Raw genomic sequence first — 72,089 nt, 5'->3', positions numbered from 1 at the left:
CATCCCTTTCCCACCTTAACCACAAAGACAAAGAACTACAGTGCAATGCACCAAGCTAAGAGTTGAATCAGTACATCATACAACATGCTTCTGCATAATAACAATTATGGCCTTTTTATGGAGCAAAAATCATTCTCCAATTGAACAGATAGGTTTATATTCAGCCACAATACACTTTTCAACAAAGTCAAAAGTTGTAAACTCTCCTTCATCTAAAACTTTAATGGCAACTTTTTCAAGAATAGCTGGAGAGGATTAAATTTGGTCGAAGCATATTATAAGGGGAAACCGATTAATTCTTTGCATACTGAAAATTAAAAATCATTTTCATTGAATCTTTACAATTGAAACAGGATTTAGTAACATGAATGACCAGATCTTGCATACTGAAACCTGAAAATGGCTGGTTCTAAAAGAAAATGTATACATAATCACTTCGGTACATCAGCTAAAAGAAAAGAAAAGAAAAACTCAGAATACCCAGTTGCAGGTAAACTATGCACTTCGAGAGCATGATAAGCCAATATGAAGAGGTACATTTTACAGACTGTCACCACTGCAAACTTCTACTTTACAAATAAAAAAGATCAGGATTAGCCTTGAATTTCATGTTCATTTCACCATATGATGATTGTTTGCAGGCCTTGATTTCCTATTAATCGAGTAGCATTGCTACCTTATCCCTGAGTGTGCACTTCTTCTTTGTCAAAGGGACTGTTTCTTCTTTAACATCATTCTGACTTCCCTTTCCTAATTCCTTGGAAAATGTCAGATCCCTCCTTAAGAATTCAGTCCTCTTCTCATCCACAGGTTTCTTTAATAAAGGACCTAAAAACAGATCCAGCATGTCGTGAGCAGGATCTCCTGTTCTGCTGGTATTGATCAAATGTTTGTCATCTTTCGGACTTTCAGTTAAATCATAAGTTGTTTCATCAACAGGCGATTCTCGGTTACCATCAATGGCAATAAGAGAACTTTCTGACTTGGCTTTCGGAGAGGCTATAGTTGATAATTGCTTTCCAAATTCACAATCCCCAGTTGATAACTCTTGCAGCCCTATGTCTTTATCAGCTTTGACAAACTGTAATTACATAAATAATATCAAACTGAGATCTTTATTGCAAATTATTAAAATTTAAAGACAAGAAGAAACCCTTAAAGTTTTCAACAAGTTTAACTACCTCTTTAGCGATGCTCAACAAATCTTCTGGACTCAGTTCTTCCTCATCATCCTCAACCGGAGATGGGGTTTCACTATCTTTTCCTCTTCTCAATCTAACATTTATTTTGTTTCTTTGCCGATGAGAAGGTTCCTGAACTTGTTTTTCCCGAAGACCAATACTCATTTTCACCGGGGAAGCAGTTTCACAATCACATGGTGCGTCTTGTTGACAAATTTTCCTTTTCCTCCTCTTGGTTTCACCTTTTTCAATAGGCTCGGAAGCTTTTTTAGACTGTTTTTTGGGCTTAAAATTTCCCGAGATAAATTCATCTCCAACCTCTTGGACTTTATCACTCTTATCCCGGTCGCTGCTAGGTATACTTGCTTTACCTTGCATCCATGGCGGCAATCGCCGTCGAGTTCCCTCACCACCAGCAACTTCAACCATTTATTCTTCTTCTTCCTTATTATCTGCTATAAACCGTTTCTAAAATCTCCAGAACCCTTAGCCCATCTGCTGTACAAAGGGAAAAACTTAAAACCAACAAAAGGAAAACTCCACTTAAACACAAAAATAGAACAAATCTTAGGAACGGTTTTATGAAAGAAATGGTTCTTTCAACAATTGAAAACATAAAAAGCAAAACAATGAAAATTAAAACGTTAACAGATACCCAAAAATTCAAATTAGTATGAGCATTCAATTCCATTATTTTCTTCTCTTTTTTTCAAATATTCTTCCTACAGTAAAAGAGGGGAAAAAAAGCTAAATAAATTTAAAGCGTTGATCAAGAATCAAAGATAACTAGGATATTAGAAGAATTACAATGAAACTGAATTAAAACAAGATTAAAATATAAAAAAGAATGGAAAATCATATCGTCTTAAGGGCTTCTACGTACCTTAGCCCCGCCATCGACAACATCCAAGAGTAAAATCAACAGATTCGATCACTTCTTAGATTTCTGAGGCAAATCGGGTATTTTTTTATCTTATACAAATTAGATAATAAAAGAAAAAAGTTTGCGGCTTCTTGTTCTTCCTTGTACTGGAAGCCTGATCGGGAAAATACATTAGTAATTCCATGTCTCCGAATTATGATTTAAAGGTTTAATTTTCTTCTCAGTCCCTATAAGCTTTGTGCAATTAAATTAATCTCTCTACTTTTTATTTAATAATTAAAATCTAATTAATAACATCTTCAAAAGGAATTTTATTAAATTGAACTATATTACATTTTAAAAACAAAAAATATTTAATTTAAAGCTACTTAAAAATTATGTAAGCAATATATATATAATTTTTAATCTAATTTTTGAAATTATGTAAGCAAGTAATATTTGATCACATGAGCATTTTTTTAATTCTAGAAGTAATCCAATTGTACTAGCCGTGTGAATTTTCTTTTCTTTAAAATATTACATAATCTAATTTAATAAGTATTTGATAATCCTATTAATTTGGGACTGAAATTTAAATGTGTAAAAACATTAATTATTTTTAAATGATACATCCATTTTGATATAATAAATTATTATAAACACTAAATTGTATAACTAATTAAGTAGAATAAATATTAACCTCACAAGTTTATTGAGGGTATGATTTGAACTTTGAGATCTACAAATTTTCATTTTCACTATCTTTTCATTCAACTAAGATTTTATTCGCAATTTGAAAATTAATCATTAAATCAAATTTGAAGCGAAATATATTTACAATATGTGATTGTGTTTAGAGGTTAGCATCGCTCGGGTCACTCGGTCCTGCCCGAAGCCTGTTCGAAATGTGGGAGGGGTTGGATAAAAATATAGGCCCGAAAAATGGGTTTTGACAAAAAATAAAGCTCGTTTAAAAAATAGGCCGGGCCTCAGGTAAGACATTTTTTGCCTAGGCCTTGGCCTAGCCCGGCCCGATTTCACTAAAGAACAAAAAAATCTATTTTTGTATAATGACCTAAAATTCACTGTATCGGAAAAATGTGTTGTCGGCCTCCGTCTTAGTAAAATGAATTAGTAAATAATTATTAAAAATATTTACGAAGATAGTTATATGTTTAATTAAGTTCTAGTTAGGTGAATTTGATTTAATTAGGAGTACTTAAGAAAAAGATTAAATTGTAATAGAGATAAAAGTTTAATTATAGATTAAAGAAAGTAAAAAATACTACATAGGCAATTAAGCTCTATTAGTTAATTGAGGTGGTTTAACGTTGAAATATAAACGATTTTTAGTTAAGATTTTTATTATAATATATTATTTTATTATTATATTAATATTACATTATATTATATTATTATATATTATTATGTTATATATATAAAACAAAGAAATAGAACAAAAGAAACAGAATAGGTGAGGGACGAAACAGAGAGAAAGAAGAAAGAAAAGGAAAGAAAAGAATTTAGGGTTTTTAAAGGTTCAAATCCAAATTGGTAAGTCAATTTAAGTCATTTTCTTGTAATTTTTGAGTTTTTATGATCCTAGAACAAAATACTACTAGATATATGTTGAAATTTTAGAAGTTATTAGATTTTTAGATACTAATTTTGTTGAGTAAAAGTGTGAATTAGGGAATGAATTAATAGAATTTCAAGTTAGAAGTGGGAGAAGGATTAAATTGTAGAATAGGCTATAAATTTTGTGTAATAGGGACTATATTGCAAGAAATTCGAAATAGGTATTTATGATGAAAATTAGAGAGTTAAGTTTAAGTTTGGTTGAAAATTGAATATAAATAAGGTATGAATTGGAATGGAAAAATAGATGATTTTGGTTAAGGATTAAATTGGAATTAAGGTAGAAGTTAAATAGGAAATTCAAGTATTTGATGTGAATAATTATTTGTAACATCCCGAAATAGGGCCTAGTCGGAATAGTGGTTTTGGGACCACAAATCCGACATCAAAATATTTATTTTATGGTTATTATGAGGCTTAGAATATGAGTATATGCATTTGTTAAAGTTTCATAAAGAAATTCTAAGTATAAGATGTCCAATTGGAAATTAAGGACTAAATTGAATAAATTTCAAAACTTGGTTTCTAGAATCAATTTGTATGAAATTGCTTTAGATTATGAATTAGAAGGTCTTGGAGAGTAATTTACCCAAATTCTAAATTTTTGAACAAAAATGGGCTTGCATGGATGAAATTTTAAAGAAATGGCATGAAGGCATTTTGGTCATTAAGCATTTTAATGAAATAAAAAGAGAAAAATGGAGCAAAAATATGCTCATATTCTTCCCATAGCTGTCGAAATTTGGAAGACACCATACCTAGGGTTTCTTCAATTTTCAAGCTCAATAGTAAGTGCTCCCGAGCCCCGTTTTCCATGTGCTTTGTATTTTTGAAATCCCAGTAGCTTGATCTCTCCATTTCTACCCATATTTCATACTAGGGTTCATATTTAAAAATTTACCCATGCATGAGTTGTTTGTGTTTGGATGGACTATGGAGGAATATGAAAGATTAATATGTGTTGAACATCTTTTTCTAGTTGATTTTCATGAAAAACCCTTATAAGGACCATTTTGCAAAAAATATAAATGTGTTGTAGAAATGAGAAAATAATGGATAATGTGGGCTACTATAGGAAGGAAGAGTGTTCGGCTAGGCTTAGGTAAGATAGAAAGTGCATGTGTTTCATTATCCGAGCCTAGGGACTCAATCATAAAAATGTGAAAGGTTAGGAGCAAAACAGTCATTTGGAATAGGGGTAGATATTAAACTTGAAATGCGTAATGTAGTGTATTAATGAGTTAATTTTGCTGTTATAGACCCCGAGGAACAAATTCCGGATGTCAATCGTAGTAAACGCAAGGTTCCGGAATAACCGAAACACAATCCCGAAAAGAATACCAGGTAAGTTCGAATAACTTAAAGTAAACCCCTAATATACATAATTGTATGATTTATGAATGCATGATATTTGCATTTATTGATGGTATGAAAATGTATGAAATGCACCTTTGGTAATGACTTGTTGATAACTGTCTCGGTTGAGGTTAAAAAGGGAATTCGGTGGATAAACCATGTTTTACATGTGAACTGAGAACCTGCATGTGTTGCAGTAAGGAGTTAGCCCGAACGGGTAATCCGTGATCTCAAATATGGAAATGAATGTAGCCCAGACGGGTGTTCCTTGAATGATCAAGCCTCTCGAAGAATATGTGTGCATTATGGATTTAGCCCGGACGGGTAATCCGATTAGGGTCTGAATTTAGCTTGGACTAGTAATTCAGATCTGAACTCATTAAGGGTGTTTGTCGCTATAAGGGATTTAGTTTGGACTGGTAACCCCGACATCACCTTATGAGTTCATGATATGGAAGATTTAGCCTGGACTGGTAATCCTGCCATGGGATGTGAGGTTCGCGGGAGTGCATATATGTGAAATGATCATTCATAACAATTGACGGATAATGGGTACTCTATCGAGATTTCCTAAAAACTCAACGGGATAATATGATGTATGTTAACAAGATGATGAATGATGAGCTCATCTATATAAATTACATGATGCTTTGTTATGTGACTAACTCATTAATTGAGTGCATGTGATAGGAAATCATTTCATAATGGATGATTTCATGATTTAGATATAGATGTATGCTAATTACTTGGTAAGTTTACTTTCCGGTTATTCGAGCTTACTAAGCATGTAAATGCTTACCCCTCTCTTTTTCCCTGTCTCATAGAGCTCGAGGACTCGAGGACAATCGGAGAGTCAACACACTATCAATTAAACAAGCTTTGGTATAAAGACTCTGTTTATTTTCTTAAATAGCATGTATAGTACTTTTGAGTATTTTATTATATGTGTCATTTGATTTGCGAAGTAAAGGCATGTAGAAATATGTTTATCTCTTTGTATATGGCCATGAAAATTTGCTTACTTTAAATAGGCTATGACCTACGATTTTATGCATAGTTTTAATTACTAATGATGGGTTGCTATCAATTGGCAATGAGTCACATGAATGAGCCAATTTCGGATGGATTAATGTAACACGGGAACCCATGATACTAAAGAGGAAATAATCATTTATGTATGAAACCAATGATATGAGGTTTCCATACAACTATTTTCATTAAGGTTATTTATAAGCGTAAAATTATGTTTTCTCTCAAACTTGGTAACCACTAAACATAAGTAGTAGAAAGAGGTGACTAAAGGCTTGGAAAATAGCCTAATAAAGTCCACATGGTTAAACACACGGGTGTGTGTCTAGGCCATGTGTGACACACGGTTCCCTCCCATGGGCGTGTGCTATGGCCGTGTGTCCCCTGCACTTAAAATTTTAGCTCAAAGTTGTACACGGGTAGGCCACACGGGTGTGCATCATGGCCGTGTTAAAATGACAGTTTTGTTCACGGGCAGGCAACATGGGCGTGTTTCTATGGTCGTATTGATAAGTCAGTGTTGCCCACGGTTGAAGGGCATGGGCATGCTTCAAGATACACGGGCGTGTGAGTCCACACAGTCCATTCTACACGGGCGTGTGTCCTTTTATGTTAAGAAAAATTTTCTGAGAAGCCCAAGGTTAATCGAACGTACCCGTATTTGTCCCGCATTACCTTCCAATATGTTGTAGGTCTCGAAGTCTTATACAAGAGACGAGATGTTCATGATTGAAAAGTTTTAAATTTAAATGAAATTTTGTGACCTGAGTTAGTATACTGAAAGTGTAAAGTTCCGGTAATACCTCGAGCCCTGTCCTGGTGTTGGATACGGGTTAGGGGTATTACATTTATTGGTATCAGAGCTACGGTTTAGTCGGTTCTAAGACTACAGTAGAGGATGTTAAAGTTCGGTATACATGCCATTATTCGAGTGTTAATAGTGTGACGTCTCCTAATTGCTTAAATTGTTTTGAATATAGTAAATGTCTTCCAATCAAGCACAAGATGAGTCCGAGGGAGCCGAGAGCCATGCTCCAGCTTCCGCACAGCAAGTTGTATCTAGTAGTAGTAGAAGGCTGATGTCAGAAGGCCGAGAATAGGCCCGAGCTGCCTTCTTTGATATGATGGAAGAATGGTTTGGGGATTATCTAAGAAATTGCCCCAATATACCGAGACCTCCCCCACCCCCTAACCAAACTGATGAGGATGTGCCACGAGGTATGGCAGCGGTGAGAATCGGTAAAGCCCCGATAGATAAACTTAGGATGTATGGGGCTGAGGAATTCAAAGCGGAAGTTGCTGATGATGCTGAAAGAGCTAAGTTCTGGCTCGAGGAAACTACGTGGGTGCTAGATGATTTGTCATGCACACCCGATGAGTGTTTGAAGTGTGATTTGTCCCTTTTGAAGGACACTGCATACAATTGGTGGAAAATCGTATCCTCGGTAGTGCTGAAGGAAAATATTACTTGGGATTTCTTCCAATCAGAGTTTAGGAAGAAATATATTATCCAACGGTTTTTGGACTCAAAGTGAAAGAAGTTCCTGGAACTCAAACAAGGTAACAAGACTATAGCGAAATACGAGAGAGAGTTCGTACAACTAAGTCAGTACGCAACTGAATGGGTCCAAACTGAATCGGAAATGAGTAAACGCTTCGAAGAAGGTCTGAATGAGGACATCAAGTTGTTGGTTGGGATCTTGGAAATACGGGAGTTTTTCACATTGGCTGATTGAGCCAAGAAGGCCGAAGAACTTAATAATGAAAGAAAACAAGCTAAGAGAGAGGCTCGAGTTGCGAGCAAGAGGTCTAGCGGTAAAACACTCTCGTTCTCCACGAAGAAAGCCAAGAGCCTGTATGAACGCCCCACTTCGTTAGTGGGATACTCGGGTAGATCAAGAAGCCCTAAGCGATGAGGTCAAAAGTCTTCCTCCCCGATGGTGACTAGTATGGGGAGTATAGATGATCAAAAACTGAAGTGTAAGAGCTGCAACAAATTTCACTTTGGAGAGTGCTGAATGAAAAGCGGCGCATGTTTCAGATGTAGTTCTCTTGATCATTTTCTCAGAGACTGCTCGGAACGAGTTGAAAAAGATAAGGAATTAGCTCTGAAGTCGAATGCTTCCGTTCCTCGAGGTAGGCCTCTGAGATACCCTAAGAGTGCTAGTGGCAGTCGAGTCGTGACTAAAGACACTGCAAAATCAAAAGTTCGAGCCCCGGCAAGAACGTATGCGATACGTGCTTGAGAGGAAGCCTCTACTCCTGATGTTATTACGAGTACTTTCTCTCTTTTTAATACAAGTGTTGTTGCTTTAATTGACCCGGGGTCAACGCATTCATATATCTGCATTATATTATCGTCTAATATGAACATACCTGTGGAACCTACGGAATTCATTATTAGAGTGTCGAACCCACTAGGCAAGTCAGTTCTAGTTGATAAAGTCTGTAAGAATTGTCCTTTGACGATTCAAGGTTGTTGTTTACCGGCTAACCTTATGTTGTTACCATTTGATGAATTTGATGTAATACTTGGTATGGATTGGTTAGCCCTTCGTGATGTAATTGTTAATTATGGTAGTAAGTATATTAAGTTGAAATGTTCGGATGGTAAGATTCTACAGGTCGAATCAGGAGAATTGGGTTTGCCACCGGTTGTAATCACGGCAATGGTTGCCCAGAAATATATGAGAAAAGGATATGAAGCCTACCTTGCATTTGTACTGAACACTAAGGAAACAGAGCTGAAGATTGAGTCCGTGCCGATAGTATATGAGTGCCTAGATGTGTTTCCGGAGGAGTTACCCGGATTACCTCCTAAAAGGGAGATAGAGTTTGGTATGGAATTGGTGCCAGAGACGACTCCCATTTCCATTGCCCCGTACAGAATGGTACCTACTGAGCTGAAAGAGTTAAAAGCATAGTTGCAAGAGCTGACGGACAAAGGATTCGCTAGGCCAAGTTTTTCACCTTGGGGTGTGTAACACCCCTAACCCGTATCCGTCGTCAAAACAGGGTTTCGGAGCATTACTAGAATTTGCAGATCACCTAAAAAAAAAATTAAATACTTACCAATTCAATGCTTCATATAAATAAATATATTACCATTCAATCAACAGTTTGGCACTTGTATAAGCATCAAATAGCAACATTGTTAGTATACTTTCACATATCTCATATAAATTCAACATTGATATATCTATTTTCTCAACATATCGCATATCATGCTCTTACCGTTTCTTTATAAGCATATATCATTCATTTCGTTATATCAATATTTCATGCTCCATCATTTCCATATATTTAATGTATATTTATTAGGTAATAGTTTATATCAAACTTAACATAAATTATATTCCATGTACTTATACTTATTTCGTTTATCTATCTTCATAATTATTTCATACAACTATTTTGTACATATATTTCCATATGACCAGTTCTTGTAAACATTTCACACAACCATTTCATATAACCATTCGTCATCTGATACATATTACCTGAATATCAATTGTTCAACAGATGTTATAGCGTCTCTCATCCACGGTCTTATTTATCTTTGACATGATGCCATAGTGTCTTTCAACTATGGTCTTACTCATTTTCTATCATGTTGCCATGGTGTCTTTCAACCATGGTCTTGTTCATTTCATATCAGGTTGCCATGGTATCTTTCAACCATGGTCTTACACATTTCATATCAGAGAGCACACTCCCGCGAACCTCATCCTTACAGTGGGATTACCAGTCCAGGCTAAATTCAGACCCTAATTCGGATTACCCGTCCGGGCTAAATCCATTTCCACATATTCTTCGAGAGGGCTATATCAGGATAGGATCACCCGACCGGGCTAGATCCTTTTTACCGTCAATTCCTTTTCAGAGATCCATCGAATTTTCCTTCCATTCAACAGGGATTTCTTCCCCTTTTTATCAAATATATCAATGTTTCATAAATTTTCATATAATGAACATTCAAATCATATTCATATCAAAAACATACATTTCAAGCATTTAAGAATATAATTCAAGTTACATGAACTTACCTCATTGCTTGTTTGTGTTTATAATTTCATTAATCCGATATCTTTTCTTTTCCACGATCAAGTCTCATATTTGAGTCGTCCGGATCTTTATAAATAAATTTGATCATCATTTTCATTCATTTCATATTCTAATGCATTTAATTAATGCTCTAGGCAAAATTACCATTTTGCCTCTAAACTTTTAATTAATGACGATTTCATCCTTAGGGTTAGGAAAATAAAATTCTTAAAATTTAATCCTTATTTCCAACTATTATTCTCATATATATTGATAACAGTCCATGAATTCTATAAAATATCAGAATTTTCCATAATTTCAACACTTTTCAATTTAATCCCTAAAACATGTTTTCCCCCGATCTTGAACTAAATTAATAATTTCATTCAATTTTGTAATTTAAATAATAAAATAATTCATTTCATACAATTTGGTTATTTTTGACATTTTTACAAAATTGCCCATAAAGTTTTACTTTTATTCAATTTAGTCCCTGAGCCTAAAATATACAAATTAGCCATGCTAGATGAATATTAATACATATTTTTCCTCCTCCTCCTCTCCATTCCACATCCTTAATGTAGATAACACACTTGTAAGTAACATTTTCCATAATTTTTATTATTTACTTTTATGAATATTCAAGCTGTCTATCTGCGTCATAGTCACTAAATTATTTATATCTAGAGCTATAGAACTCCAAATTAAGATCCGATAATTTTCCTTGAAGCTAGACTCATATGTATTCTTACCATAAAATTTTAATAATTTTTTGTTCAGCAAATAAGTACAGTTTATTCTTTAAAGTTACCCCTATTCTGCTGTCTGACTGTTCTAACCCTTCTTCACTAAAAATTAATTATCTTCTCGTACAGAATTTGAATGATGTTCCCATTTATTTCTATTGCAAATAGACTCATTCAGGACTATAAAATTATAAATTTAAACCCATTATTATTTTTATCCAATTTTTTATTATTTTTCAAAGTCAGAATAGGGGAACCCGAAATTATTCTGACCTTGTCTCACAAAATTTATTATATCTCATGATTTACAATTCCGTTTCTTACATAATTTATTCTATAAGAAACTAGACTCAATAAGTTTTAATTTAACATTTTATTCATTCTATAATTAGATTTCTAAAATTTTTGGTGATTTTTCAAATTTAGACTACAACTGCTGTCCAGAACTGTTTTAGTGCAAGATATTAATTACCATGTTTATAACACCCTTATTTTCTTTTTCTACACTATTTCTCATCACTTTCTTTTATTTTCTCTTCACTAACATGACAAAAACATAAGGCCATATATAAGAAAATTCTAAATCAACATCAATTCCATGCTTTTTCAACAATATTAAACTTAAAAATATATTGAAATCTTGATGTTCTTACCTTTTCTTATTGACTTCAATCTTTAACTTGATTTTTCTCTCTCCTCCAGCTTCTATTTCTTGAATCCAACTTGATATTCTTGCTCCCGATCATCTCCTTGCTATCTTTCTCTCTTGATGGCTATGGAAATTCTTTCAATGTTTAGGTGAAAATAATGAATTTTTGGTGGAAAGACTAAATTGTAAAGAAAGAAAACTTCTTTTCTTCTTCTTCTCATACGTTGATTTGCATGGGAAAGGAAAGATGATGATTGTTCATCTTTCTTTCCTTATATATACTAAATAAAATAATAATAAAATAACAAAATATCATTTAAAAATTAAATTAAATTATTAATAAACTATTATTTATTTATTTATTTAATCTAAAATATCTCCAACATCATCATTGCTTTCTAGATTTCTCTCTCTTCCAATTGACCATTTTTCCCTTTATTATCTTTTAAAATTCCATCCTTGAGTCATCATTAAATTTGGTAAAATTACAATTTAGTCCCTCATAGTTCTTCACCTATTTAATTTGGTCCTAATTAATCCATTTTCCTTAGTTTCTAGATCATTCCACTATTAAAATATTTACACTATCGGTCCTTCAACTTTTTTCATATTTACACTTTAACCCCTCAAATTTTGAGTATTTACTCTTGTGCAACAAAACTTTTCTCACTTTTACAATGTAGTCCTTTCTTGAATTAATATATCATAATATACTTCTCAATTTTGACATAACTCAAAATTTCCCTTTTTGTCACTTAATTTCCTTATTTTACTATATCAAGGATAATATCTTACAGTAAAAATTTTCGGGGTATTATATTTCTCTCCCTCTTAAAATAAATTTCGTCCTCGAAATTTCCTTATTTTCTTTTGATCATGAATTTCATTATTTCTATAGTTCTATAGTTTCTTTCTGTACATATTTACCCAGTTTATCATTTAAATCCATTCTCTATCCTTTCATTTCAAAATTTATTTTCAATTCAATATTTCACATTTGCCTTTCAGAGTTTCTACCAATAGGAATAGAAAATAATATCATATGAATCTTATTATCAAGTGTTCTATCACATATATTGGCTTGGAAAACTAAAGAAAGTAGTACCACTTGTGAATCAATCAGACTTGCGATAATTTCTGTTTATTAGCATATTTATCCAACCTTTTCATATATTGATTATAGCATCCAAACATTAACAATTGCATATGCCTCTGAAAATATCAGTACATATAAGATACCCATATAAAATCCCAAAAATTTACTATAATATACCCAATTATAACTGCTATATTCAAATATTTTTGCAATTTATTCACCAACCTATTGACTAGTATAGTCATCAATAATTTCACGTCATTTATTTCACTCAAAAAAAACTAATTCGGAAAAATTTTCAGTTAACTATTATGTAAATACCATATTTGAATAAATCAATTTTCCCATAAATAACTTCTTTATTTAACAGTGATACTGTATATCTCAACTAGTTTAAGAAAAATCTGATATCTCTATTTAGAACCCGTCTTTACTTATTAACTCATTCTCAGTTCCGACTGAACTTTTCACTTTCCTCTTCTGAACTTAATCAATATAAATCTCGTGAATTTCATTGCATATAATTGTACTAGTAAAGGGGTATAGATCGTAAAGCCTCATAATTTAATTTTCATGTATTTATCATATAACATTTATCATTCTCAAGTACTATAAAATATTTATCCGTACTTTTACGAGTTCTGCTTCATCATAACTAACATTTTTACTCAGAGATAATCCTTTACCTCGTAATGAAAATTGTTTACTTTTTTTTTTACTTAGCAGAGGCCCAATAGACTAGATAGAACACTTCGAATATACGGGACTTATACAGAGGTGCATTATTATGCACTATTAAATAGAGAACACTGAAGTGCTATACAATGAGTACAAATGTGCTGAATGTGCTAATAATTAGAGAGTACTAACGTGCTAGTAATCAAAAAGCATGGTGAGGTCCCTTAATATCCTAGTAGTTCTAATCTTGTCTACTTGGACAAATTAGTTCATGCACGCATATACTTTTTACACCTTTCGCATAATACTTTTACATGTTTTACAATTTAATCCTTGTACCAATAATTCATATACTTATATCTTCTCAGATCTTCAATACATGTAATATATTTCAAAATTCACTATTCATCCATAATTCTCTAATAATCCTTATCATGTACTTCATATATTACTTTTATATATTTTGTAATTTAGTCATCAAGACAATATTTCATGTAGTAATATAATTTGCTTTTAATAATACATATAACATAATATTCATTATCGACATGTATTATAAAATATTTATTCATACTTTTTTTTTAGTAATCTGGTTCATAATAAACAACTTTCTACTCTTATACTGGAGTAATGCTTTTAGCATTATCGGAATTAGCTTGGTTGAAAAACATCTCTTTCTATAAGTAAACAAATCTCATCAGAGTCGAGAGATATCACACTATCACATATTATATAATGACATGTGTTTTTAGACTTTACACATACTACGTTTGATCTGAGAACCGACTAAACTATAGCTCTGATACCACTAAATGTAACACCCCTAACCCTTATCCGTCGTCGAAACAGGGTTTCGAAGCATTACTAGAATTTGTAGATCACCTAAAAAAATTTTAAATACTTACCGATTCAATGCATCATATAAATAAATATATTACCATTCAATCAACAGTTTGGCACTTGTTTAAGCATCGAATAGCAACATTGTTAGTATACTTGCATATATCTCATATAAATTCAACATTGATATATCTATTTTCTCAACATATCGCACTTGAGTTTAATAATAGTCTCAACTTACATAATTTCCTTGTATCAACATATCAAAGATAATAATATATGTACATGTCATGAAACATATCATGCTCTTACCGTTTCTTTATAAGCATATATCATTCATTTCATTATATCAATATTTCATGCTCCATCATTTCCATATATTTAATGTATATTTATTCCGATAATAGTTTATATCAAACTTAACATAAATTATATTCCATGTACTTATACTTATTTCGTTTATCTATCTTCATAATTATTTCATACAACTATTTTGTACATATATTTCCATATGACCAGTTCTTGTAAACATTTCACACAACCATTTCATATAACCATTCGTCATCTGGTACATATTACCTGAATATCAATTATTCAACAGATGTCATAGCGTCTCCCATCCACGGTCTTATTTATCTTTGACATGATGCCATAGTGTCTTTCAACTATGGTCTTACTCATTTTCATTCATGTTGCCATGGTGTCTTTCAACCATGGTCTTGTTCATTTCATATCAGGTTGCCATGGTATCTTTCAACCATGGTCTTACACATTTCATATCAGAGAGCACACTCCATGAACCTCATCCTTACAAATGGGATTACCATCCAAAGCTAAATTCAGACCCTAATTCAGATTACCCGTCCGGGCTAAATCCATTTTCCACATATTCTTCGGGAGGGCTATATCAGGATAGGATCATCCGTCCGGGCTAGATCCTTTTTACCGTCAATTCCTTATCAGAGATCCATCGAATTTTCCTTCCATTCAACAGGGATTTCTTCCCCTTTTTATCAAATATATCAATGTTTCATAAATTTTCATATAATGAACATTCAAATCATATTCATATCAAAAACATACATTTCAAGCATTTAAGAATATAATTCAAGTTACATGAACTTACCTCATTGCTTGTTTGTGTTTATAATTTCATTAATCCGATATCTTTTCTTTTCCACGATCAAGTCTTATATTTGAGTCGTCCAGATCTTTATAAATAAATTTGATCATCATTTTCATTCATTTCATATTCTAATGCATTTAATTAATGCTCTAGGCAAAATTACCATTTTGCCTCTAAACTTTTAATTAATGACGATTTCATCCTTAGGGTTAGGAAAATAAAATTCTTAAAATTTAATCCTTATTTCCAACTATTATTCTCATATATATTGATAACATCCATGAATTCTATAAAATATCGAATTTTCCATAATTTCAACACTTTTAATTTAATCCCTAAAACATGTTTTCCCCCGATCTTGAACTAAATTAATAATTTCATTCAATTTTGTAATTTAAATAATAAAATAATTCATTTCATACAATTTGGTCATTTCTGACATTTTTACAAAATTGCCCATAAAGTTTTACTTTTATTCAATTTAGTCCCTGAGCCTACAATATACAAATTAGCCATGCTAGATGAATATTCATACATATTTTTCCTCCTCCTCTCCATTCCACATCCTTAATGTAGATAACACACTTGTAAGTAACATTATCCATAATTTTTATTATTTACTTTTATGAATATTCAAGCTGTCTATCTGCGTCATAGTCACTAAATTATTTATATCTGGAGGTATAGAACTCCAAATTAAGATCCGAAAATTTTCCTTGAAACTAGACTCATATATATTCTTACCATAAAATTTTAATAATTTTTTGTTTAGCAAATAAGTACAGTTTATTCTTTAAAGTTACCCCTATTCTACTGTTTGACTGTTCTGACCCTTCTTCACTAAAAATTAATTATCTTCTCGTACAGAATTTGAATGATGTTCTTGTTTATTTCTATTGAAAATAGACTCATTCAGGACTATAAAAATATAAATTTAAACCCATGATTATTTTTATCCAATTTTTTATGATTTTTGAAAGTCAGAACAGGGGAACCCGAAATTAATCTTACCTTGTCTCACAAAATTTATTATATCTCATGATTTACAATTCCGTTTCTTACATAATTTATTCTATAAGAAACTAGACTCAATAAGTTTTAATTTAACATTTTATTCATCCTATAATTAGATTTCTAAAATTTTTGGTGATTTTTCAAATTTAGACTACAACTGCTGTCCAGAACTGTTTTAGTGCAAGATATTAATTACTATGTTTATAACACCCTTATTTTCTTTTTCTACACTATTTCTCATCACTTTCTTTTATTTTCTCTTCACTAACATGACAAAAACATAAGGCCATATATAAGAAAATTCTAAATCAACATCAATTCCATACTTTTTTAACAATATTAAACTTAAAAATATATTGAAATCTTGATGTTCTTACCTTTTCTTATTGACTTCAATCTTTAACTTGATTTTTCTCTCTCCTCCAGCTTCTATTTCTTGAATCCAACTTGATATTCTTGCTCCCGATCATCTCCTTGCTATCTTTCTCTCTTGATGGCTATGTAAATTCTTTCAATTTTTAGGTGAAAATAATGAATTTTTAGTGGAATGACTGAATTGTAAAGAAAGAAAACTTCTTTTCTTCTTCTTCTCTTACGTTGATTTGCATGGGAAAGGAAAGATGATGATTCTTCATCTTTCTTTCCTTATATATACTAAATAAAATAATAATAAAATAATAAAATATCATTTAAAAATTAAATTAAAATATTAATAAACTATTATTTATTTATTTATTTAATCTAAAATATCTCCAACATCATCATTGCTTTCTAGATTTCTCTCTCTTCCAATTGACCATTTTGCCCTTTATTATCTTTTAAAATTCCATCCTTGGGTCATCATTTAATTTGGTAAAATTACAATTTAGTCCCTCATAGTTCTTCACCTATTTAATTTGGTCCTAATTAATCCATTTTCCTTAGTTTCTAGATCATTCCACTCTTAAAATATTTACACTATTGGTCCTTTAACTTTTTTCATATTTACACTTTAACCCTCAAATTTTGAGTATTTACTCTTGTGCAACAAAACTTTTCTCACTTTTACAATTTAGTCCTTTCTTGAATTAATATATCATAATATACTTCTCAATTTTTACATAACTCAAATTTTCTCTTTTTGTCACTTAATTTCCTTATTTTACTATATTAAGGATAATATCTTACTGTAAAAATTTTCGAGGTATTACAGGGTACCCCCATGTTGTTTGTAAAGAAGAAAGATGGTTCGATGAGGTTATGTATCGATTATCGGCAACTGAACAAGGTGACTATTAAGAATAAGTATCCTTTGCCAAGGATCGATAATTTGTTTGAGCAGTTGAGAGGAGCCACTGTATTCGCCAAGATAGACCTGAGGTCTGGTTATTATCAGCTGCGAGTTAAAGACTCGGATGTACCCAAGACAGCTTTCAGAATGAGGTATGGCCATTAAGAATTTCTTGTCATGCCATTTGGGCTAACGAATGCACCAGTCGTGTTTATGGATCTAATGAATAGGATCTTTCGACCATATTTGGATAAGTTTGTCGTTGTGTTTATTGACGACATTTTGATCTACTTTAAAGATGGGATAGAGCATGCGAAGCATCTAAGAATTGTGTTGCAGACCTTGCGGGAAAAGCAACTGTATGCTAAGTTTAGCAAGAGTGAGTTTTGGCTCGGGGAAGTTGGATTTTTGGGTCATATAGTTTCAGGTGAAGGCATCCGAGTTGATCCAAGTAAAATTTCTGCAATAGTTGAATGGAAATAGTCTAAGAATGTAACCGAGGTTAGAAGCTTTTTGGGCTTAACCGGTTTCTATCGAAGGTTTGTAAAAGGATTTTCCATAATAGCGACTCCGATGACGAAGTTATTACAGAAAGACGTTAAGTTTGAATGGACAGAGAAGTGTCAGGAAAGTTTTGAGAAGTTAAAGACATTGCTGACCGAAGGACCTATTTTAGTGCTACCTGAATCGGGAAAAGAATTTGTGGTCTATAGTGATGCATTCTTAAATGGATTGGGGTGTGTGCTAATGCAAGATGGAAAGGTGATAGCCTATGCTTCACGGCAATTGAAGCCTCACGAGAAGAATTATCCAACCCATGACCTAGAGCTTGCTGCTATTGTTTCGCCTTAAAAATTTGGAGGCATTATTTGTATGGCGATACTTGCCATATATTTACAGACCACAAGAGTTTGAAATACTTGATGACTCAGAAAGAATTAAATTTGAGACAATGGAGATGGTTAGAATTAATTAAGGATTATGATCTGGTTATCGACTATCACCCGAGAAAGGCGAATGTGGTCGCTGATGCACTGAGTAGAAAATCCTTGTATGTCTTAAGAGCTATGGATGCTCGTTTGACCTTGCTTGATGATGGTTCAGTTTTGGCCGAGCTGGAGGCTAGGCCGGCATTTCTGCAGGAAATTCATGATGCTCAATTAAATGATGATGACCTGCAAGCAAAAAGGGCTTAATGTGAGTCTAGGATTGAGTCTAATTTTTGAATTAGTCCTGATGGATGTTTGATGTTCAAAGATAGGGTTTGTGTACCCAAAGACAATGAACTTATTCAGAAGATTTTGCAAGAAGCACATAACAGTCGTTTGTCTGTTCACCCGGGAAGTACCAAGATGTACAACGATTTAAAGAAGATATACTGGTAGAACGACATGAAAAGAGATGTTTCCGAATTTGTATCAAAATGCCTAGTATGTCAGCAAGTTAAAGCTGAACATCAATTGCCTTTAGGTATGTTACAACCTGTAATGGTCCCCGAATGGAAGTGGGATAGAATTAACATGGACTTCGTGACAGGACTACCTAAGACTTTGAAAAAGAAAGATGCCATATGGGTCATAGTGGACAAACTGACAAATTCGGCTCATTTCATCCCGGTAAGACGGATTATTCCCTTTATAAATTGGCCGATTTGTACATTTCTGAGATAGTAAGATTGCATAGAGTACTACTGTAGATTGTTTCGGACAGATACCCGAGGTTCACTTCAAGATTCTAGAAGAAGTTATAAGAAGCCTTGGGTACAAAGTTGAGCTTTAGTACAGCTTTTCACCCTTAGACCGATGGTCAGTCTGAGCAAATGATTCAGATTCTTGAGGACATGTTGCGATGTTGCATCCTTGAATTTCAAGGTAGTTAGGAAAAATACTTGCCATTGGTAGAATTTGCCTACAATAATAGTTTCCAAACAAATTTAAGGATGGCACCTTATGAAGCCTTGTATGGTAGGAAGTGCCGAGCTCTATTATACTGGACAGAACTCAAGGAAAATCAAATTCATGGAGTTGATCTGATTAAAAAAATCAAAGAAAAAGTTAAAGTGATACGAGATTGTCTAAAAGCGGCATCAGATAGGCAAAAGTCTTATGCTGATCTAAAAAGAAAGGAAATTAAATTCCAAGCTGAATAGAGTATTTTTGAAAGTATCTCCACGGGAAAAAGTATTAAGATTTGGTCGAAAAGGTAAACTGAGTCCACGATTTATCAAACTGTACGAGATTACCAAAAGAATTAGACCGTCAGCCTATCGTTTGGTGTTGCCACCCGAACTGGAAAAGATTCATGATGTGTTCCATGTGTCCATGTTAAAGAGATAATGATCAAACCCCTCTTATGTAATTTCACCGACTGAGATTGAAATTCGACCGGACATGAACTATGGAGAGGAACTAGTTAAGATATTGGCTCGCGAAGTTAAACAGTTGAGAAATAAAGATGTGGCCCTTGTAAAGGTTTTATGGCATCGACATGGTGTTGAAGAAGCTAAATGGGAGCCGGAAGAAACCATGAGAAACCAATATCTGAATCTGTTTTTTGGTAAGACTTTCGAGAACGAAAGTCCCTAAGGGGGGAGAAATGTAACATCCCGAAATAGGGCCTAGTCAGAATAGTGGTTTTAGGACCACAAATTTGACATCAAAATATTTATTTTATGGTTATTATGAGGCCTAGAATATGAGTATATGCATTTGTTAAAGTTTCATGAAGAAATTCTAAGTATAAGATGTCCAATTGGAAATTAGGGACTAAATTGAATAAATTGCAAAACTTGGTTTCTAGAATCAATTTGTATGAAATTACTTTAGATTATGAATTAGAAGGTCTTGGAGAGCAATTTGCCCAAATTCTAAATTTTTAGACAAAAATGGGCTTGCATGAATGAAATTTTAAAGAAAACACATGAGGGCATTTTGGTCATTAAGCATTTTAATGAAATAAAAAGAGAAAAATGGAGTGAAAATATGCTCATCTTCTTCCCATAGCTGCCGAAATTTGGAGGACACCATACCTAGGGTTTTTTCAATTTTCAAGCTCAATAGTAAGTGCTCCCAAGCCCCGTTTTTCATGTTCTTTGTATTTTTAAAATCTCGGTAGCTTGATCTCTCCATTTCTACCCATATTTCATGCTAGGGTTCATGTTTAAAAATTTACCCATGCATGAGTTGATTGTATTTGGATGGACTATGGAGGAATATAAAAGATTAATGTGTGTTGAACATCTTTTTCTAGTTGATTTTCATGAGAAACCCTTATAAGGACCATTTCGCAAAAGATGTAAATGTGTGGTAGAAATGAGAAATTAATGAATAATGTGGGATACCATAGGAAGGAAGAGTGTTCGGCTAGGCTTGGGTAAGATAGAAAGTGCATGTGTTTTATTATCCGAGCCTAGGGACTAAATCGTAAAAATGTGAAAGGTTAGGGGCCAAACGGTCATTTAGACCAGGGGTAAATATTAAACTTGAAATGCATAATGTAGTGTATTAATGAGTTAATTTTGCTGTTATAGACCCCGAGGAACAAATTCTGGAGGTCAATCGTGGTAAACGCAAGGTTTTGGAATAACCGAAATACAATCCCAAAAAGAATACCAGGTAAGTTCGGATAACTTAAAGTAAACCCCTAATAAACATAATTGTATGATTTATGAATGCATGATATTTGCATTTATTGATGGTATGAAAATGCATGAAATGCACCTTTGGTAATGACTTGTTGATAACTATCTCGGTTAAGGTTAAAAAGAGAATTCGATGGATAAACCATGTTTTACATGTGAACTGATAACCTGTATGTGTTGCAGTAAGGAGTTAGCCTGGACGGGTAATCTGTGATCTCAAATATAGAAAGGAATCTAGCCCGGACGGGTGTTCCTTGAATGATCAAGCCTCCCGAAGAATATGTGTGCATTATGGATTTAGCCCGGACGGGTAATCCGATTAGGGTCTGAATTTAGCCTGGACTTGTAATTCAGAACTGAACTCATTAAGGGTGTTTGTCGCTATAAGGGATTTAGTCTGGACTGGTAACCCCGACATCACCTTACGAGTTTATGATATGGAGGATTTAGCCTGGACTGGTAATCCTGCCATAGGATGTGAGGTTCGCGGGAGTGCGTATATGTGAAATGATCATTCATAAGAATTAACGAATAATGGGTACTCCATCGAGATTTCCTAAAAACTCGACGGGATAATATGATGTATGTTAACAAGATGATGAATGATGAGCTCATCTATATAAATTACACGATGCTTTGTTATGTGACTAACTCATTGATTGAGTGCATGTGATAGGAAATCATTTCATAATGGATGATTTCATGATTTAGATATGGATGTATGCTAATTACTCGGTAAGTTTACTTTTTGGTTATTCGAGCTTACTAAGCATGTAAATGCTTACCCCTCTCTTTTTCCCTGTCTCACAGAGCTCGAGGACTCGAAAAGATTGGAGGACAATCGGAGAGCCAACACACTATCAACTAAACAAGCTTTCGTATAAAGACTCTGTTTATTTTGTTAAATAGCATGTATAGTACTTTTGAGTATTTTATTATATGTGTTATTTGATTTGCCAAGTAAAGGCATGTAGAAATATGTTTATCTCTTTGTATATGGCCATGAAAAATGGCTTAATTTAAATAGGCTATGACCTACGATTTTATGCATGGTTTTAATTACTAATGATGGGTTGCTATCAATTGGCAATGAGTCACATGAATGAGCCAATTTCGGATGGATTAATGTAACACGGGAACCCATGATACTAAAGAGGAAATAACCATTTATGTATAAAACCAATGATATGAGGTTTCCATACAACTATTTTTATTAAGGTTATTTATAAGCGTAAAATTATGTTTTCTCTCAAACTTGGTAACCACTAAACACAAGTAGTAGAAAGAGGTGACTAAAGGCTTGGAAAATAGCCTAATAAAGTCCACATGGTTGGACACACGGGCGTGTGTCTAGGCCGTGTGTGACACACGGTTCCCTCCCATGGGCGTGTATTATGGCCGTATGTCCCCTGCACTTAAAATTTTAGCTCAAAGTTATACACGGGTAGGCCACACGGGCGTGCATCATGGTCGTGTTAAAATGACAGTTTCGTCCACGGGCAGGCAGCACGGGCGTGTTTCCATGGCCGTGTTGATAAGTCAGTGTTGCCCACGGTTGAAGAGCATGGGCGTGCCTCAAGATACACGGGCGTGTGTGTCCATACGAACCAATCTACACGGGCGTGTGTCCTTTTATGTTAAGAAAAATTTTCTGAGAAGCCCAAGGTTAATCGAACGTACCCGTATTTGTCCTGCATTACCTTCCGATATGTTGTAGGTCTCGAAGTCCTATACAAGAGACGAGATGTTTATGATTGAAAAGTTTTAAATTTAAATGAAATTTTGTGACTGTGTTAGTATACTGAAAGTGTAAAGTTCTGGTAATGCCTCAAGCCCTGTCCCGGTGTTGGATACGGGTTAGGGTGCTACATTGTTGTATTAATAATTGTAAATTATTTTTATTTTAATTTCTGTAGCTAACATCGAACTGGAGACATAGGCTCAGAAAAGAAAGGAAAAGATTGTCAGAGAGTAACTCGGGAGAAATTTTGGTTTGTATTACTATAATTTGAATTATTTATTATTAAATGCTAAATTTTAATTAATGTGTATGATAAGTGAAATTTAAGGTAAGTATTGATATTTGAGTTGAATGTGAATTGGATTGAATAGTGAATATATAAGTGTAATTGAATTGTAAATTGATTGGAAGTTGGAAAACGATTTGAATTAAATCACAGTATGATTATATGTGATTATTTGAAATATGTATTGATTTGATGTTGAAAAGTGATTTTAATACCCTATTAACTAGCCGGACTAAGTCGGATATAGTTGGCATGCCATAGTATTGGAAGTGTTCAGGGTTACTTCGACTTCGAGTCGATGAGACACTGGATGTCATTATATTATTTTAGATAGATTCAATAAGGTACTGGGCACCAACTTACTTTGGCATGGCCGATGAAGCACTAAGTGTCAACTTATTGCTTCGAACTATCCGATGAGGCACTGGGTGCCATATTGGTGTGTTTGGTTGGATCCGTGTAGCCTTCAAAGTCTGAATCACGTTACTAAGGAAAAATGAATAAATTTTGATAATATAAATTTTTGTCACTACCTGATTTTGGGCCTAGTCGGAACAGTGGTTTTGGGACCACCAATCCGACGTAGAAAAATTTTGTTCGAAAATTTTGACATTTGAGCACTCAATTTATTCAAAAGGACTAAATTGTAATAAGTGAAAAAGTTGAGTTCTACATGTTAAAGGTGTCCAATTGCTATGAGATTTTAAATTAGAGGTCCTTATATGATAATTAGATCATTTGTTAAGTTAGTGGACAAAAATGGACATGAGGTAAGAGAATTTTAGTGATTTAGAAAAAGGGCATTTTGGTAATTAGGTTAATAAAAGAATAAAAAGGGAAAATAAAGTTAAATTTGCTCATCTTTCTTCAAACTTGGCCGAAACTTAGAAGAACACCATTGCTAGGGTTTTTTCATCTTTCAAGCTCGATTGTAAGTATATCCTAGCCCCGTTTTTAATGCTCTTTATGTTTTTGAAGTCGTAATCACCCGATCTTTCTATTTCTACCATTGTTTTGAAGTAGGGTTCATGTTTAAAATTTTACCCATGTATGATATGATGTGTTTTGATGTTTTATGGTAGAAAATGAAAGTTTGATGTGCAATAAATAACTTTTACTAAGTGATTTTTGAAGGAAATACATAAAAGGACCTACTTGTAAAAAAATATAAAATGTGTAGTAAAGATGTGATTTGATGAAAAATGTGGGCTACTATGAGTACGTATAGGGCTTGACTAGGCTTGGGTCTTGATGAAATTGAATAGATTTCATTTTATGAGCCTAGGGACCAAAATATAAATATGACAAAGTTTAGGGTAAAAATGTAATTTTTGCCATAGTGTGATTTTTGGACTAAATTGAATAATGTGATTAATAAATGAGTTAAATATTCTATTATAGATCAAGAGAAACGAGGTTCAGACCTAGATCGGGAGAAAAACAAAGTCTTTGACGATTAGGTCCATCTCCACTATTTTTGTACCGAGGTAAGTTTGTATATAAATAATGCATTATTATTTATGCCTTAATTGCTTTAATATTGTATGAATTATGATTGACTCCTTGGATGTAATCGACAAAGTTCGACAAGAGACAAATCCCGGTTGAACTTTAGGAATAGATAGGATACAAATGTCATGACAATAGGGTTAATTGAGATTACATGTAAGACCATATTTGGGATATGACATCGATATGAGACTTCGTGTAAGATCATAGTTGGGCTATTGGCATCGATATGGGATCCTATGTAAGACCGCATCTGGAATATGGCATTGGTATAGTACTATGAGTGTGAGATTTCCCAAGTATCTTTTAGTATTCCACGTGGTTCAACGAGAATCGTAAACGGAAATGTTAATGTTGCGAAAGACCATGGTATGTTGCAAGATGGTACAGGTATGTACGTAAAACTTATACTTAATGAGCTTGATATGTGATGAATCCCTCGGTAAGGTTATGATTGTGTAGGTTATGATACTAAGGTTATAATAATAGCCAAGCCAAGTTGGACTATGAGATTTATAATGACATATTTGTTAATTCACTTCATGTTATTTGCATGATAAATGTGTGTTCATGATGCTTATTATTTTCATAGGAACTTCCTAAGCTTTAAAGCTTACTCCATTTCTTTTCCCCTTTTTTTATAGTGTCACCAAGCCAGCTCGGTGATCGAAGACTGTCGGAGATCCGTTCACACTATCAACTTAACATTTTGGGCACCAATGATTTTAATGTTTTGAGTTATGACATGTATAGGGACTTGGTCATTTTGTTATGTGTCATAATTGATTTGGCCTAATGTATTGGCCTATATTGGTTGATAATTCATTTTGTAAATGGCCATTGAAACTGGCTAATATTTTTTTAAGCATATGCATATGATGATGCCTTTCATAGATGTGGAAATTTGTATGGTTTGAGTTGAATAGCATGTGATGGTTATATGTGATAGATGATAGTATGTGAATGATGTGTGGATGCCTTATTTGTGGCTGATTTGGTTCAATGTATATACTTGGAATGGTGCTATGTTTTGGTTGTGTAGGTTGTTGTATGGAAGGGTGACAATATGGCTTGGAAAATAGCCTTGTTTTTTCCCACACGGGTAGACACACGGGCATGTATCTAGGCCGTATGACACACGACTTGCCCCATGGGCATGTGGTCCGGCCTTGTATCCCCTGCACATTAATTGTTGTAAAACAAAATACTTAGTATTGAGCACACGAGCAGAGACACGGGCATGTTTCTCAGCCATGTGGATGACACGGCATCAGGCACAGGCATGTGCCCTAGGCGTGTGAAGTCTACACTTATTTCATAAAAAATTATGAAAATTAAATCGACCACACGGCCTAAGTACACGGGCGTGTGCCTTAGCCGTGTGACTTCAATTTATTCTTGGATGACAAACAGAGAGTTACACGGGTTAGGGACACGAACGTATGTGACCACACGGCCTGGCCACATGGGCGTGTCCCAAGCCACATGGGCATGTGGCTCTTAAAACATGAAAAATTTTCTAAGTATTGTGAAATTTTCCAAAGTTCTCAGTTTAGTCTCGAATCGCTTCCAATGCATGCTTTAGGCATTGTAGACCCATGTCTGGGACTTTATGCTCGATTTCAAAAAGTTTTAAATTTAGATGCAAATGTATGTCTCGGTTTTGTATGTTTGCTTTTGTTTAAGTTCGGTAATGCCTCGTACTCTATTTCGGTGTCGAATATGGGTAAGGGGTGTTACATTTAGTGGTATCAGAGCTAGGATTTAATCAATTCTCGAACTAACGTAGCTTGTTTTAAAGTCTAGCTATACACACTATAAATGAACTGTGATAGTATGAAGACTCCTAACAACTTTAAATTGTGTTTTCATATAGTAATGGATCCCAATTAAGTTGAGGCTTATGAAGTCGAAAGTAATGTGTAGACTTCCATTCAACGGGCAGTGCCGTCTTATAGTAGACCTCCTACATTTAGTCAGGGAGAAGGAGGCAGGGAAGTCTTTCTCCACATGATGATTGAGTGGTATACAAAATTCGTTCGAATAAATCCAAATACCCAACCTCCTCCACCCCCACCTATTCCTCGACCAGTGCCCGTAATCCTACAAGGTATGGAATTTGTAAGAATAAACAAGCCCCCGGTTGATAAAATTCGAAAGCATGAGGCTGAAAACTTCAGAGCTAATGTGGATGACGATCCCAAAAGAGCTGAATTTTGGCTCGAAAACTCCATCAGGGTATTTGATGAGTTGTCCTGCACACCAAATGAGTGTTTTAAGTGTGCTATCTCACTTCTGAGGGATTCTGCGTATCATTGGTGGAATACATTGGTATCGATGGCACCAAAAGAAAGGGTTACATGAGAATTCTTTGAAGAAGAGTTCCGAAAGAAGTATATTAGTCAACGGTTCATCGATCAAAAACATAAGGAATTTCTTGAGCTGAAACAGGGTCGTATGACAGTGACCCAATATGAGCGAGAATTCGTCAAACTTAGTAAATACGCTCGAGAGTGTGTTTCCATCGAAGCTATTATGTGCAAGAGATTTGAGGATGGATTGAATGAGGATATTCGTGTGTTAGTTGGGATTTCAGAGCTGAAAGAATTTGTGGTATTGGTTGAACGGGCTTGTAAGGCCGAAGAATTGAATAAAGAAAAGAGAAAAGCTGATCTTGAAGCTAGAGATTCAAGGAAGAGACCGATAAGTAAGTCATTTCCATCTCAATCCAAGAAATCTAAAGAAATGTATTCTCGTTCGAATGTTTCAACGGGGTATTCACGCAGAGATCATGAGAAGCAACATTCGAGTTTTAAATCTTAAGCCACTTCCATGGCAAGTGTGGGTAATGTAAAGTCAAACAGACCCGAATGTCAGCATTGTAGGAGGAGACATCCCGGCGAGTGTAGGATGAATGATCGAGCTTGCTTCAAGTGTAGCTCTCAAGAGCATTTTATCTGAGATTGCCCCGAAAAAGTTGAGAAAGAAAATTTTCAGAGTGCGAGGCCTAGTAATACTACTAATAGGGGTAGGCCACCGAGAAATACCAGAAATGAAACTAGTAGTAAAGGTGTGACAAAAGATACCGATTTGAGATCCGAAGCTCTAGCACCTGCTAGAGCCTATGCCATTCGTGCTCGCGAAGAAGCGACATCTCCCGATGTTATCACTATTACTTTTTCTCTCTATAATACTAAGATAGTTGCATTTATTGATCTTGGATTAACTCATTCTTATGTTTGTGTGAAATTGGTATCTAGCAAGAGCTTACCTGTTGAGTTTACCGAGTTTGTGATTAGAGTGTCAAACGTTTTAGGTAAACATGTCTTAATTGATAGAGTTTGCAAGAATTGTCCTTTAATGATTCGAGGCCACTGTTTTCTGACTGATTTAATGTTGTTGCCATTTGATGAATTAGATGTTATTTTGGGTATGGATTGGTCGACACTGCATGATGCCGTAGTGAGTTGTAAAAGAAAGATTATTGAACTGAAATATGAAAATGGTGAAATTCTTCGGAGTGATTCAGATGAGTCGGGTGAGCTATCTGTTGTAATCTCTTTGATGACTGCCCAAAGATATGTAAGAAAAGGTTGTGAAGCTTACATTGTTTATGTGTTGAATACAAAAGTGTCTGAATTGAAAATTGAATCAGTTCCGATAGTTTGTGAATATCCGGATGTGTTCCCAGAAGAGTTTCTTGAGTTACTCCCAGTTAGATAAGTTGATTTTGGTATTGACTTATTCCCTGGTACCTCACCGATATCTATTGCTCCATATAGGATGGCCTCGACTGAATTAAGAGAATTGAAAGCCCAATTGCAAGAGTTGATAGATAAGGGTTTTGCGAGACCGAGTTTTTCTTCCTGGGGTGCTCTAGTGTTATTTGTAAAGAAGAAAGACGAATCTATGAGACTTTGTATCGATTATCGGCAGCTCAACAAGGTGACTATAAAGAACAAGTATCCTTTTCCAAGGATAGATGACCTGTTTGATTAATTGAAAGAAGCAACGGTATTCTCGAAGATTGATTTAAGATCTGGCTACTATCAGCTGAGAGTTAAAGAGTCAAATGTGCCAAAAACCACTTTCAGAACAAGGTACAGACACTATGAATTCCTTGTTATGCCTTTCAGATTAACAAATGCACACTTTTATGGACTTGATGAATAGAATTTTTTGACCGTATTTGGACAAGTTTGTGGTTATGTTTATTGATGATATTTTGATTTATTCTCGAGATGAGTCCGACTATACCGAGCACTTGAGAACTATTTTACAGACTTTGAAAGATAAGAAATTGTTCGCTAAATTCAGTAAAAGTGAGTTTTGGCTCCGAGAGGTCGAATTTTTGGGACATATCATTTCTGGTGATGGTATTCAGGGTGATCCGAGTAAAATTTTGGCAATTATTGATTGGAAGCCGCCAAGGAATGTATTTGAAGTCAGAAGTTTTTTGGGCTTAGCCGGTTATTACCGACGGTTTGTTAAAGGATTTTTTATGATTGCTACTACTATGACCAAGTTGTTGCAAAAAGATGTTAAGTTTGAATGGTCTAAAAAATGTCAGCAAAGTTTTGAGACTAGTTTTAGTGCAACTTAAACCGGGAAAAGAGTTTGTGATTTATAGTGAAGCGTCATTGAATGGATTGGGATGTGCGTTGATACAAGAGGGCAAAGTGATAGAGACAGTTGAAACCACACGAGAAAAAAATAATCCGACGCATGATTTGGAATTAGCTGTTATTGTGTTTGCTTTGAAAATTTGGAGACACCGTTTGTACGGTGAGAAATGTCATATATTTTCTTATCATAAGAGTTTAAAGTATTTGATGACTCAAAAAGATTTAACTTGCGACAACGAAGATGGCTCGACTTACTGAAAGATTATGAGTTAGTGATTAACTATCACCCGGGTAAGGCAAATGTAGTCGCAAATGTGTTGAGTAGAAAGTCTTTGTTTTCTTTGATAGTGATGAATACACGGTTGACTTTGTCCGAAAATGGTTTGATTCTAGCTGAGTTGAGAGCTAAACCATTGTTTCTTCAACAAATTTGTGAAGCTCAGAAATGTGATATTGATTTGCAAGCCAAAAGCGTTCATTGTGAATCGGTTAGTGATTCAAATTTTCATATTGGATTCGAAAATTGTTTGATGTTTCGAGGTAGAATTTGTGTACCGAAAAATGATGAGCTTATTCAGAAAATTCATCATGAAGCGCATAATGGTTGTCTTTCTGTGCATCCGGGTAGTATGAAAATGTATAATGATTTGAAGAAATTGTATTGGTGGTCTTGTATAAAATAGGATATTTTAGAGTTTGTTTCGAAATGTTTGATTTGTCAACAAATGAAAGCAGAATACCAAGTGCCTTCAGGTTTACTTCAGCTTATGATGGTACCGGAGTGGAAATAGGATAGGATTACGATGGATTTTGTAATGGGTTTGCCTTTGACTTCGAAAAAGAAAGATGTCGTATGGGTTGTGGTTGATAGATTGATGAAATTAGCTCATTTTATACCGGTACTACTGATTACTCGCTTGATAAACTAGTTAAATTGTACATTGCTAAGATTGTAAGATTGCACGGGGTACCTATTTCTATTATTTCGAATAGAGATCTGAGGTTTACTTCGCGATTTTGGAAGAAGTTGCGAGAAGCTTTGGGTATGAAACTGAACTTTAGTACAGCTTTTCATCCACAAACTGATGGTCAGTCCGAAAGAATGATTCAAGTACTTGAAGATATGCTCCGATGTTGTGTTCTGGAACTCGAGGGTAGTTGGGAAAAATATCTACCATTGGTAGAATTTGCTTATAACAACAGCTTTCAGTCGAGTATTAAAATGACACCTTATGAGGCATTGTATGGCCGCAAGTGCCGAACACCTTTGTATTGGACCGAGCTTAGTGAGAAACAGATTCACGGGGTTGATTTGGTTAGAGAAACCAAAGAAAAAGTAAAGGTAGTCCGTGATTGCTTGAAAACAGCTTCAGATCGACAAAATTCGCACGTAGATTTGAAAAGAAAAGAGATAGAATATCAAGTCAGTGACAAAGTGTTTTTGAAATTATATTCGTGGAAGAAAGTTCTCAGATTTGGACGTAAAGGTAAGTTGAGTCCACGTTTTATTGGGTCATATAAAGTTATTGAAAGAATATGGCCAGTGGCATATCGGTTAGCTTTACCGACAGAGTATGAAAGGATTCATAATGTGTTTCGTGTGCCGATGTTGCGACGATATCATTCTAGTCCTTCACATGTGATCTTTTCGATAGAGATTGAGATTGTACGGTGAAGAACCGATTAAGATATTAGCTCAAGAGGTTAAACAGTTAAGAAATAAAAGTATAGCTCTAGTGAAAGTTTTGTGGCAAAAACACGGTGTTGAAGAGGCTACGTGGGAACTTGAGGAGGTTATAAGAAAACAATACCCAAACCTATTCTGTGGTAAGATTTTCGGGGACGAAAATCCCTAAAGGGGGAGAATTGTAACAGTCGGGTTTTGGGCCTAGTCGGAACAGTGGTTTTGGGAACATGAATTCGACGTAGAAAATTTTTTTATTACATTTTCATGGTCTACAGTTTTATGGAATGATTTCGTGAAAATTTCGTTCGAAAATTTTGACGTTTGAGCATTCAATTTAGTCGAAAAGACTAAATTGTAATAAGTGTAAAAGTTGAGTTCTACATGCTAAAAGTGTCCAATTGATGTGAGATTTTAAATTAGAGGTCATTATATGATAATTAGAACATTTGTTAAGTTAGTGGACAAAAATGGACAAGAGGTAAGAGAATTTTAGTGATTTGGAAAAAAATGGCATTTTTGTTATTTGGTTAATAAAAGAATAAAAAGGGAAAATAATCCCAAAATTTGCTCATCTTTCTTCAACCTTGGCCAAAACTTGGAAGAACACCGTAACTAGGGTTTTGTCATCTTTCAAGCTTGATTGTAAGTACATCCTAGCCCCGTTTTTAATACTCTCTATGTTTTTGAAGTCATAGTCACCCGATCTTTCTACTTTTACCATTGTTTTGAAGTAGGTTCATGTTTAAAATTTTACCCATGTATGATATGCATGTGTTTTGATGTTTTATGGAAGAAAATGAAAGTTTGGTGTGTAATAAACAACTTTTACTAAGTGATTTTTGAAGGAAATACATAAAAGGACCTATTTGTAAAAAGTTATAAAATGTGTACTAAAGATGTAATTTGATGAAAAATATGGGCTAATATGAGTATGTATAGGGTCTGGCTAGGCTTAGGTCTTGATGAAATTGAATAGATTTCATTTTACGAGCCTAGGGATGAAAATATAAATATAACAAAGTTTAGGGGCACAAATGTAATTTTTGCCATAGTGTGATTTTTGGACTGAATTGAGTAATGTGGTTAATAAATGAGTTAAATTTTCTATTATAGATCAAGAGCAACGAGGTTCAGACCTAGATCAGGGGAAAAACAAAGTCTTTGACAATTAGGTCCATTTCTACTATTTTTGTACTGAGGTAAGTTCGTATGTAAATAATGCATTATTATTTATGCCTTAATTGCTTTAATATTGTATGAATTATGATTGACTCCTTGGATGTAATTGACAAAGTTTGAGAAGAGAGAAATCCCGATTGAACCTTAAGAATAGATAGGATACAAATGTCATGACATTAGGGTTATTTGGGATTACGTGTAAGACCATATCTGGGATATAGCATCGATATGAGATTTCATATAAGACCATAGTTGGGCTATTGGCATCGATATGAGATCCCATGTAAGACCATGGAATATGGCATTGGTGTAGTACTATGAGTGTGAGATTTCCTGAGTATCCTTTAGTATTCCAAGTGGTTCAACGGGAATAGTAACGGAAATTTTGATGTTGTGAAAGACTATAGTATGTTGGAAGATGGTATAGGTATGTACGTAAAACTTATGGTTAATGAGCTCGATATGTGATGAATCCCTCGGTAAGGTTATGATTGTGCAGGTTATGATCCTAAGGTTATAATAATATCCATGCCAGGTTGGACTATGAGATTTATAATGACATATATGTTAATTCACTTCATGTTATTTGCATGATAAATGTGTGTTTATGATGATTATTATTTGCATAAGAACTTACTAAGCTTTAAAGTTTACTCCATTTCTTTTCCCTTTTTTTATAGTGTCACCAAGCCAGCTCGGGGTTCGAAGACTGTCGGAGATCCATTCACACTATCAACTTAACATTTTGGGCACCAATGATTTTAATGTTTTGAGTTATGGGATGTATAAGGACTTGGTCGTTTTGTTATGTGTCATAATTGATTTGGCCTAATGTATTGGCCTATATTGGTTGATAATTCATTTTGTAAATGACTATTGAAACTCACTAATATTGGTTTAAGTATATGCATATGATGATGCCTTTCATGGATGTGGAAATTTGTATGGTTTGAGTTGAATAGCATATGATGGTTGTATGTGATAGACGATAGTATGTGAATGATGTGTGGATGCCTTGTTTGTGGATGATTTGGTTGAATGTATATACTTGGAATGGTGTTATGTTTTGGTTGTGTAGGTTGTTGTATGGAAGGGTGACAATATGGCTTGGAAAATAGCCTTATTTTTGTCCACACGGGTAGACACATGGGCATGTGTCTAGGCCGTGTGTGACACACGGCTCGCCCTATAGGCGTGTCTTCCGGCCTTGTGTCCCCTGCACCTTAATTGTTGCAAAATAGAATGCTCAGTATTGAGCACACGGGCAGAGAACCGGGCGTGTGTCTTAGCCATGTGGATGACACGGTATTAGGCACGGGCATGTGCCCTGGGCGTGTAAAGTCTGCACTTATTTTATGAAAAATTATGAAAATTAAATCAACCACACAACCTAAGCACCCGGGCATGTGCCTTGGTCGTGTGACTTCAATTTATTCTTGGATGACAAACAAAGAGTTACACGGGTTAGGGACACGGGCGTATGTGACCACACAGCCTGGCCACAAAGGCGTGTGACTCTTAAAACATGAAAAATTTTCTAAGTATTGTGAAATTTTCTAAAGTTTTCGGTTTAGTCCCGAATCGCTTCCAATACATGCTTTGGGCCTCGTAGGCCCGGGTTAGGGACTTTATGCTCGATTTCAAAAAGTATTTGGATGCAAATGTATGTTTCGATTTTGTATGTTTGCTCATGTTTAAGTCCAGTAATGCCTCGTACCGTGTTCCAGTGTCAAATACGGGTAAGGGGTGTTACAATTTTATTGAATGATTTATATATGAAATGAAAGAAATATTGATATGAGATGTGGGAATGGAATGAATTTTGAAATAGTGAAATATTGTATGAATTCAATTGGGTACATGTTTGAAAACTTACTATTATTATTAAATAAATTGATTTAATATGTATAAGTTATTAGAAGGATAAAAGTATAAATTGAATAAGTATACTTATTTGCATGATTTACAAATTTGAATTATAGTAATACCACTGAGTATAATATACTCACACGTCATGATTGTTTTCGTCGTGTGCGGGTTAGTAAAAGTCAAACGATCCGCTCCAGCATCTAGAGCCGATCCCAACCTCAGAAACTTGGTGATGTATATATTTCTTTTTGGTAAAGTTCTTATGTACCTAGGTTATGTATATATGTCTTGGTGGATTTTGGTTGTAATAGATGACATATGTTATTTGAATAGACATATGAAAGAATAAGAAGATAAAATGGCACATATGATATTAAACTTTGAAATGGAAATAGAATGAAATTTCTAAACTAATCTTAATGTTACTTGTGAATGTTTGCTGAATAGATTATTGATATGTTTTAAATGTAATTGTAATACCCCCTACCCTTATTCATTGCAGGAATAGGGTACGAGGTATTACCGGAGTTTACGTTTTTTTTTATATTCAATATAGCCCCTTTATAAATATCTAACCTTCCCTGCAATATTAAATCGAGACCAATCCACTTCAACCAAACCAATTCAACATATTTTCAAGATAAATTCATGCATATTTATAAGATAACGTTATCACATACCCAAAACCAGGTTTGTTAACCATACTAATGGCTAACTTTATATTTATTTCATGGTAACATTTACTTTATTAGCTTATACATGCCATTGATTTCCAAAATAAAGTTTCTTTATATACCGAAATCCTGAGGTTGATAGTGTGATGTGTCTCCGACCAAATCCGACCTCCGAGCTCTTAACACTACAAAACAGGGAAAAAGGAAATGGGGTAAGCACTTCGTGCTTAGTAAGCTCATGTAACAAGAATTATACTTACCTAATATTTTCAATACAATACAATAAACATTCATATATCCATTCAATGCATTATTACCCTAATATGTACAAACTCAACATTCAAGTTAGTACAATAATTTCCATGTACCAATAATATATACCATGATTGATGAGCTCATCAATATCATAATTTCCATTTCCTTGTTATTTTTCTATATTTATCCCGTTGAATTTATCGAAATTTCGATGGATTTTCAGAGGTACACTTTTAGTGTACAATTTCGGGTCCGTCAATTCATATTCATGTGCGCATATTTCCATTTCAGAGAGCACACTCCCGCGAACCTCAACCTTGCAGCGGGATTACCAGTCCAAGCTAAATTCCCTGCAACGACAATTACTCTAATGAGCTTGGATCTGAATTACCAGTCCAGGCTAAATTCAAACCCTAATTCAGATTACCCGTCCGGGCTAAATCCATTTTACACATATTCTTCGGGAGGGCTATATCAAGATAGGATCACCAGTCCGGGCTAGATCCTTTTTACCGTCAAGACCTTTTCAGAGATCCATCGAATTTTCCTTTCATTCAACCGAGATTTCTTCCCATTTTATCAAATATATCAATGTTTCATTAATTTTCATACAATGAACATTCAAATCATACTCACATCAATAGCATACAATCTCAAGCATTTAAGAATATAATTCAAGTTACACGAACTTACCTTGATACTTGTTTGTAAACAAAAAAAAAAATCTACTAATCCCGAACTTTTTCCTTTCCTCGATCTAACTTTGTATTTGAATCTTCTGGATCTAAATAAATAAATTTAATTATCAATTTAATACATTTCATGTTCATATGCAACATTCTCTATAATTCAACTATTATTATTTATAGTTTATTCAAAGCTGTCTATTTGAGTCATAGTCACTAAATTATTTATAACTTGAGCTACAGAACTCCAAATTAAGATCTATTAATTTTACCTGAAACTAGACTCGTATATCTTCTTACCGTAAAATTTTCAAAAATTTTTGGTTTATCCAATAAGTACAGTTTATTCTTTAAATTCACCCCTGTTATGCTGTCTGACAGTTCTGACCCTTCTTCACTAAAAATTAATTATCTATTCATACAGGATTCAAATGATGTTCTTGTTTGTTTCTCTTAAAAATATACTCATTCAGGATTTTATACATATAAATTTAAGCCCAAAATTATTTTTCTTCAATTTTTTATGATTTTTCAAAGTCAGAACAGGGGAACCCAAATTCATTCTGACCTTATCTCACAAAATTCATTATATCTAAAAATTTACAAATCCATTGCTTACACTATTTCTTCTATTAGAAACTAGACTCAATAAGATTTAATTTCATGTTTTGTTCATCTTCTAATTCAATTTCTACAATTTATGGTGATTTTTCAAATTTAGTCTACTGCCGCTGTCCAAACTGTTTTTGTGCAAGCTGTTTATTACCATTTTTCCCCTAAACTTTTAATAAATGATAATTTCATCCCTACTCAATTAGCCTCTCAATTGAGTTGATTTTTCTCAATTAACATTTTATTCTATCACCTTAAACTAGTTTACAACCTTTAGGAATCAGAATTTCAGCAATAGACTTTAATTCCAAGCATTTTCACAATTAGGTCCTAGAAATCAATTTCTATTGAAATTACCTAATAAAATCATCTCATAAACAAATTAAAGATTTAATTTCATTCTATTTCATCATAAAATTACAGCACTCAACCATGGTGACTTTAAATTTCATCCATGAAATAAAAAACTAATGAATTTAATAGTAGGACCTAGTTGTAAAAGTCTTAGAAACACAAAAATTACAAGAAAAAGGCAAGGATTAACTCACTTGGTGCAAAAATTATAGAATACCAGCTTAGAGAACCCTCCTATGGCATTTTTAGCTGCTGGAATTGAAGAGAAATGGAGAGAAATCTAGATATTTCCTATTTAGTCCTAGTTTTATTTAATTAATTTTGCAATATTCCAATTTTACCCTTAATTTATCAATTTTCCTGCTGATTTCATGCCCTTGCCGTCCAGCCCAAATAAATTTTGGGTCTAATTTCCTTTTAAATCCTTTCGCATTAGACTCTTAAGCTATTTAATCATTCTAGCAACTTTTACACCTATTACAATTTAGTCCTTTTCATTTAATTGACTACCCAAACATTAAAATTTCTTAACGAAATTTTAATACCACATTACTAACATTTCATAAATATTTATAAAATTATTTTCGACTCGGTTTTAGGAGATAGAGGTCCCGATACCTTGTTTTTACCCAATTTCTTCAACAATTTCTTCAATAATTTCTTTTTCTAACTAACCACTAAATGGGTAAAAAAAATTTCTATCAATATTTTCATACGATTTTCCTATCATATCAATTTTCATGCAAAAATATTGAAATAAATTTCTCTTGAAATCGGATTTGTGGTTACGAAACTACTATTCCGATAACCTTGAATTTAGGCAATTACAGTAATTGTATATAAAATTGTAATGGTTGTGATATTAGTTTGAGTTGGGTATGTTTTAAGTTTGCAGGGTTGGTTAGATGATTATAAAGGGGTTATATTAAGCCCACACGGTCTAGTCTATACGGTGTGAGCTCTGTATTTGTTATAAAAAAAATTTAGGATTTCATGAAAATTTTCTCGAGCACTTGGATTAGTCCTGATTCACTTCTAACATGTATTTTGGGCCTCGAAGGTCCATAAAAGGGACATTATGAATGTTTTACAATATGTATGTTATTTATTTTTGTAAGGTTCGTAATATGTCTGAAAGGTTTGGTAATGCTCCGTAACCCTGTTCTGGTAACGGTTTAGAATTAGAGGGTGTTACATTTTTTAATATTATTTTCTTGTTATTTTCTTCTTATTTTACTACCATTTTACTATTATGTTGCTATTATTTTGTTGTTATTGTTTGGATATTATATAAAACTTATTTTATTATTAATTTTGTTATTATTTTAAAGACATTTGTTAATTTTGTTATTATTTTAGAGACATTTGCTTATTAAGTTGCATCTATCTTAGTATTTTTAAGTATACATATTTTTTAAAATTTATTTTCAATTTGTTGGAAGATATTTATTTTGATATTTTTAGTATTTTTGATGTATTATATATATTTTAAAATTATATAAAAATAATATAAAAATTAATATAGGCGGGTAGTAGGGCCTGGTTTTAACATTTTTATCCGGGTCGGGTTTGGAAAAAATTTTAGACTCTTTTTTTGGGCCGGGCTAGTCCCGGGCTTAGAAAACGGGTCTAAATTTTTAGTCAAACCCGGCCCGGCCCATGCTCACCTCTAATTGTGTTTAAATATTTAAATTTTTTTAGCTTTTTTTTTTGGGTGAAATGTTTAACTAATATTAAGTTATGCTATTAGTATCTATACTTTGTGAAATTGTGGATTTAATTATTATACTTTAATTTGGTTAATTTTAGTCCTTAAAATTTTCAAATTTGTCAATTTTAGTCCTTATACTTTTTGAATTTTAAAAATTTAGTCCAATCCCAAACAAAAGTAGTTAAATTTGCTTGGTTAAATTCAATTACCGGTCTTGTAATATATGTACAATTGTAGATTTAGTTTATATTCTCCAATTGAATCATTCTAAGATCCTATATTTTTCAAATGTTAAAATTTCAGTCTTGATGTTAAATGACTATTGTTAATCCATTAACTAAATTTTTAGTGAGTAATATGTTTACCCCATTAAAATTTGAAAATAACAAAACTTAATGAATATAATTACTATCATTTGATGAGGACTGAAATTTTAAAATCTAAAAAGTACATGAACTAAAATATCAAATTAAAGTACAAAAATTAAATATACAACTTTGACAAATAGCAGGAGTTAACATTTAATTAAGCACTGCTTAATAACACACCACCCTGTTTCCAACGGTCTTCGTAATTCAACGGGCCGTAGACTCAATCAAATATAGGCTCATTTTGTATTTACCTTTTTTTAAAGGCTCAAACTCACTGAGCCCATATAAGCCCCTGGCTCGCCCGCGAACCTAGTTAGTTGGCGTAGATTTTCAGTTCGTGGCGCGCTTCCAATAATAGATCTTTCTTTAAATAAACAAATAAATCAGCTTCATCTGGCACGGTCTCTATTACTTTCATTTTGGATCCGAGACACAGACCCTGCGATCTTTTGAGATTGAATTTTGAAAGATAAAGAAGAAGAAAAAAAAAAGCAAATTAGCAATGTCGGCCTTTCTCAAGCTTGAAGATTCACCTATGTTTCAAAAGCAGGTAACTCCGAAGTTCTCCACATTTTGCCTATTCTACATTTGTGTTTTCAGAATTAAGGTTTTATTTTTTTATAATTTCGTTTGATTGCTTAGCCAATGAATAACTGAAAAGTTTTTTTTTTTCCCTTTTTGAATCGAATTGTGAACAATGGTTACCGTTTCATTTGAATATAAAATTTTCTATTTTCTTTTCTTTTTTACCGAACAGTGAAGAATCAAAATTCGCTTGAATCTTATTTCCAAAAATAATTGGTATTGGTTAAAGTAATGGCTTATTTTTATATTTCTTTTCGGTTATAACTATTTTTCCTTAATTGACGAAAAACTGATTCTAATCTTTTTCGTTGATGGAACAGATATGGTCTTTGGAGCACATGGCTGATGATTTGAAAAATCGCTGTCAAATACTGTATAAAGGAAGCAAAAGGTTTATGTATGTATCTTTCTATTTCTAAATTCGCTAATTCTTTTTACTCATAGCGTAAATGCTGGATTCAATTCTTTTGCCTTGTTCCCCGAACATCTGTCATATGACTTTGAATTTGTCCTCTCTCCCCTGCTATGACATAATTCCACTGCAATAATGAATAGGATATGATTAAGTTAATTTCCCAAGACCCAATAAAAGAAGGAAGAGAACAAGTGCTCTCTTTAGTGACTTGAGTTGTAAAATACAAAAAGAATTATTGAAGATACATCTCACTCTGAATCTCTCTCTCCCTCTCTTTTTCTCCATATATACATGTTTATTTATTTTGCTCCATCTCTATTCCTTTTGCAGGGCAGCCCTTGGAGAGGCATATAATGGAGACAATAGCTTTGCTGATTCTTTAGAAGCATTTGGTGGTGCGAAGGATGATCCTTATAGTTTATCTATAGGAGGTTTCCAAGGTGTCGTCTTATTTAGACCTCTTTTAACTACAAAACCCGTCTTACTAGTTATTGTTAACAATTTTGATTAGGTTTAAAGTTTTGGTTCTCGTGTTGCAACTTGCAAGCTTTGTCAATTACTGGAGATGAAACATATAACAGATGTGCATTTAACTCCGTGCGCATATGCGTTTCTGACTGTTGATTACTTTCTCAAGCAAATTCCTGTTTACAGTCAATGGCAGAAGGCCATAAACTAAATGTGCATTTTGCCTCTTTGCAGAACAAATGCTATCAATTGGCAATTGTTTTTTCCCTGTTTGGTTTACGTTTAAAAGCCCTTATTTTCATCTTATTTAGTCTAATGCATTTAAGAAAAAGGAAAAAGATCGTTAGGAGATCTCATTGGGTGGAATATGAAGTTAACTTTTGGGTCACTTGGTGAATAATTAGTAATATGTATGCTTAGTCTGAGTGGTAGATGTAGGCATGAAACAATATATTTGACTTTTATTATAATAATAATAATAATAATAATAATAATAATAATAATAATAATAAAACTTTAAAAGGAGAGGCCTTGGGATTGAAGTCTGGACAAGTTCAGATCATATATGGACGCATAGTTACCACTGAATATTTTAATTCACTAAAGATGTCTCACATTCCAGTGTTAAAAGTTAGGTGAATAAATTGAGGTTGTAGACTTTTAGAAAAATTATTCTAGTAATTTTTTACAGAGTTGTGACTTGTGTAAAATCTGCTACAGAAAGACATGCTGTAATGGAGCTGAAATATATAGGCGAGTATAACGGTAACACAAACTTTTAAAAGTTAGGTTTTCTGTGTTTCAGATTCTTATATACAGAATACTAAATTTCTAGAGGATAGGGGAGAATCCTATTCTATCATTGTTAATGAAAAATGATATTTGTTTGTTTGTGTGTGTACGTGTGTATGTGGGTGCATGCGTGTTTTTCCTGTATAAGGAAGCTACAGTCCCGTTAGTTGAGCTCGGAGAATTTGGGTTAACACTCCAAAAGCTGAACCTGGCAGATTTGCTGTTAGGCCCAATAACAATGAGCTGATGGCGTACTTGTAAAATATTTATTTTAGATCAGCGTCTGGAATCCAGGGGTGCCTCCTAAGATCATTGTTTAGAGGCTGCTTGGAACCTTGGCTTATGAGATTTTAATTTAATGGAGATGGCATATGGTATGTGGACCTTTTCTTTTTCTTTGTCTTGAAGAAGAGATATTGAAAGTGGCTTATCTTTCTTTGCTTCATTGTATGGTTGCTGGCAAGTGGTAGTCTGTGTTGTTTCGTACTCTTGATTTTCGCTGGCCATATCTCATCTGGTAGTTGAGTTGTCTTGGTGGAAGACAATAGGGAGATTATCATGTTGGACCGTTAACTTACTAATTAGGGGTAAGATTTTCATTCCCTTTCTCCAACTAATGTTCCATTTTCCTGAACAGAAAGTTTATCTGGTCACAGTCCACTAGCTTTCTTGTTAGGTGAGATTGATATATATATGCATGTGTATATATATTTGGGTACAAGGAAGTTGAGAATTTCACCTTTTTTTTCCTGGTTATCTATTTCTTAATTTGAAGCCTCTGTTGCATCCTCAGCAAGTTTATTTGATAAAAAATTATACTGCAAAATGAAAAAGGAGAAGATGACATTTCTGGCTTCAAAAATAGAATGGCTTCTTTTGATGTTGAGATAGAATAACCTAGCTGAAAAATTGAAGATTTTACCCGAAAGCATTTTACATGGTTCCTTTTTTGTAGGGCCGATCATGTCCAAGTTCATCAAAGCTTTTCGTGAGCTTGCTAGTTATAAGGAGTTGCTTCGTTCACAAGTGAGTGTCAGTTTACCATCTAAAGAAAGCAATTTTTTCTTATACAATTGAAAAACACATGGATAAGTATCCTTTTTCTTGTTATTGCCTATTACAATTATATCTGTGTTGTTACTGGCAACAACTTACTAATGCTGCTTTCTTTGCCTGCATGCATATTTCTATTTTGTTAAGCATCCAACCGAAAACCAGTTGGTAATAAGTTAAGGGGCCCAGCTTTAATATAAGGTCACACAAGCCTAATACTTAATAGATGTGGAATAAGCGCACTTAACACTCCTCACGTGTAATTCATAGAGCCTAAATGTGGACAACCTTACAACGGGTTTAGTAGGAAGAACAATATGGCAAGACCTAGACTTTGATACCATGTTAAGCTTCCAACCTTAAACCAATTGGTAATAGGTGGAGGGCCCCAACTTTAATATAAGATCACATATTAATGTGGGGTGAGACCACTTAATACCTTTCTGTTTACACGAGTATGCATGATTACATAGTGCTTGGCATGTAAGAGATATTTACATCTCTATGAATGGATATGCATTTTTATTTAAAGTTGTGTGAATTAATTAACCATGCATGAACAATTTTTCAATTAGATAATTTTTATGTCAAATGTCATATTCGCCTTACCTTTACTCCCAAAATGAGTTTGAAAGACATACTTACCTTTAAAACTTGTATTGTAAAGACATAGCAGATGTGTCTACAAAATGTATCAGCTCCTTTGGCCAGCTTTTAATAAGGAAATAAGCAACCACATTGTAAAACCAAGGACCTTTGCAATTTTTCTTTTGAAAACAATGCAGGTGCCCCTTTACAAACAGTCTTATGACATTATATTTTCTGCTAAAAACAAATTTGCATGATCAGGTTGTAGCTTTACCCAAGAAAGTATTTAACATGTTTGCGAATGCAACTACTTTAGAGATTTCAATTGCTAGCAGATGCATTCATGTTTGTTCTGGTTAGTTACCTTGCTCTTTCATGTAAAAGCACTAGAAGACATTGACATATTTGTTGCACGTGAAAGTCATCTTGAGGCTACCTGCTGCATAACCCCACGATAAACAAAATTCTGTCTTAAAACACTTCATATATTGGAATCAATATTAACATTTTCCTCATAGCCTTCTACATGTCCAATATAATTGTTACTTATCATTTGCATATTTTGTTTTGCATGTTCAATTTTGTTTTTTAGATTTCAATATCAATTACAGGAATTTTGTTTTTGAGATTTCAATATCAATTACAGGTGGAGCATGTGTTAATTGATCAGTTAATGCACTTTATGAATGTTGATTTGCAAGATGCAAAGGTAAACATTATTTATCAGCCATCTCTATCTTTTTTTTTTCTAAAAATGATTGTTTTAATAATCAGTTTATTGAAACTCTCATGGCCTAGCCCACTTTCCAGCTTTGTGCGTGTGTGTTGAAATTTTATCTTTTGAAAAATTTAACAAAAATCAAGTCACTGAGAGATGAACTTGATCACTTTCTTGTTGAGATTTTGCCATGAAACTTGGTTGTGCTTGCAATAGGGGGTTGTTAATGATTGCCACACTTTGAAAGAAACGAGTAGTACACCTTGGAATCTGAAACTCAAAATGTTAAGAAAACATAGGACTCTTAGATGACTAAGTCATGGACATTACAACTTAGGAGAGATTGTATATTATCCACATAACAACTCATTGTGGATGAATACATTGAATATACATGTTGATAATTGTGGAAGGCAAATATTTCCAAGATAGATGTGATGTCTTGGGATACTATAAATTCTGATGTGGGAGCTTGGGTTGTTGGTGTGTGAGGTAGCGAACAAATTAGATGGGAAAACATAACAACAAAATTCATCTTTGAATAGCTGAACATTTTTAATAACTCTTCTTCTTCCTTGCTAATTAGGTTAGTGTTAAGAGCTAAATTTCCTCCCTTTCCAATTTGTCTCACAGCTCTCATCCTCTGTATTCTGCAGGAGTCTCGTCGACGGTTTGACAAAGCTATAAGTACATACGATCAGGTATTAAAGACAATGGAAACTTCTTTTCTGACATGAAGTTCATTATTGGATTTGGGTCTTAATGACACTTTAAATCTCCTTCATTGTTTCTCTCCCTCTCTTTCCTCTGGGGTCACCTGATCAGGAGTAAATTTTGAACTATCCAATTAGTAGGTAAAAACACACCATGGTTGTATGTAATAACACCAAGAGTTCTTCTGAATCAAGAGCTATCCAATAGAAATATGTAACAGAGAAACCAAATCAGCAAGTTGATGATGACATGTCCTGAAATCTAAAAATATTTGTTGCCTAAAATAGATTTATTGACATATTTCTATTTACTAGCTTCAGTATTAAGTGGCAAACATTGATGAAGATGTCTCAATTCTAAAGAAGTTTTTCATTGGATTTACTGATACAAGTGCTGATATTTCAAAAGAGTTGGAGATTGCTATTCGTTGTAGAAGTTTTAGAAATCAGCTGCTTTTTCTCTAAAATTTTATGAAAAGCTGCCAATCAAGCATAATAAAATAGCATCATATTTTTTTATTCTTGCAAAATATAATGATTGTTGTTAAATGTTTTGTACTACCAGGCACGTGAAAAGTTTGTGTCTTTGAAGAAGAATACGCCAGGAGATATTGTTGCTGAGCTAGAAGAGGTATTCTTTTTCCTTAAATTAATGATTTCTCACATATTTCTAAGAAGGCTGCTAAGAGAAGACGTTCTAATACTACACTTTGTGTTTCACTAGATTTTTCATTGTGCTACTATATTGAATCTGGTTCACTAGTTAGAAAACATTTAACTGTCTCAAAACCATAGAAAAGAAACAAAGTTCCTGTTTCTTTTGACCTGGCAACTACGGATCTTATATCAATTTAGCTTGTAGTCATTGCACTCTTTACTTACCTTTATCTGAAGAAAGTATTTTCCAGTTGCTTGGATGGAATGTTTACAGGAGCTGGCCTTTTCTGCTTAGATATCCATTATGATGTTTCTAGTATCTAATAGCTCATAATTGATCTACTATTGAAAAATTTTTTGGTTCCAAACTTGAACATCTATTTAAGTGCAAAAGTAAATACCTCATTTGCTTCAAGAATTGATAATCTACCTAACTAATCAGTTTCTTATATTAAAGATGGAGTTGTGGCTTGATTTTTTGCCAATGAAGGCATCATTTGATTGGATTATTATCTTTTATTGTGTTTTGATTTATTTTGAACTTGTTAGGCCCTAAAATACCAAGATGGGGTAAATTGGTATTTTAAAATTATTTGTAAACTTTTCTAAATAACGAGGGAAGGAAAGAAAAACTTGGACAATTCGACCTAATTGTATACCTTAACAAATGTTTTACCTATTCACTATACTTGAATTCTTACCTTTTCAGGAGAAAGTATAACTTTTACAATCTCTATCTTTTTCACAAGGTTGAAATAGAATCTTCCTTAGCTTTTGTAGCTAAACTTGAAGCCTCTAGCTTTTACAAGGCTCAACTATACCCTTTACAAATTACCTAAAGTCTTATACCTCAAAAACCTTAAGTATCATTTTGCAAGTACAAAGAAAATATATAAACAGTGAAGGCGTCTCAGAGGTGTGTTTTACAAGTGTTAAGCTCTTTCAAAGAATTGAAATAAGAATGATAAATAGATTTAAGAATTGAAATAAGAATGATAAATAGATTTAACAACAAAGTCCTAAAAAGATATGTACAAGAGAAAATGATGAAATAAAGAATTTGAGTACTTTTCTCTTGATCTTGATACTTGGATATCTCTCTTGATATTTGAAATCCATTTATACTAAGGAATAAGTTTGTAGACGTTTATGATCGTATGGGATGAAGTCTAACCGTTGGAAGCATTGATTTTGGATTAAAACTATCCTTGGACATTATGTCTTGAGACCTAGCAAAATATGTCTCGAGACAAGGACAAAAAATAGCCGTTATATAGCTGTTGCCAGGCCATGTCTCGAGACATGAATAATGTGTCTCGAGACAATTTGTCAATTGTCTTTAGACATACTGCACAACTTCTCAAGGTAGATAACTCTTGAAACAGATTTTTGCTTTTAAGTTTTCATGTCTCAAGACTTGCATGCCAAAGTCCGTTAGAAACACTCCCAAAAACACTTGAGTATTTCGCAAGTCTTTGAAAATGTTTGATAAACTTTTTAATTTATTTTCACCAAATGATTTAGGACATATAATATATAACAAATTTGTTTTAAATGTTATTTTGACATAATAAAAATTTAAGAGAAATTTGCATTTTGAAAAAGCTCCTTCTAAATCATTTAGTTATTTTCGAAATATAATTCCCCCTTAATAAAAATTTTCAAGCACAAATACTTAAACAAGACATAAACATATTGAATTTCAACAAGAGATATGACAATTCAAGCACAAATACTTATACAAGACATAAACATGTTAAATTTCAACAAGAGTTATGACAATTAAGCATTGGAGAAGTTCAATAAAATCCAAGACTTTGAAAAGATTTTATGCATGCATTTAAAATAAAACATGGTTATGCTTATATGCATAAAGTACCTACTAATGTTATGCATTTAAATAATGTATCAATAAAGCATATATGCATGAGTATTAATTCATTTGCATAGGCATATGAAGATATACATTCAAAACATAAGTGCATATGCAAATTTCATCTTTTTCTCCCCTTTTTTAGTATATCAAAAAACATTTAAAACATTTGAAAAATGATACCAGTTTTATGTCAAGATTAAGAATATAATGAGTCATAATATATTCATGTCAAGAACATTCAAGTGCATTCTCACAAGTAAACAATGAACTTCAAGAAATCCATTTATAAAGAATATTTTATACAAAAATTCTAAAAATCATATGAATAAGTCTTAATTGCATAAAAGTTAAACCAAATTCATGCCTAATGGAAGGTACTCGCATGCTAAGCATAATTCAATGAAAGATCACAAGCAATTGCTAATTTTAGAACTCTCTGTTACCAGATGCATATCTTGATGATTTTCTCTCTTTTTCTAGATATCAAATACTATTAAACTAAATAAGACACGAAAAGTATAATGGCATCAACAAACTAGATATCAAAAGCTCATCAAAGCTACAATGATACCAATTATGAAGAGTATAAGGAGGAGAACTTCATACAAACATACATTATTGAATGAACAAAACATGTAGACAAACAAGAAGCATTTCATTCGATAAGTATACTCAGCATCACTCAATTTCACCATCTTCAATAAAAATAAATCGATAAGCATAGTACATGGCAAAGACATCCATTAAATAATATAACAATATAGTTATACAATGGAGTGTGATGTGAGGGAGGTGATAATGGCATATTAGCACAAGTCAAATTTCAATAAAAGCACAAAATATGTCATGAAAAAGATATCTAAGGATATATCAAGTAATAGCAAGATACCAATGAGGAGTCCTAAATCCAAACTCTTTATCCTAAGACTGAATCTAATCCTAACCTATTAACTTAAGTTTAATCTTAAGTTCTAAACTTAAGTTCTAAGTTTTAATCCTAGTTCTAATTAAGTTAAGAGTTTAAGAATTTTATATTTTGTAAAATGGTCATCAAAGGTTCAAAATAAGATAAAAGCATAAGTTTATAAACAGAACAAAGTTGTTCAAATGATCTTATGGCCTTAATTTCAATATATATATATATATAAGCCTCACATTTTCTTGAAAAATTCTAATGATTTTCAGTAAGGGTCATTAAGGTACAAAGTATTTTCAATTTATTAAAAATTCAAGCTAAGATACTCCTCCTAAATATATCAAACCAAAGTACTAGGTGTCCTAAAATGTGAAAATACAGTACATAAACTTAGCACATGGCATATTAATTATAAGTCACATATTCCAAACATGCTTGGAAACAAATACACCTATATACAAACTATATTAACCTAGAACTATCTATTAACAACAAATATACACTAAAATTTACTCTACTTACATGGGTGAAACAAAGTTCAACTTTTAAAACTCATTTTTGCTTTTAAAATGGCCATTGTAAAAGTCAAAACTTGAAAAACACAATTTTGACCAATTTGAACCTTTCCAACAATGAAACAAATTTGTTCAAATGATCAAATGATATAATTACCAAGGAAATCTAAAAATCAAATTTCAAAAGTATACTTCCTTGAATTTGGACTCAAAATGGTCAATTATGCTAAATTTGAAAGCTCTTTAAACCATTTAGTGAAGTCTTATAACCAATTTAAAGTGTGTCTAAGTGGTTTTCATGTCCATAAATTATTAAAATCAAATTCTTATCATTTAAGCTTAAAGAATTTTGTAAACTTGTGTTTAAAATACTAAAACATAAAGCTTTGCAAGTTTATCAAATTTTTTTTTGTCTAAGCAAGCTTAAAACTAAATTATCAAAATGTTCAAAAAAATTTCTTAACAGTCACTTAAATGAATTTTAGAATTCTTTGCAATATCCCTAAGCATAATTTTAACAAGTTCAACTAATTAAACAAAAAAATCATGCTTAGAAACAACTAATTAATAGGCAACTAATTAACATATACAATAAAGTTCAAACTTCGAGGTTATCCATCTTTTTTATGTGTCTAGAGCATCCAAATTGTTGTGCTTTGCTCCTCAGTGCTCCAACAACCTACAAGAGACATTTAGATTTTGGTTGTCTTAGACAACTATGTAATGTATGACCATAATAATGGAAATGTTCACACTTTCACATATTTGAAAGAGTTTTCCAAATTGATTTCATTTTCCTTTTTCAAACTCTCAAATTTCATTTTCAATTTTATTTTTTTTCAAACAATTTAACTTTCTTTTGGAAATCTCAAAGTTTATTTTCAATTTTTCATTTTAGCTTTTCAAATCAACTTTTGTTTTCAAAAGAAAATCATTTTCAATTTTGAATTTTGAGATAATCCTCCAAGCACCATAATCAAATGCTTGGACAAATAATTTCGTCCTCACTTTCCAACTGGAATGATTTTCTTCATTTAAGAGTGGAGGGGACATGATGGAATGACCTTGCGAACTTGTTGACCTTGACTCAAATGTCATCTAAACTCGATATTTTTGACCTCGAAGCTTTGCTCTCGATGGTTAAACCTTTGATGCAGACCAAGCTCTGGTATAAATTATTAGCTCTAGTATTTTAAAATTCTCTACAAACTCTTCTAAATAATGAGGGAAGGAAAGAAAAAATTGGACTTTTCGATTTATAGTGGTTCAACCCAATTGTGTAACTCCACTATTTTGGTATATCTCAACCAAAGATTTACCAATTCACTATACTTAAATTATTACCTTTTAAGGAGAGAGTATAATCTTTACAATCTCTATCTTTTTCACAAGATTGAGATAGAACTTTCCCCTTAACTTTTGTGGCTAAACTAGAACTCTTTAGCTTTTATGAGGCTCAACTATAACCCTTTACAAATTATCTAAGATCTTATAACTCAAAAACCTTAAGTATCTTTTTGCAAGTAGAAAGAAAATATGTAAACAATAAAGGTCTCTCAAAGGTGTATGCTTACAAATATTACGCTCTTTCAAAAAATTGAAATAAGAATGATAAATAGATGTAACAATAAGCACCTAAAGAGATATGTACAAGAGAAAATGATTGGATATCTCTATCTTAAGACTCAAATTGTATTTATACCAATGAACAAATTTATGGATGTTTATGACTGTTTAGGATGAAATCTAGCCGTTGGAAGTATTAATTTCAAGTTTAAAAACTATCCTACACATCATGTCTCGAGACATCTCTTGAGACAAGGCTGAAAAATAGTTGTTATCTAGTCGTTGGCAGACCATGTCTCGAGACATGAATAGTGTGTCTTGAGACAATATGTTAATTATCTCTAAACATGTTGCACAATGTCTCAAGACAGACAACTCCTTAAGCAGATTTCTGTTTTGAAATTTTCATGTCTCGAGACTTACACATCAATGTATCTTAAAAATATTTTAAAACACCTTAGAGCACTTTGGTATTAATCTAAAAACATTTAGATAAATTAAAACACATTTAAAGAATATTTTTGAGTATTTTGCAAGTCTTTGAAAATGTTTAATAAATTTTTTAATTATATTTCCCCAAATGATTTAGGATATAATTTATCTTAAATGTTGTTATATCAAAAGTTTAGGACATCAAAGCTAACAAAACTCTTATTTTGAATTCTTGTTGGCTGAGTATTGCTCTATAAATACTCTAATTTCAGTCAATGGAAGTATATTTCATTTTGCCTTATTCTCAGCTATGATAATCAAAGCCTTCAAAGTTCAAATGAGCAAAATCTGATTTTTTTTTCCTTTTTCTCTTTTCAGCCCTTTTTTTCTTCCTTCCTATAAACATGGTTGATACTACAATTATTAATGTCGATAACATAACCACTACCAATACTATTATCTAATTCAACCATACTTCTCAAGTATTGATCAAAGTAATTGGCAGCCATAATTTGATGATTTGTAAAGCACAAGTAGAAATGTTAATGTATGGTCACGATCTCTTTAGTCATCTAGATGGAACAACAGTTGCACCAACCCAAACTCTAACTAATGAAAATCGCACAACTGATTTTGCATATCAATAGTGGTTCCGTAAAATCAAGCTTATTCATAATGCTATATTGGTCTCTATCGATCCTACATTTGCCTCCATTGTAGCTCTCTCTACCACTGCACATCAAGTTTCGCTATTTTTACACTCAACATTTGCTAGTAAATCGCAAAGTATAATTATCAGCCTCCAGAATTGTCTAGCTTGCATCACTAAAGAAAATAGGTCAGTTACTAACTATCTTTATGAAATTAAATCCGTTGTCAATGAATTAGCAACTGTATTGTTCAACTAGTTAGAATTCTTCAAGTTCTTGGCCCTGAGTACAAAGATATATTTGCTGCCATCCGTTATCGTGAAAGCACTATCATCTTTGAAGAACTGTACGAAAAACTACTTGATCATGAAATTTTTCTAAAAAATGAAGAGTGCAAACAAAAGCCTCTAGTTACAATTTCTATTGCCCAACAACTTAATTTAGGTCATTTTCGACCCAACAACAAAAATGACCACCGACAACCAAATAACTTCAAAAATTCATCTCTAGGTAATCAACAATGACGTTTTCCGTCTTCCAATTGAAACAATAATCAATGGAGGCCTCATTGAAATTTACAATAACAAATTTCACCGCAATAGTTTTCAAGGAATATTGTCTACTGTCAGCTCTATGGTTGTCCTGGTCACTTTGCAAAAGTTTGTCACACAACATCACATAATCAATATCAAACTCAGGCAAATTATGCTACTTAGTTTTATTCACAACCCAAACCATGGGTTGTAGACTTGGGAGTTTCTCATCATATCACTTCTGATGCACAATCACTAGCTACTACACAGGACTATCGTGATTCGAGTGAGATCACTATGAGTAACGATCACACTATTCCAATTGTCAAGTTTGGTAATACTAATATAATTGTTTCCAATCTTCAGTTGCAATTACAAGATACCCTTTATGCTCTTGATATTAAGTGAAAAATCATTTGTCTCTCAATTCTATCATGATAACAAAACTTTTATTGAATTTAACCCCTTTTATTTTTGTGTGAAGGATCTAAAAACGGGGGTAGTTCTAGCTCATAGATGGACTAAGCATGGACTCTATAAATGGCTTGAAAATACAAGCATACTTCCCTAAACATTCCTAGATACAAGAGACCCTTCGATAGACCTGTGATCTCGGCGTTTAGGACACCCAAATAGTAGGACTTTAAATAAACTATTGGATAATTGTTCAATTCCTTTTACACTTTCCACAAGTTTAATTCCTTGTAACTCATGTCTTTCTAATGAGATGCACATGCTTCCTTTTTCGAAAATACCTTGCAAACTCAATGTCCACTTGAAGTCGTTTACAATGATTTATGGAGACCTTTTCCTATTTTATCAAAAGATAAAAAAATGGTATTATGCTCTTTTCGTGGATATTTTTTTAAATATATGTAGCTATATACCTTAAAAACCAATGATGAAGTTCAAGATGTGGTCAAACCTTACTTGAAAGAAAATTTCAAACAAAAATTCTTTGTATTTATACAAATGGAGGTTGTGAATTTCAAGGCTTAAACTTCTAGTTTAGTACACATGAAATTGAACATTTACTTTCCCATTCTTATACACCTTAGAGAGTTGGCTTAGTTAAACGACAACATTGTCATGTTGTCTAAACAACCAAAACATTGTTGCATTAAGCCTCCTTACTACATGATTTATGAAACTTTGCTTGCCAACAATCTGTGTATTTAATTAACAAGTTACCCGCTTCAATTTTATAAAATAAAAGTCCTTTTCAAAGAGAAAACGTAATTATGACTTAATTAAAACTTTTGGGTGCTTATGTTCTCTTTGTTTAAGACCATACACCAAACACAAATTAGAGCCAACGTTTACTTAGTGTGTCTATTTCGATTTTTCTAATAAAAACTATTGTCATCTTTGTTTTGATCCAACAACATTAAAAATTTATTTGTCAAGGGATGTAATCTTTTTTTGAAAATGTATATCCTTATCAATCTATATTTTCCCATATAAAATTTAAATTTAAAATTATGTCTCGGGAATATGTAGAAAAAGATCAAGATTGAAACCCATTATCCACAACATTAAATCTTATTCCAAAACTTCCACCTTTTACTTGTCCTCCAAGAGAGTCTGTTGTTGCCCATCGCTCACTACCTTTTGCGAATTCAGATACATCTCCAAATCTTGATACTTGTGAAACAATTGTTCCTAACAAATTTGTTTTATTTCCTAAACTAATACAAACATACCAACTGCTGAAATTTACTAAACAAAAAATATATGGATTCTAAACACCCCATTGATTCTCCCACTACTACTCACTCTTCCATACTACCATCTACCCTCACAACATACGAACCAAAGTCACACTGAGCCAAAATCAACCCATCCTATGATTACATGCTCAAAAGCCAAAGCATTAGTTGATTATATTTGCTCCTACAATACCTTCCTACACCCCCTTCCACATATAACCAAGCCAAAGAAACATCCCCATTAGGTTGAAGCTATGAAATTTGAATATCAAGAACTTATGACAAATCAGACTTGGGAATTGGTCCTTAATGATCCCTCTCGAAACGTAGTAGACTGTAAGTGTCACGGGCCGCCACGGTTCAAAGCCCGTGATTATTGCAGAAAGAACATCCCACGAAGGTCAATCTATTAAATGGGGCTCATTTAACCTATTTTAATTGGCCTGATTTGAAGAAAAAGTGACGAAGCTAATTTACTTGAAGCCTGGGTGACCCAGCGAAGCCCTTATGGAAAATTAGAGCTACCTTAATAAATAGGGAAAGTAACCTAGAAGATTTGTAATTTGATAAAATTTGATTTGTAATCTTAGGGATTATGTAAATCCTTTAATTGCATTTATTTTTTGATCTCATCCGTCGATGTAAAGCTAGTTGTACCATTGGATTTGGGGGAGCTTAACTATAAATAAAAGTCCTCCCCCTCATCTATAATCATCCATTATATCCTATTCTTTGAGTTAAAAAATATATTGAGAGCGTTTACTCAAACATACTTGGCGTGCTTTACTTTTTTGTGGCTATTCTATTTTTTTGAGCTTTCTTTTGTCTTTGAGTTGCTTTCGATATATTTTTGGTGCCTTTGAGAGATTCTACGAGAATTCTCACTTTGCGAGAGTTAGACTGGCTTAGGCGCATTTGAAATGAAGAAATCGCCTAAGACCGCACGGATTACGAAACGAAAGGTCTAACCCCGTGACATAAGTGGCTTTTTCGCATTCAATATAAATCCATGGAACGTTTGATAGGTATAAGGTGAGACTTATGGCAAAAAGCTTCACTCAATAACCTGGTCTTGATGTTAACATACCTTCCTTTGAGATCATCTTACAAAGGATATTCATCTGAGACAGCCACTGGGGCTTGAAGATCCCATTCTTCCCTCTTATGTATGCAAGCTAAAGAAAGTAATTTACGGCCTTAAATAGGCTTCTCACGTTTGGTACACTAAACTTCAGAATTATCTAGCTATTGTGGGCTTTTCGAGGTCCAGATTGACTCATCCTTATTTATCTTTCATAATTATGGATTAATTGTTTGTGTTAATTTATGTTGATGATATTATTGTTACTGGAAATACTACAAATGGTGTCAAATCTATTATTGATGGTCTTGCTAGTCGATTCTCTCTCGAAGATTTTGGGTGTCTTTTATACTTCTTGAGAGTTGAGGTAATTTACTCCTCTACTGGCATTATTTAATCCCAACAAAAATATATACTAGATATGCTCAATGAATTTCATATAGATTCAAGCACCCTTACGATCACTACTATGGGCTCCACCATAGTTTTTTAAAACTCTTACTGGTGTCACTATTGATGGCTCTTATTATTGACGCATCCTTGACAAGCTTCAACATTTGTTGTTTACTAGACCTGACATTGGTTTTACAATCAACAAACTCTCTCAATACATGCATTCTCCTAAAGAGTGTCATTGGAAAGGTGTAAAGAGAGTTCTTTGGTATCTTAATGGTACTTCTAATTATGGTCTTAACATTTCCTAAGACCTTAATAATATCTTGCTTGTCTATTCTGATTTTGACTGGGCTTGATGGTCGTACTTCTACCACTTGTTATGTGGTTTATCTTTGGAATACACCCATCTCATTGTCTTCTAAAAAAACAATGATTTGTCTCTCAATCATCTATGAAGGCTGAGTTTAAAGTTGTTGCTACTGCTCTCACAGAGACCAACTAGATCACAAATCTGTTGCAAGAACTTCACTACAACCTTACTACTACTATTCGGATATTTTGTGATAATGTTGGGACTGATTATTTTTGTGAAAATCTAGCCTTTCATAATCATATTGCCATTGATATTCATTTTTTTCTTTTTTGCGAACAAGTTCAAGCAAACTCATGCTACAAACCACGTTGCAGATATTCTTACAAAACCACTTCCAGCTGCTACCTTTGATAAATTCTTTGTCAAGCTGGGATTACAATTCCTAACTTGAGGGGCATAATAGTCATAAATTTGTCAAAATTTTTAAACTTTTAATCTCTTTTTGTTAGGATATTTTGTTAGTTGATTATTATCCTTTATTGTGTTTTTATTTATTTTGAACTCTTATTTTGAATTCTTGTGAGCTGATTATTTCTCTATAAATACTCTAATTTCAATCCATGAAAGTATGTTTCATTTTGCTTTATTTTCAGTTTCTTTACACATCTTTTATGTTTTCTTGATAACTTGTTTCTAACTTGTATGTAGGGTTCAGTTTTCTTTTTCATTAAAAAACATATCTGGCTTATGTTTTGGGTTGGATTGGATTTTGCTTTTTCACAGGATCTACAAAATTCAAAATCTTCTTTTGAGAGAAGCCGCTTCAATTTAGTATGTTTTCTGTAGCTGCATGTTTTCCTGTTTAATTCTATTAAGATTATGTTTCCATTCTATTTCATGCTTCATTTGGTGACTTTGCTTTGTGGTTTAAGGAAAACAGGTAAATGCGCTAATGAATATTGAAGCTAAAAAGAAGTACGAATTTCTGGAATCTATAAGTGCAATTATGGATAGCCATCTTAAGTATTTTAAGTTGGTTTGTATTTCCTTTTATGATGTATTGCTTAATTTTTTATTTAGATGAGACAGTTAACAAGTCTTCTGTGTGTGGACTGAATATGATTGGTTTCTTACTGTTACAGGGGTTTGAATTATTGAAGCAGTTGGAACCATTTATTCACCAGGTAATATCTTAGTCTTATGTATATATATATAGAGAGAGAGAGAGAAGCTAAGGAGAGAATGTCAGAAAGTTGTTGACTACTACCGTCCAATTAACTGGTTTAATTATTTAATGAAGGTTGTTCTACTCAATGATTTTAAATATAAGTTATTGTGATGTAGTCAGTAGAGTAGAATCAATAACTTCTAGAAATTTTTCCATAGAGAAGTTGGCTCTCCAAATAACTGATCCCGCAGTGTTGGAATTTAAAAAAAGAATTTTGGTCTACCTAAATAATCTATGCAGTTATAGGTAAACTGTAGTATTCTTTTGGAGTCTTTAGTTTAAATATTTTCATACCTCTTTCTATTTCTTTTTCTTTTATCAAACGTATGATTAGATGTAAATGTTTTCGGTTACAAAGTATATATAGATAGACAAGGATATAGAAGAGATGCACAGCTATATTCTTGTGTGTTTTTTTGGAGTTACCTTGCCAAAGTGTATTTTTTGGTCATGCCAAGGCATACGAATTTATCTATTTCCTGAATGCAACATTATATATGTATCTATTTCCTGTGTGTTATATAAATGCATGGTTAAATGTATTTCTCTGTTAGACCTTTGACATTGAGTGCAGAATGCTTTCACGTTTGTCATTCTAAACTGGTGGTTTTTGATCCCATGTCCTTACCGCCTGTCCTTTTTATTAAGTTTAACCTTATCTGATTGGGTTGCTTTGTAAATGTGGTCTCTTGATGACAGAATATATTTATTTTTAATTTTCTTTTATAATAGGTATATACATATGCTCAACAGGCAAAAGAATTAGCAAATGCTGAGCAGTGTAGCCTTGAAAAACGTATTCAAGAATTTAGGACCCAAGCAGAGATAGATATTATAAAAGCTTCAAGTAACATAGAGTCTTCAACAAGTTCTGTTGGCATTTGCGTTACGGGCATGAATTCAGACAAAAATATAGAAGCAATCATGCAGTCCTCAAGAAATGGGGAGGTCAGTGAGTGATCTTCATATATATATATATATGTATTTGTTTGGCTGTTATTTTTAGGCATCATGTTTATTTCATCGGTGTTATTACTGGGAGAAATGATATAATCATTCATTCTACAGGTCCAGACAATCAAACAAGGATATTTGCTGAAACGTTCTTCAAGTTTGAGGGGAGATTGGAAGAGGAGGTTCTTTGTACTTGATAGTCAGGGGACACTATACTATTATAGGAATAAGGGTATCAAACCAACGGTATGTTATATTACTTCAGAACTGTGCTTGGTTGATCAAGTTTAATCATATAGGTTGAAACATTTTGTCTACTAATTATGATTATGGATAATGGGGATATATAACTGTAACCGGATTTTAGTCTTAGTGCTTGCTAATTGTAGGTTTTGACATATTTGGCTGTGCGTGACAGACATAGTTAAGAGTTTATGTGGTTTTGTTGCGCTTTAATGGTGTCTTTCAATTTGAGAATAAATCTATTTGAAAATGAAATATTTTGGGGCTTAAGTTTTCAATTTTATTTTGATGAGGCATGCTTTTTTACTTTATCTGCTGTATTCCAGGGTTTTCTCCATCATTATGCTGGTTCAGCTGAATATAACGGTGGTGTATTTGCTAGATTTCGTGCAAAGTATAGGACATCATCTTGCGAAGACAATTTGGGTTGTCGTACCGTTGACCTTTGTACTTCAACAATAAAGATGGGCGCAGAGGATACAGATTTACGGCTTTGTTTTAGGATCATATCTCCGCTGAAGACTTACACGTTGCAGGTGATATTGACTGATCATTGGAATTTTTTTTTCTTCACTTTTTCTGAACTTATCAATGAGGTCAAAGTATAGCAAAGTCTCAAAATCATACATTTAGCTGACTTCATGTAATATGACAGGGTATTAGTTCTTCGTTCTTTTTGTTGTTGTTGTTGTTGGATTTTTGCTTGTGACTTTATGTGTATTTTTAATATCTTATGAAACCTTAACTTTATCTATTTAAGATTGTCTAAAGTTTGAACTCCTTGACTGTATGATTCATAATGATAGAGAAGGTATAAGGCACTTAACAGTATTTTGCTACCTTGCTGTTTTTGCAAGGTGTTGAAGAGTTTACAATATATCATTTCAATATCTTCAGGATTGAAAAAATATTTTGGATAATGCAGTCAATGTTTCTAACAAATTTCTAAAATGGAATTACTTGAAACATGAAACAAGTCGTATTAACCTCTTCATATGTTGATGGAATTTATTTTCAATGATTATACTTATGAGTGATGAAGATTCCAGTTCAGAAATAGAAAGTTGTTGTCAAATAGAGTTAAAAAAACTATATGAAAGGTAGAAAAGGTAAAAATTCATTCTTCTATTTGAATAGTAAACCACAAGTCAATGTCATGATGATTCTATAATGCACGAAAGGAGTGCGGACAAGGCTAATTTTAACACAATATAGTGATCTAAATGCACCGAAGATGAAAATGTTTTAGTGAAGAGAGTCAAGAAAGGCTAATGATATATTAATTTGATAGATTAATCAGCACAAGTGATCTAGACAGTTAATAATGCGTTGGAAATTTTGTTGATTAAGTCTAGAAATTGTGGTATTAGAGTATTTGCTCTGAGGAGGTCCCCAAGAACCAAGAGAAGAGAAGTAGTTTTCCTTGGTGAATCCCAAATGATGAGGCTATCTGGCATAACATGGTTGAAAAAATTACTTAACAAGATTTACTGACTGAAAAGATGCTTGATTGATGGATGAAGATTCCTATATTGATCTGATATGATTTTCCAAGTTTTTCTAGTTGTCCATGCCTCTCAGATTTTGGGAGAGGTTTTTGAGAATAGGTGCAAGTGTGATCCAATAATTTCTGGGTAATAGTACCTGTGAGTTCAAATCAGAATCCGGTTACCTCATTGATCATTAGAATATTTACCTTTCTTGTGTTGTAGTTACAGTGAGTTTACTATGGAAATTGGGAGTAGAATTCTGAAGTTCATTTTTCATGTAGACGTGTTTATATTATGTTATATTTTGAGCAGATGAAACTTAGTTTTGGATCATCCGTCACCATATATCCAATGTTTTTGGAACTGGACCAATGGACGTACTGGTCAGGTCATCAGTTCTAGATCTGGCCAGTCCATCTGGTTCAAATCAAATAAATTATTAAAAAAATTAAAATCCGGTTCAATTGTCCATACCACTTCACGTGTCAACCGGTCTGATTTGGTCTAGTCTGGCTTTGAAAACACTGCATATTTGAATCATAAAGTGCACCAGGTTGTGCTTATTTGGGCTGATTGGATTAGAGAAAGAATAAATTGAATGTAGGGTTTAGTATTAGCTACAAGGTTGAAAGAAAGTAATAAATGACTGTCTAGATATTGTTAATTGTGACTCTATTAGGTATGTAATTTATAAAGAGGAGAGGCAGAAGATAATTTACTTATAGGATCAAAGCACAATGAACGATATGGAGAACTGTTGGTGCAACTGTGTGTAATATGATGCATATGCATTTGAAATTGTAAAATATTGCGAATTTAGTGGGTGGAAAACATGTTCAAAGCCGAGATGCGAATGTAGCAGCGGATGTGTGCTAGTATAGTCAAAAAGGAAAAGGTGAGAAAGAATGAGAAATAAAGTTATTTGTCAAATAGTGGAGTTTGTATCCATTAGAAAATTTAGATATTTTAGGAAGGTGTAATATAAGTAGAGATGTGTAAGCATTAAGGATGACTTGATATAGGCAGGGAATAAAGAGGGTAAAAGTGAACCAAGGGATGAGGTAATAAGGATGTCAAATCCAAAACATCGTTCAGAAAGCATACTTGGAATAAAGGAAACAGATTCATGTTGGTAACCCCAACTCTCTTGCATGAACATGAGCCTACAGGCCTCCTTTCAGTATTCTTAAGAACTAGTAAATACTAAAAATCATAGGGCCACCATGTAAGCAAAAGTTTAAAACTGAGAGTTCGCACCTAAAGATATTAATGACAATGATATCGATATGCTGACTAAATAACTGTGAATTTCAGGACAGTCTTCAATTGAAAATTGTTGGTAGATGCTTAAGAGTGTTTGCACAGGTGTTGATGAACAGAATTGGACATGATTTATAGAGCATTGGACCTGTGATACTGCAAAACTATTTCCTTTCACAGATTATTAATATTCATTTATATTTATGTATGTATGTAGAACTGTCTGTGCATGTTTTTCTTGTGAAAAGATTGAATGCCAGTTAAATAAACTGATTAATACAATTAGGAAATGGCATCTGAAGTTTTTGGAATAGCTATTCCTGATGCCTTATACTTGTTACCAAATTATTGGTTGCTTCTAACGTATGATCAAATAAAAAAGTTATCTAGAAACAGTTGAAACAATGAAACTTCCCAAAACATAGTATACAATTTCCAACAATGGCATGCCCTTTAAAAGCAGTTGGAACCAATAGTTTTTTTTTTTCTTTCCTGGCTATAGTTTTGCACTTACCACTGTGCATGATCTAGAGCCCCTAGAAAGAGAACGAAATACGGATCAAATTCTCTAGTACAAACTTGAGTGTAAAACACTTATTACTATTATATTTGAATTAGGTAACTGAATGTAATCAAACAAAATATCTTCGAACTGTTTGAATTAAGCTAGAAAATAATGTTTTCTTCATGATGTTTGTGCTGATACTTTTTGTCTCTGGTTTTGGCAGGCTGAAAATGCGGGAGATAGAACGGACTGGGTTAATAAAATAACTGCTGTTATTACATCTCTTTTGAGCTCTCATATCCTGCAGCAGGTTCTTTTTTGCCTTTAAAGCTATATTTTTCTATTTTTGTGATGTTGAAATACTGGTTCTCATTAAATTGCTACTGATAGTGATTTGGTTGTCTGTTGTGGCTGCATCTGGGAAAAAAGCATGTGGAAAACAACGATTATGCTCGCAAAGCTTCTTCTAATGTTATGTTACGTAATAACCACCATACTTCAGATGATCAAATAGGCAACAGAGCAGAATCCGTTTCTGCAGTCCTCAGAGAAATTCCTGGAAATGATGTTTGTGCAGAGTGCAATGCTCATGAACCTGATTGGGCTTCTCTTAATCTCGGCATATTATTATGCATCGAATGCTCTGGTGTTCACCGTAATCTTGGTGTACATATTTCAAAGGTGCAATTTATTCATCAAAGAATAGAAAGAGACCTTATGGCCTTCTTTTTACCCTTTAGTTGTTTTTTTTTTTTTTTTTTTCCTTCTATGCTTGTTTTTTAGTTTATAGTTAGTAATCTATGTTAGGTCTTCAGCATGTTTAAGGTCGACTAGAAACATAGAGGTTATGTTCTTTGATATTGCTAAAGTTGAGTGCCCACTTTTAGCTATGGTGTACTTATTTTTATGTTCCGAAAGTTATTCTATATTAGAGACCTTCAAGATTTTTAGGTTGCAGTAAAGGTTTCTTCTTACTTTTCTTCTTGTCATTGTACGTACATGTTACACTTTCCACCTCAATTTTCATGCAGCTATATTGGACTGTTGAACTGAATTCCACATTATTGTCTACTGAAGTATTTAGTTCCCTTCATTTCCAACACTTTTGGATTTTGGGAGAGTCCATTGTGCAACTTATAACCAACTTCGATGCCCTATGATTAATATTCGGAGAATACATTTAGTTCCCTTCATTTCATTTCAGTGCTGCAGCAGACTAATGGGAGAATCTGTTGTACAGTTTCATACCAGCTTCTATACTTACAAATGACTTTGGAGCCAACCATTGACTTATTGCCTGTGAAAATACGGTGTACAAGTTCAGTGAAAGTTTATTTACTACTAAAGTAACGAAATGAGAAAATTTAAGTCTCAAAAGAACAAATAAAGGGAGGAAACTGAGAAATAAATTGATATCATGATCTTTCCTTTATTTTAAGTGTCTTAATAAAAGAATACTTTATTCTGTTTGCAGGTGAGATCTTTGACGTTAGATGTCAAAGTGTGGGAACCTTCAATTGTGGAATTATTTCGTACCCTGGGAAATGCTTATTGTAACTCTATTTGGGAAGGTTCACTCCTTAAGAATGAGAGGTAAGATATCCACAGGTTGAAATAACATTATATATGTATATATGTGTCTGTGTGTTGCTTGTAACTAATCTGTTAATTGGTAATGCTATTTCTGTATGTTAAACTGTAATTCTTGGTTTCTGATAAGCATATACGGTTCCTATAGTAGATCAAGGTAGGCAAGACGGAAAAGTTAGTGTGCTTTATCAATATTGAAATTATGCCAACTATGAATTTGTATGTTTGAGGTTTATGCATCTCTTTTTGTTCTTGGAATGAAATTTGTATTTTCCTTTTTGTATGTTTTCATGTGATATTCAAAATCATCTGTAAATTAGGTTAATGAAATATCTTAATTAGGAAGATTGTTAGAAGTCAATTATTTCTTTGGCATTGAAGAGGTTAATTTTTAATTTTAGAAAGATGTTGGCTTTAGGAGATCTTCTTTAATTAAAAGTATCTTTATGGTATTAGTGTTTAGAAGCCTTTCTTTATTTAGAGTCATTGTTTTAATTTCCTTAGTTTATAAGTCTTTTATTCAAACAAGTAAAACCTATGTCACCTTTATTTAAGAAGCTAGTTGGAAGCAATAGAATTAAGTCAGATTAATTCAATTTTAAGAGGTTTAAGACTGTTTCTAATAAGTCTAAGGTAAGGATTCCCTTTGAAGAGTTCCACCCATTCATCATAGGGGATTCATATGGGAGTGATGAAATTAGAGATGAATACTCTAATATCTTTAGGAAAAACTCACTCAACAAATTATATATTTCTCAGAAATATGTATAGATATATATACATGAAGCATTGAATCATGTAAGGAAAGAATATCTCTAATCGGAATCTCTAAGAATCAACTATTCAATGCTGTCAAACAAATCAAAGATTCTCAACACTCCCCCTCAAGTTGGTGCATAAATGTCTCACACGTCCTACTTGCAAAGAAGATTCGTGTTGCATTGGATTTTGAGCTATGCTGATGACCACTTTATTGTTATAGTACAAGGTCGATCCATTTCCATTCAACAACTTTAGCTCTTCCAATACCTTTTGCAGCCATAATAGCTCATAGACACCTTCAGTCATGGCATTATATTTAGCCTTTGCACTTGATCAAGCAACAACACTTTGTTTCTTGCTCCTCCAAGTGACTAAGTTTCCTCCCACAAGAATACAATAACCCATTGTGGACCTTCTGTCATCAAGAGAGCCAACCCAATTTACATTTGTAAGCACTTCTATCTTGAGATGACTATTTTTGGAGAAGAGAATACATTTGCCCAGTGTAGACTTCGAATAGCACAAAATTCACAATACTGCCTATATATAGGCTTTGTAAGGATCATTCATAAATTGACTTACCAAACTAACTGCATAGGCTATATCAGGTCGAGTATAAACGAGATAAATCAATCGTCTAACGAGTCTTTGATTATTCTTAATAGGTGATTTTGTTGGTTTACAACCCAACATGTCAGTCTTTGTCAAAAGATCTTAGACATACTTTCTTTGGGAAATAAAGATTCTCTCTTTCAATCTAGCCACTTCTATTCCAATGAAATATTGTAACTTCCCCAAGTCTTTGATTTTGAATTCTCGAGCCAATTGTTTCTTAAGCCGGATCATTTCTTCCCTATAAGGAGAGTAATCTTACCCTTGTGATGTTTTTTAAAGAGAGTATGATCAACATTACTTTGCCGATTGTCAAACAACACCACGACCTTACTAAATCTTTCAAACTAGGCTTTAAGAGATTATATTAGTATATATAGGGTCTTTTTCAATCTGTACATTTATTTTGATTATATTTATCCTCGAATCCTAGAGGAATTTTCATATACACTTCTTCTTCCAGGTTTCCATGTAAAGTCATTCTTTACATCAAACTGTTGTAAGTCTCAGTCGAAATTTGTTGCACATGATAAAAGGATCCTAATCGTTTTCAATTTAGGAACTGGAGCAAATGTTTCTTTATAATCCACTCTATTCGTATGAGTGAATTCTTGCACTACTAATCTGGCTTTGAGTTTTTCAATTGAACCATCAGCCTTATACTTGATAGTAAACACCCATTTGCAGCCAACCGTTTTCTGCCCCTCAGGAGGATTAACCAGTTCCCAAGTCTCATTTTTTGCTAAAGCTCGCATTTCTTCAATCATAGCCTTCTTTCATCTTGGATCAGTGATACCTTCTTTTTAATCCTGTAGAATTGATATAGAAAACAAGGATAAAGTAAAAACCCTATGGGATGAGGATAAAGAATCATAAAAGACAGTTAGAGATAGGATGTAAAGTACAATTTCTAACACCTTTTTGTTGGGCTATTGCTAATCTTAAATCAGTACCAAATTCAAGTAAAGAAGACTCACCTGATAGTGAAGAGTCAGGGCATAGAGCAGGTTGTATGATGGCATCTTCTTTCTTGCCTTTTCTAGTGTATGTCCTAAATTAGGCCTATCAAACAACCGTCCACTAGTCTTCTCTTGAATTAAAGTCTCTTCTGAAACTAAATTCTCTCTAAGAAGAGTAACAGAGCAATGTGTCATCTCTTCATTTTCAATAATCTCACCCTGAAGAGATGGTTGTGATGAAGAAAATTTGAGTTCATCCTAACAAAATGTTACATCCATACTTACATAATACTTTCTAGATGACGGATGATAACATTTGTAACCCTTCTATGTGGGAGAGTATTAAATGAAAGCCCATTTGACTACTCGGGGATCCAATTTGCTCCCATGTCAAAAATGGACAAAACAAACACAATCAAATACCTTCGGTGAAACCAGGTAATCTGTCTTTCTTGTAATATCTCTATGGGAATTTTAAAATCAATAACTCGAAGAGACATCTGATTAATGAGATAAATAGCAAGCAAAATCGCATCCCCCTATAAGGCTTTGGGAGGTTCATAGTAAACATAAGTGATCTAGCAACAATAAAAGATGTCGATCTTTTCTTTCGGCAACACCATTTTAAGCACTTGTACTGGGATAACTGGTCTAATGTAGAATCCATTGTGATTTTAAATAATCATTAAAGTTATACTCAGTTTTATTATCAGTTTGCAAAATCTTAACCTTAGCATCAAATTGAATAGTAACCAATTTATGGAAAGAACGGAAATACAAAAAAAAATATCACTTTTGGACTTTAATAAAAAAAATCCAAGTGAAGCAGCCAATAAATGTAACAATCCAACGATTATTAGATAACGAAGTAAGGCGAGTACGGCCCCAAACATCAAAATGAATAATCTCGAAAGGAACAATACTATTATTACGTAAAAGATAATGTTTCTTGTATGGTTAGCAAATTCACATGTATCACAAACTAAAGAATCCAACTGAGTTCTTGAAAACAAATTAGGAAATATCTTGGTAATAACAGTAAATGATGGATGTCCTAACCACCTATGCCACTAAATTATCTCCTGGTTGACATTTTTATTCTCTCCAAATAAGGCTTGAGACATACTAGACGATCGATCCAAAAGATCTAAGTTATCACACAATTTACCACTGCCAATCGTCTTCTCTATCTGGAGGTATTGAAAGACATAACGGTCGGGAAAGAATTCAAGTTTATAATTTAAGACTTTAGTGATAACACTAACAAATAAAATGGTCACTAGAAATTTAGGGACATAAATGACAAAATAAAATGATATTAGGAGTACAAACAACAAAACATGTTCCAAAAATGGAGGTAAGGGAGCTATTGGCTATTCGCACGCTATCTTTAGATGGACAAGTAGTATAGTTAAATAAGCTTTTGTTTGACCCTGTCATATGTCTATTGCACCGGAATCAGTAATCCAAGATTTAGAAGTAGATAGAGAATTTAAAACAGTACCTGATTTCGCATGATTAGACTTAGCACCTAAGGTAGAGCCTAATTGAGACAAAAGACGTCGGAGATGTTGAATCTCGTCTGATGTAAAACTCCTAGTAAAATTGGACTTGTCCTTTGTTGTCGTAGAGTCAAATTTGCCTGGGACCGAGAATTACCTCCTCGCTTTCTACCACAACTTCAAGCGGGGCGACCGTGTAACTTCTAGCACGAATCTTTAGCCTGTCGAGGCTTATCACAGTAGTCACACGTCAAGTGATCCTTGTCAGACTTACCATCCAATGGACCATCTTGGTTAGTAATAAGGCCAAATTTTTCAATATGTGGATTATAGAGCATAACAACACGTCGACTCTCCCCCTGTTGAACATAAGAGTATACCTCATGAAAAGAAGAGAACGGAGTTTTGCTAATAACTTGAACTCGAATCTGGTCATACTCAGTATTTAACCCCGCCAAAAAATCAAAAACTCACTCATTCTCCATCATCTTCTAAAATTTCCTGCACCATTAGTACAAGTCGCCTGAAAATCTTAATAACAATCAAGTTCCTACTACAAGCCACTTAATTCAAAAAAATATTAAGAAATCGGTAGCTCCCCCTATTTTGTACCATAGACTTTATTACAAATCTCAAAAATTTGCACACCATTCCCAACACAAGAGTAGGTGATTGTAGCAACGTTCCAAATCTTTTTAGCAGTAGCAAATAGCAAATAAGTTTTGAAAATATAAAGTTACATAGAGTTGATAAGTCATGTCATAACAAGAGAGTTCGCCGAATCCCATTGACTAAAAGTTGAATTAGTGAGATCAGGTTTTGACGTGGTATTGGCGATGTATCTCTGCAATCCATGAGCCTTGATAAACAACAAGCAGGACCTCGACCAAACAAGCTTCACAGGACTAACTTGGAATGAGGGATTATTAGTTGAAATCACGAGTTTCACATCTTTCGACATAATGTTTGAAAAACAATTAATACCCCAAAATTTTGCTTGGAAAAATTATAACAAAGACCACTAAAATAACACAAAAAAAAACTTAGCTAAAATACACCACCAATTAAAAGAGAATGATCGGAAGTGAGTAGGGAGCACTTCAACGATATCGGAAAAAACGACGGTAGCAGGTGAAAGCCACGCGCGATGCATGAAACAAAGAAGTAGAACCTTGTGACGGCACGTGATGCCCATGCACAAGTCTTTTGGTCACTAAACTCTGAGGTTTCATCGACAATTGGATTCAGACTCCAATGATAGGGGCGGTGAGAGAGAAAAAAAGCTAGGGTGGAAAGTATCAATTTAGTGTTTCTAGGATTTTTGGAACAAAACTTGAAAAACAAAATTTATCCCAAAAAAAGAAAAAAATCTGATAACATGATCAAATTAGAGATGAATACTCTAATATATTGAGGAAAAACTCACTAAAAAAACTATATATTTTTCATAAATATGTACAGATATATATACATGAAGCATTTAATCATTTAAGAAAAGAATATCTCTAATCAGAATATCTAAAAATCAGTTATAATCCTTAAAGATTAACTATTTGATGCTATCAAACAAATCAAAGATTCTCAACAGAAAGAAACTACAAGAAGGGGAAAAGCTTTGATAAGTTAAACAATTTTCCTACAAATCGTCTAGTGACTCAATCCATAACTCAAGACTACAACAATTTGGCCTTTGAGCCACACACCGTAGGCGATCCTAAATTTAAAGAGGAATTTAATGCAAAACTGGAAAAAGAATCTAGGATGGCTAAAAGTATCAGCAAGTTGGGCAATAAGATATTGAAACAATTATTGTTGCAGATACAAGATTTGATAGCTTTTAATCAAAATCGTGAAAAGGAAAAAGGGTTCTTACCCTTGTGATGCTTTATGAAGAGAGTATGATCAAGATATTATGTCATCTCTTTTTTGTCTTATTCTATGTTACTATGTCATCAACATATACTAAAAGAAGAGTGATCTTACCCTTATGATGTTTTATGAAAAGAGTATGATCAACATTCTATTGATAATAAATAGAGACCATGGCTTTTATGAATCTGTCAAACCATGCTCAAGCGTCACAAGTCGTTGATAAAAATCTATGAAAATGCTTACAAAACGTCTCATGGATGTCAATTAATTAATGGGTCTTATTTGACTAACATGAATTGGTCCAATTCGCAGAACAAATGGAGAAACTCACCTACTTGTGTAACACCCCAAACTCGGCCCAGACGTTACGGCCGAATCCGGTGTGTCACATTGAAGTGTTACTGTATAGGTCATGTCTTATCTAAAATCTTTCTTAGTGATTTAAAGGGTATTTTCGTTATAGATTTAAGTGAATGGAAGTTGTGCACCAGGTAGGATGCCGGAAAAAGAGGAGGTGAGTCTATTAGACTGCTTAAGTACCAAGCTCTCCACGGATCCACTCTTAGACATGCACACAACCATTGCCAAACTTTAACTGAATGATTGTTCAGGAAAAACCATTTCATTTTAAGCCTTTGAAAACACTTATTAATTTTTGAAAATGTTTTCATTACGGAAGCTTTGTCTTGTTTCACAATATTTTGAAATCAGGTAATTTCTTTTAAAAACGCGCCCTAGAGCTATTCAATTTCAAACAATTGAAACAATATCATATCTAAGCTAACAAAACACACTGAAAACAATTAAAAATAATTAAAGCGGCCTTATTACAATTTAAAAACCCGAAACATAAAAGAAATAATCTAAAATAAAAGTGATGGTATAAACACTTATTTTAAACAGTCCACATGGCCACTCTGAATCCCTTCAGCTCCAAGTCCACCGATCTAAGGCTCACCTACAAAGATGGGAAAGATGGGGTAAGTTTGGAAAACTCAGTGTGTAAAGTATCCCAACCAGAGCCTAAATCAGTTCAAGCTTCCTAGGCCTAAGCCCTATTCAGAAATCAGAGTTAACTGGGCCTTAGCCCATATCAATATTAATCTGGGTCATAGCCCCTTACGGTATCAGAGTATACTGGGTCTAGCCCATGTCAGTATCAATCTGGGCTGTAGCCCTATTACAAGTCGAGATATATTGGGCCTTGCGCATATTAACACAGTTGGGCCCATTTCAATATAGTCTCATATGATTAATGCATGATAACTCCATTCAACCCTGCACTTGCCTCCGTCCATCCCTACACTTCTTGTGGGGAATAATCACCCACGCCATCCCTACACTTACAGTGTTAGCACCGGTTGCGGCACTAACTATATTTCGCAGCAAAGCTGCTTATATCAGAATATGTGACACAACCACCAGGACGGGTTCTTCCTCCATAACAAAACCCAACCTCATGCAGTATGACATGTATGCAGAATATATATAATTAATAAGGCATGCTTCAGAAAGACAGTCAGATTATAGCATAAGAACAGTTTACCCTCAAGGGGCGTAATCGTAAACTTACCCCTTTAAGGGTATTACGGTAATTCTACCTTACAGAGGTATTTTAGTAATTTTATCAGTATTTTTAAGGTTTCATGCTCATTACAGTTATTAACGTGTCTTCAGAATACTTATCGAACATTTTTACCGAAATGAGCCTATCAGCCCATTACCAAATTTCGGCCCATCGAAGCCCAAATTCATCGAGGTGCACGAAATTGCTCACTTTGCAATCTTACCGTTGAAGTTACCAAAATTATCAATACAAACAATCCCACGAGCATTCGCACACTCGCAAGTTCTCGAAATGCCGGCTTTTCGGCATTTCGGCTTTTGCTGATCTAGTCTACTAGTGGGTGTCGTTTACACACCTGTTTTACGACGAAACGTTGACGAGTTCCACACACGAGCAGCCTACAATCGGTTATTATAATATTAGATTAAAACTCGATAACAACTTAACACATCAAACCCTTACCATATTCGGCCATAGTCCATATCTTTAACCCTTACCTTTATCGATCTCCAACTACCAGATCTAGATGCTCCAACTGTGTCAACCCTCTATGCTCCTTGATTGCTTGACCTTAAATCCACACTAAATACATAACAGAACAATAAACAAAACCAATAACCCTTTAGTCTTAGTCGATAGCCACCCTATGCGTATAGGGGTTTTGGCTTTTCTAAAATCCGAAATAAAGAATAGATCTGAGTACGTACCACAGGTTCTTTCAACCAAAACGATTCCACTTCAGTTTCTACTCAGATCTGATGCAGATCTAGCCCTTAAACACTAGCAGAAATCGAATCTTAGAGATCTAAAGATTCGGCTATATGTCCCTAAAAACTATAATGTTTTCGGCTTTTGAAACTGTGAAGAGGAAGATGATTCGGTATGGTGGTTTTTACAGTGGTTATGAAAATCGGCCAAAAGAGATGAAAAAAATAGGAGGATTTTGGCTAGAAGAAATCGGCACAATAAATAACTTTCGGGATTTTAGCTTTTATGACAATCGGCTATAGAGGTTTAGAAAAGAATGGGAATGAAAGAGGAGATGAGTAGAATGGTAAGAATGTTTCGGCCAGAGAAGAAAAGAAGGAAAAAAAGAAAATAGAAGAAGAGAGGAGAAGAGAAGGAAGAATTCGACACTCAGAAGATCTAACTTTGCGTTTTTCGGCTTTTTACGATATTGAGAAGAGAATAGAGTGGAAGAGAAGGCTCTAGGTGGCTAACCTTAATTCGGCAAAACAAAAAGAAAATAAAGCTTGCCCTAATGGCCATTCAAACCCACAGCCCAACCTTCCTAAAGCCCTAGCCGAATTTTCACTTAAGCTCTATCACATGCCCGACACATGCACACAAAAAAATAAAAGTAACAACACGCTTACCTTGTGAATTGAACTCTGGCTCTCCCTGAACATCCACACGCCACTCCCCAAACACCTAGGTGGTTCCACATGCCACTTTACCACAGATCTTTTTGTGTCCTATTTTACCACCTCAATTTTAAAAGCCCATATCGCCAGAACCCTCTTTCTCCAAAATTAAAATTCAGGAATTGCCTTCGAATTAAATTTACTCTTGGGCCTTTTAAAGGCCCACCAACATACTCAGACCCAAATTACCCAAATTATTAATAAGGCCTACTGTCCAGATTCCCTTAAGAGGCAAAATTTAAAAATTTTGCTAAAGCTATGAGCCGAGCACTAGACCTTTTTCCCACACCATAAACCCTTCGTAATTTATTTAATTACTGCACTAAACATACGAAATAATAATAATAATAATAATAATAATAATAATAATAATAATAATGATAACATTCAAATTATTCGGGCCGTCTTCTACCCGAACCCAGACTTAAGGCCTAATACTTTTAGGCTCAAAAATCGGGGCATTACAACTTGAAACCTTAGTGACCTGGTTAAGCACTCCAGTAAAACTAAAGTTATCATGGTAAATATTTTGTAATTTAAGGGATAATATTGTATCGTATTTAAATCCCTTAAGACTCTCATATTGTAGATAGATTTTAATATCAACCGTCGATATAATTTAAATTGTACTGTTGGATTTGGGGAGCTCGACTATAAATAGAGACATCTCCCTTATTTGTAATCACTTAGTTGTAATTCTTTAAAGTGACAGAAACACTTTAAGAGCATTTCCTTAAACAATTGGTGTGTTTAGTTTACTTATGGCTTTTTGCTTCTTCACTCGAGAGTTTGTTTTCACTATACTTCGGTGCCTTAGAGAATTTCCTTTGTGAATTCTTGTCTTTTCGAGAGTAAGTCTAACTTAGGTGAATTTGAAGCAAAGGATCTTCTAAGGCCATGTGGCTTGCCAAATTAAAGTTCTAGCCCTGTGACAGTTGATATTAAAGCCAATGTTTGGTAAAGCCATGCGGTTTGTCAGACTAAAGTTCTAATCCTGTAACACTAGAAGACTATTAACACCCATAAAATGTCGCCTTCAACTTGTACATTTTCCCTTGTGTTTTTTCATCATCAAATACGAAAGGATTTTCTATATACATATCCTCTTTTAAGTCTTTATGAAGGAATGTGTTTGTTACATCAAATTGTTGCAAGTTTCAATCAAGGTTGGTTGTATAGGATAACATAATTTTAAGGCATAATTGCATAAAATACCCTCAACGTTTAGGGGTTTTTGGTTTTGTGCCATTAACCTTTTTTTTTATTGACACTCTCAACGTTATGATTTTTTTCAGAAATTAACCCAATTTTAACGGTAAACATGAGTTTATCGTCAGTCAAGCACTGGTCAACGAAGTAAGCCTATGTGACGTCATAGATGACGTTATCTAATTTTTTTTCCATTTTGTTTCCATCT

At 33.5% G+C, this 72,089-nt stretch overlaps 2 protein-coding genes across 7 annotated transcripts; one reads left to right on the top strand and one right to left on the bottom strand.

Annotated features, from left to right (window-relative positions):
- Nucleotides 1-296: 296 nt before the first annotated feature.
- On the bottom strand, nucleotides 297-2,288 carry LOC108474727 (uncharacterized). Of its 3 annotated transcripts, none has more exons than XM_017776737.2 (3): nucleotides 2,065-2,288; nucleotides 1,182-1,696; nucleotides 297-1,081 (listed from the first exon to the last, which is right to left on the bottom strand). In XM_017776737.2, the coding sequence occupies exons 2-3, from the start codon at nucleotides 1,608-1,610 to the stop codon at nucleotides 656-658; spliced, it is 855 nt and encodes a 284-aa protein (XP_017632226.1). In that variant the 5' UTR covers nucleotides 1,611-1,696; nucleotides 2,065-2,288; the 3' UTR covers nucleotides 297-655. The 3 variants fall into 3 exon arrangements, with proteins under 3 accessions (XP_017632226.1, XP_017632225.1, XP_017632224.1); XM_017776736.2 differs by having other exon boundaries at nucleotides 1,182-1,679; XM_017776735.2 differs by having other exon boundaries at nucleotides 1,182-1,676; nucleotides 2,065-2,271.
- A 36,689-nt stretch (nucleotides 2,289-38,977) lies between these two features.
- On the top strand, nucleotides 38,978-62,237 carry LOC108475914 (ADP-ribosylation factor GTPase-activating protein AGD4-like). 4 transcript variants are annotated; one of them, XM_053025658.1, is made up of 18 exons: nucleotides 39,227-39,278; nucleotides 39,634-39,710; nucleotides 40,064-40,168; nucleotides 41,264-41,362; nucleotides 41,453-41,575; nucleotides 41,944-42,014; nucleotides 43,276-43,338; nucleotides 44,004-44,048; nucleotides 44,626-44,691; nucleotides 55,488-55,535; nucleotides 55,645-55,740; nucleotides 55,847-55,888; nucleotides 56,665-56,880; nucleotides 57,001-57,132; nucleotides 57,456-57,665; nucleotides 60,608-60,694; nucleotides 60,814-61,065; nucleotides 61,859-62,237. In XM_053025658.1, exons 6-18 carry the CDS (start codon nucleotides 41,952-41,954, stop codon nucleotides 61,979-61,981), a joined length of 1,443 nt encoding a protein of 480 aa, XP_052881618.1. In that variant the 5' UTR covers nucleotides 39,227-39,278; nucleotides 39,634-39,710; nucleotides 40,064-40,168; nucleotides 41,264-41,362; nucleotides 41,453-41,575; nucleotides 41,944-41,951; the 3' UTR covers nucleotides 61,982-62,237. The 4 variants fall into 4 exon arrangements, with proteins under 4 accessions (XP_017633385.2, XP_017633384.2, XP_052881618.1 ...); XM_017777896.2 differs by lacking the exons at nucleotides 41,264-41,362; nucleotides 41,453-41,575 and having other exon boundaries at nucleotides 38,978-39,278; nucleotides 40,059-40,168; nucleotides 56,686-56,880; XM_017777895.2 differs by lacking the exons at nucleotides 41,264-41,362; nucleotides 41,453-41,575 and having other exon boundaries at nucleotides 38,978-39,278; nucleotides 40,059-40,168.
- The last annotated feature ends 9,852 nt before the right edge of the window (nucleotides 62,238-72,089 follow it).

This window comes from Gossypium arboreum, chromosome 3 (assembly GCF_025698485.1).
Source record: "Gossypium arboreum isolate Shixiya-1 chromosome 3, ASM2569848v2, whole genome shotgun sequence".
Taxonomy (NCBI): Eukaryota; Viridiplantae; Streptophyta; class Magnoliopsida; order Malvales; family Malvaceae; genus Gossypium; species Gossypium arboreum.
The sequence above is the reverse complement of the archived record's forward strand: the minus strand, read 5'-3'. Positions and strand labels throughout refer to the sequence as shown.

Bases quoted from the DNA above. Each gene is read 5' to 3' on its own strand.
- LOC108474727 (XM_017776737.2), bottom strand. From the start codon at position 1,610: ATGGTTGAAGTTGCTGGTGGTGAGGGAACTCGACGGCGATTGCCGCCA. The intron at 1,082-1,181 runs GTAGTTAAACTT...ATGTAATTACAG, and splicing joins TGTTGAGCATCGCTAAAGAG to TTTGTCAAAGCTGATAAAGA.
- LOC108475914 (XM_017777895.2), top strand. From the start codon at position 39,231: ATGTCGGCCTTTCTCAAGCTTGAAGATTCACCTATGTTTCAAAAGCAG. The intron at 39,279-39,633 runs GTAACTCCGAAG...TTGATGGAACAG, and splicing joins CACCTATGTTTCAAAAGCAG to ATATGGTCTTTGGAGCACAT. The intron at 61,066-61,858 runs GTGCAATTTATT...TTCTGTTTGCAG, and splicing joins TTGGTGTACATATTTCAAAG to GTGAGATCTTTGACGTTAGA.